The sequence below is a fragment of the Salvelinus alpinus genome, chromosome 26 (assembly GCF_045679555.1).
Source record: "Salvelinus alpinus chromosome 26, SLU_Salpinus.1, whole genome shotgun sequence".
Lineage (NCBI taxonomy): Eukaryota > Metazoa > Chordata > Actinopteri > Salmoniformes > Salmonidae > Salvelinus > Salvelinus alpinus.
This window is the reverse complement of record NC_092111.1, coordinates 25,765,477-25,836,213: the sequence shown is the minus strand read 5'-3', so window position 1 is coordinate 25,836,213 and position 70,737 is coordinate 25,765,477. Positions and strand designations below refer to the sequence as shown.

The 70,737-nt window shown below is 45.2% G+C and overlaps 3 protein-coding genes and 1 long non-coding RNA gene across 6 annotated transcripts; 2 read left to right on the top strand and 2 right to left on the bottom strand.

Annotated features, from left to right (window-relative positions):
• Positions 1 to 21,395: 21,395 nt before the first annotated feature.
• dync1li1 (dynein, cytoplasmic 1, light intermediate chain 1) lies at positions 21,396 to 33,196 on the bottom strand. 3 transcript variants are annotated; one of them, XM_071368509.1, is made up of 13 exons: positions 33,051 to 33,196; positions 32,600 to 32,673; positions 32,096 to 32,212; positions 31,408 to 31,638; positions 29,985 to 30,136; positions 29,230 to 29,323; positions 23,869 to 24,004; positions 23,682 to 23,793; positions 23,468 to 23,527; positions 23,350 to 23,394; positions 23,156 to 23,246; positions 22,891 to 23,001; positions 21,396 to 22,770 (listed from the first exon to the last, which is right to left on the bottom strand). In XM_071368509.1, exons 1-13 carry the CDS (start codon positions 33,152 to 33,154, stop codon positions 22,646 to 22,648), a joined length of 1,452 nt encoding a protein of 483 aa, XP_071224610.1. In that variant the 5' UTR covers positions 33,155 to 33,196; the 3' UTR covers positions 21,396 to 22,645. The 3 variants fall into 3 exon arrangements, 2 of the variants coding, with proteins under 2 accessions (XP_071224610.1, XP_071224611.1); XM_071368510.1 differs by having other exon boundaries at positions 22,505 to 22,770; positions 22,891 to 22,998; XR_011670934.1 differs by having other exon boundaries at positions 22,633 to 22,770; positions 23,136 to 23,246.
• A 775-nt stretch (positions 33,197 to 33,971) lies between these two features.
• cpne4b (copine IVb) lies at positions 33,972 to 59,348 on the top strand. Its single transcript, XM_071368508.1, has 18 exons — positions 33,972 to 34,317; positions 35,677 to 35,760; positions 35,846 to 35,950; positions 36,769 to 36,948; positions 37,290 to 37,361; positions 37,477 to 37,551; positions 38,567 to 38,650; positions 38,751 to 38,840; positions 39,517 to 39,615; positions 39,989 to 40,075; positions 40,433 to 40,492; positions 50,231 to 50,364; positions 51,382 to 51,436; positions 51,600 to 51,651; positions 52,204 to 52,337; positions 52,817 to 52,986; positions 53,097 to 53,163; positions 53,745 to 59,348. The coding sequence occupies exons 2-18, from the start codon at positions 35,695 to 35,697 to the stop codon at positions 53,877 to 53,879; spliced, it is 1,665 nt and encodes a 554-aa protein (XP_071224609.1). The 5' UTR covers positions 33,972 to 34,317; positions 35,677 to 35,694; the 3' UTR covers positions 53,880 to 59,348.
• LOC139555059 (uncharacterized) lies at positions 35,891 to 54,085 on the bottom strand. The gene is made up of 3 exons (XR_011670933.1): positions 53,967 to 54,085; positions 52,230 to 52,332; positions 35,891 to 36,024 (listed from the first exon to the last, which is right to left on the bottom strand). It is a non-coding gene; the product is annotated as an uncharacterized lncRNA (long non-coding RNA).
• A 2,672-nt stretch (positions 59,349 to 62,020) lies between the features above and the next one.
• mrpl3 (mitochondrial ribosomal protein L3) lies at positions 62,021 to 67,921 on the top strand. The gene is made up of 11 exons (XM_071368507.1): positions 62,021 to 62,303; positions 62,832 to 62,915; positions 63,011 to 63,102; positions 63,192 to 63,283; positions 63,363 to 63,461; positions 63,568 to 63,667; positions 66,268 to 66,328; positions 66,829 to 66,940; positions 67,083 to 67,160; positions 67,363 to 67,440; positions 67,598 to 67,921. The coding sequence occupies exons 1-11, from the start codon at positions 62,218 to 62,220 to the stop codon at positions 67,742 to 67,744; spliced, it is 1,029 nt and encodes a 342-aa protein (XP_071224608.1). The 5' UTR covers positions 62,021 to 62,217; the 3' UTR covers positions 67,745 to 67,921.
• Positions 67,922 to 70,737: the final 2,816 nt, after the last annotated feature.

Below are 70,737 nucleotides of genomic sequence, written 5' to 3'. Positions count from 1 at the left end.
TTGTGGCAAAATGGCTTAACTTCTTGCCGCACGGATCCCTTTTACGGGATCATTTTCGTAAACAACGGCTGAATTGGCAGCTCGCCAAACTCAAAAATAATACTAAAAATATGTATAATCATGGAATCACAAGTGAAATATTCCACAAGCTTAGCTTGTTGTTAATCATCCTATCGTGTCAGATTTTGAAAATATGCTTTACGGCGAAAGCAATCCAAGCGTTTGTGAGTTTATCAATCACTAGACAAAGAACAAAAGAATAGCTAGAACAGCTAGCCTTAAATTAGCTTGGTAACGAAAGTCAGAAAAGCAATAAAATGAATCGCTTACCTTTGATAATCTTCGGATGTTTGTACTCACGAGACTCCCAGTTACACAATAAATGTTATTTTTGTTCGATAAAGATTAGTTTTATAACCAAAAATCGCCATTTGGTTTGCGCGTTATGTTCAGAAAACCACAAGCTCGTCACAAATGGTGCCCTGTTTTGTTTTCTATGGTTGAATTGTTTAATATTGTGTTAAAGTCAGGAGTAGCATATCTGATTGAATAATAACATTTTGTCTAGAGGGGACATGGCACAGTGAATGTGAAGTCCGTAAAAGTATTAATAAGAAACTCTAAACTGTACACATATAAAAAGAGCAAACATTCCTGCATCATTTTAGAGCCATGTTTCCATAACTCAGTTGTCTAATAGTTTTAAATATTTTAGGGGCGATATACAGTATTGACTTAAATAAATGTCGAATGGGAGACATTTATGAGGACATTTCACTCTGGTTGTAAATGGAGAAAGTTCTTATCTTGGTGCCAAAGAGCTTAAACATGGATTTTTTTTATCTGGCACACTCCAGTATAATGGTAGGCCCACTGAGACAAGTCTGGGAAAATGTTCCTTTCCGCGAAAAATTTATCCAAAATGAATCGCTGTCATAAAAATTCTCTAATGTATTTGATTAGATAGTTAACTTTCTTTGACATACTTTTCTCAGTGCTCTCTTTCTCTCTTTCTCTCACACACACATGTACACACGCATGCGCATGCACACCCACCCGCACGCACCCATGCACGCACACACACACGTGCACACACACACGCACGCACGCACGCAAGCACACACACACACACACACACACACACACGTACACACACGCACACGCACGCACGCATGTTAACCCTAATGCCTAACCCAAACCTTAAATTAAGACCAAAAAGCACATTTTGGTTGTCATGAAGTTTTACAATATTGCCAATTTTGACTTTGCAGCTGGCCCATCTAGCGGAAATTGCTCAGTTATATCTCCAGGGCAAGATTCATGATACTCCTGCCCTGGGACTGCTCTGGTCTGCTTACACCTGCCTCTCCACCGACTCATATCTGCCTAGGTCTGGTTACACCTTTCTATACCTCACTTTTCATACCTGCCCCTGTTCCTCCAAATGTGTATCACCATACTCACAAAGGCTTGTTTGTACATGTCCTGAGTTGTCCTGTTGTGTTCACAAGTGTCTGTCTGATTAATAGTGTAGAAAGCCTTAAAGGCCAACTCCTTAATTTGATTGAATCCATTATTTAAACGCTCAAAAATAGCTGTTAAGATCCTTTTTTTTTTTTTAAGTGTGCCTTTAAAAGGTGCTTCTCCCATCTTAGAAGGAGAACCCTTTGAAGAACCATTTTTGGTTCCAGGTAGAACCCTATTGCGTTCCATGTAGAACCCTTTCCCCAGAGGGTTCAACATGGAACCAAAAAGAGTTCTACCTCGAACCAAAAAGGGTTCTGCTTCGAACCAAAAAGGGTTCTACCTCGAACCAAAGAGGGTTCTCCTATGGGGACAGCCGAAGAACCCTTTAGGAACCCTTTTTTCTAAGAGTGCAGAATGAGAAAGTATTTGAGATGACACTAACAGGATTACAAACGACTGTGTGAAATTAAAATTACAGTTAGCAACAAAACATCTGTTCCTGCATGCCTTATTATATAAGAGTGACAAATGAGATGATTTCTGTGAAATGTTTGCTTGATGTGAACTAACTGTGACTGAGAGGAATCACTTGTCATTCACGTTAATGCATCAACAATCAAAAGGGCAGATTAGAGGTTTGGCACCATGTGCTTTTTCCTCTTGTAGTGCCCATATGGGTCCATCTGACCTGCAATGACCAGACAGTGAAGGTCGAGACTAAGCTTTATTAACAGCCATCTTCAGAGGCCTTCTAAAAGGAAAAAAGGAATGTTCCATCCATAGAATGATAATTCAATTTCTATTTTAATTCCGTTTCCATGATTCCATCTCTGTTTCTCCGCCTCTACAGAAGTAAGTCCCTGTGTGACAGGGTACTGGACAGCTTAGCATTCTAAACAATGTAACATTTTATTTGATCCATAATACACCTGTATATTGAGTAGCACAATGAGTCATGCAATCTAGTACATATTTGTCAACCGCTCATTCCAATGGCTGCACTTAATGGAACTGATGCATGTCTTACATTATGGTGAGTCTGCACAGGTATTTTGGAGTGACACATCATACAGTATGGACACAAAATATGTTCAACATCATATCTCAACATTTATCATATTTCAACATTTTGCCATGTATAAACTGGTTTTAAACACCCAAATCCCCATGCAGTTAGTTAGTACCACTGTGAGTGAAGATGAATGCGAGGTGATGACATGGCACTGCTCTGCTGTTCACTTGACCCACTTAGCACAAAACTTTACTGCCGATGTGGTCCACCAGGAAATATGTTCCTCACCCAGGTGTATAGTAGCTCTACTGTATATCTACTAACTGAGAAAAACATACCAGCACGACTTGCTTCGATAATAAATGGTCTGTCACCACAGCAGCTCGCAGGTTGTATATTGTCAACTAAGCAGCAACAACATGCAAGGCCAGGATATGTATGTGGTAAGCAAATCAATCCAGTTTTTGTGTTTCAGAAATGTTCCCAAATACAACACTTTTAAAAGAAGTCAACGCATCAGATTCTTACATTTACAACAAACTGTAATACAGAAAGAAAGGCTTCCTTTTGATATTTTAGAGAAGGAATGCATAGACAGGCATATTCACAAACTAGGCCTAGAGAGATACCTCATAGATATGTAGAGAAAGTGTTGAACATGTACTGTTAGAACACGATCAAACTAAAATGAGACACAATCTCATTCTGCTGGCTGCAAGATACAGATGTAGGATCTTAATTTGATCACTCTTTTGTTGATGAGAATTTTCCTGCACATCAGGAAATGCAAACTTTTAGTGTATTCAAGGTTTAAAAAGGCTTCTACAGTTTGTAATTTCCACTTTAAATTGTCAGACGAAAAATGTATCAACCCTAACACAATATGTCCATTAATTATAATCCACATAATAATTTACATTTCCTGTTGCTGCAGTATTATTTTCCTCTTGTAGCAGACAGGCTCAAATTAAGATCCTACCTCTGTAGTTTTTAAATTAACAGCAATCTTGAAACCCATAGTGGAGCTGAAATCTGAAATCTTACAGAGAGACGGATTGATTTGTCTATGAAGACAGCCATAGCTCAGCCCCCTAAAGGCTACTGTCTTCCATCTCTATGTTCAGCATGTTCTCTGTCTAATCTCAAATCAATTGTACTAGCCTGGACCCAGCTGTATGTTGTCATAATGTAGCCAACTATGACAACCATAGAAAAGTTGACTATACAGTATTGGAACAGGTTACTGTTAGGGTGCAGTCTTATAAGCATTTGGAGAGAGATAGGCTTACATGCTGCCAATAATCACCTATAACAATTTGTAATAATATTGAGTAACTGAGCACTCATTTATTGCAAGCCTTTCACAAAAGAATGATAGTCATTTTATGGTTTTATTACAATCAAAGAGCAAAAATTCTAACTCTATTTGACTAAGAAATATAACTGGTTGTTGTTATTGGCTGTTGGTTGTTACTTTATTAATCAAATTTGTCACATCGCCGAATACAACAGGTGTAGTAGACCTTACAGTGAAATGCTTACTTACAAGCCCTTAACCAACAATGCAGTTTAAAAAAAAACAAGTGTTAAGAAAGTATTTACTAAAATAAACTGAAGTAAAAAAGAAGAAAGAAAAAACAACAATAAAATAACAGCAATGAGGCTATATACAGGGGGTTCGGTATAGAGTCAATGTGCGGGGGCACAGGTTAGTCGAGGCAATTGAGGTAATATGTACTTGTAGGTAGAGGTAAAGTGACTATGCATAGATAATAAACAGAGTGTAGCAGCAGTGTAGAAAATGTGTGTGTGTGGGGGGGGGGGGGGGGTCAATGCAAATAGTCTGGGTAGCCATTTGATTAGCTGTTCAGGAGTCTTATCACTTGTGGGTGGAAGCTGTTAAGAAGACTTTTGGACCTAGACTAGGCACTCCGGTACCGCTTGCCGTGTTGTAGCAGAGAGAACAGTCTATGACTGGGGTGGCTGGAGTCTGCCTTTTTTTAGTGCCTTCCTCTGACACCGCCTGGCATAGAGTTCCTGGATGGCAGGAAGCTTGGCCCCAGTGATGTACTGGGCCGGACGCACTACCCTCTGTAGTGCCTTGTGGTTTGTGCCTTATGGTGCAGCTGTGGAACGTTTTGAGGATCTGAGGACCCATGCCAAATCTTTTCAGTCTCCTGAGGGGGGATTATTAATCTGATCTAAACTAAGAGAACACTGTAGTCTTTCATAGAACTGGCTTGGCTTCACTTTGTATCTCTCTGTTCGTTCTGTGTACAGTAAATGGCTTATGTAAACTCATTATGTAAGCATGACATTGTAACTGACAAGTGAGAATAATTAATTGTGTGTGTGTGTGTGTGTGGAGCGTGACGGGCACACAGAATAACTCTCCTCAAATGACCTGGTGGTCAGTGTGCTGTGATATATGTTTGTGAACGTGAGAATGTTAGCTGCGTGACGAACCAGCAGAGTTGCTACAGAACATAGCCTAAAGTACAGTATGCTATGAGCCTATGACAATGTACTCTACATGTCTGTGAGTACTGAGCTGTTTGTAACTTGTCAGACACTGACAGCCACAGACGCCTAGGAGTCCATGGTCATCGGATAGGTCAATGTTTATAATAAATTCAAGCCCACAGTATGCCTATTTCTCATTTTCCTCTGCTTGGCCTTCACAGCAGGCTCTTAAATCACTTCCTTAATGTGTCCTGGGTATTGTATCTTCATCCTCAAGACGTGGAACCTCGACCCTGAAGATTTAGAGGATATTCAGACACATTCCTCCCAAATGTTTTTGCCATTTTATTCAGCATGCAATGCATTCATAATTCTTATATACAGTAGTTATATATGTGTTTTGGCACCCAGAAGGTAAATGAACCAACCATGCATCACACCCATTTCATCATTAATCCAGACTTGGTTGATTTGGATATATGAAATCAGCTGCCAAGCTTTTGATGTTGTTCTTTTTGTTGTTTTGACAGAGATTTTCATCTGAAGCTGGAACGAACAACTAACTGTTGAACAACAGACACAAACAAGTAGGAGGAGACTACGAGACTGCTGTAGTATCAGATATATATTTATTTAATTTTATTTCACCTTTATTTAGCCAGGTAGGCTAGTTGAGAACAAGTTCTCATTTGCAACTGCGACCTGGCCAAGATAAAACATAGCAATTTGACACATACAACAACACAGAGTTACACATGGAATAAGCAAAACATACAGTCAATAATACAGTAAAAAAAAAAGTTTTAAAAAAAGTCTATATACAGTGTGTGCAAATGAGGTAAGATAAGGGCAATAAATAGGCCATGGTGGCGAAGTAACTACAATATAGCAATTAAACACTGGAATGGTAGATGTGCAGAAGATGAATGTGCAAGTAGAGATACTGGGGTGCAAAGGAGCAAGATAAATAAATAAATACAGTATAGGGATGAGGTAAATAGATGGGCTGTTTACAGATGAGCTATGTACAGGTGCAGTGATATGTGAGCTGCTCTGAAAGCTGGTGCTTAAAGCTAGTGAGGGAGATATGAGTCTCCAGCTTCAGTGAATTTTGCAGTTCGTTCCAATCATTGGCAGCAGAGAACTGGAAGGAAAGCGACCAAAGGAGGAATTGGCTTTGGGGGTGACCAGTGAGATATACCTGCTGGAGCGTGTGCTACGAGTGGGTGCTGCTATGGTGACCAGTGAGCTGAGATAAGGCGGGGCTTTACCTAGCAGAGACTTGTAGATAACCTGTAGCCAGTGGGTTTGGCGACGAGTATGAAGTGAGGGCCAACCAACGAGAGCGTACAGGTCGCAGTGGTGGGTAGTGTATGGGGCTTTGGTGACAAAACGGATGGCACTGTGATACACTGCATCCAATTTGTTGAGTAGAGTGTTGGAGGCTATTTTATAGATGACATCGCCGAAGTCGAGAATCGGTAGGATGGTCAGTTTTACGAGGGTATGTTTGGCAGCATGAGTGAAGGATGCTTTGTTGCGAAATAGGAAGCCGATTCTAGATTTAATTTTGGATTATAGATGTTTAACGTGAGTCTGGAAGGAGAGTTTACAGTCTAACCAGACACCTAGGTATTTGTAGTTGTCCACATATTCTAAGTCAGAACCGTCCAGAGTAGTGATGCTGGACGGGCGGGCGGGTGCCTTCAGCGATCGGTTGAAGAGCATGCATTTAGTTTTACTTGCATTTAACAGCAGTTGGAGGCCACAGAAGGAGAGTTGTATGGCATTGAAGCTCATTTGGAGATTAGTTAACACAGTGTCCAAAGAGGGTCCAGAAGTATACAGAATGGTGTCGTCTGCGTAGAGGTGGATCAGAGAATCACCAGCAGCAAGAGCGACATCATTGATGTATACAGAGAAGACAGTCGGCCCGAGAATTGAACCGTGTGGCACCCCCATAGAGACTGCCAGAGGTACGGACAACAGGCCCTCCGATTTGACACACTGAACTCTATCAGAGAAGTAGTTGGTAAACCAGGCGAGGCAATCATTTGAGAAACCAAGGTTGTTGAGTCTGCCAATAAGAATGTGGTGATTGACAGTCGAAAGCCTTCGCCAGGTCGATGAATACTGCTGCACAGTAATGTCTCTTATCAATGGCGGTTATGATGTCGTTTAGGACCTTGAGCGTGGCTGAGGTGCACCCATGACCAGCTCTGAAACCAGATTGCATAGCGGAGAAGGTACGGTGGGATTCGAAATGGTCGGTAATCTGTTTGTTAACTTGGCTTTCGAAGACCTTAGAAAGACAGGGTCGGATATGTATGTCTGTAGCAGTTTGGGTCTAGAGTGTCACCCCCTTTGAAGAGGGCGATACGAAAGAGAGGTTGAACAGGCTAGTAATAGGGTTTGCAACAATTTCGGCAGATAATTTTAGAAAGAGAGAGTCCAGATTGACTAGCCCGGCTGATCTGTAGGGGTCCAGATTTTGTAGCTCTTTCAGAACATCAGCTGTCTGGATTTGGGTGAAGGAGAAATGGTGGGGGCTTTGGCGGGTTGCTGTGAAGGGTGCCGGGCAGTTGACCGGGGTAGTGGTAGCCAGGTGGAAAGCATTGCCAGCCGTAGAGAAATGCTTATTGAAATTCTCAATTATAGTGGATTTATCAGTGGTAACAGTGTTTCCCAGCCTCAGAGCAGTGGGCAGCTGGGAGGAGGTGCTCTTATTCTCCATGGACTTTACAGTGTCCCAGAACTTTTTGGAGTTTGTCCTACAGGATGCAAATTTCTGTTTGAAAAAGCTAGCCTTAGCTTTCCTAACTGCCTGTATATTTGCTCCTAACTTCCCTGAAAAGTTGCATATCACGGTGGCTATTCGATGCTAATGCAGAACGCCACAGGATAATTTTGTGCTGGTCAAGGGCAGACAGGTCTGGAGTGAACCAAGGACTATATATATTCCTACTTCTAATTTTTTTGAATGGGGCATGCTTATTTAGGATGGTGAGGAAGGCACTTTTAAAGAATAACCAGGCATCCTCTACTGACGGGATGAGGTCAATGTCATTCCAGGATACCACGGCCAGGTCGATTAGAAAGGCCTGCTCGCAGCAGTGTTTTAGGGAGCGTTTGACAGTGATGAGGGGTGGTCGTTTGGTCGCAGACCCATTACGGATGCAGGCAATGAGGCAGTGATCGCTGAGATCTTGGTTGAAAACAGCAGAGGTGTATTTGGAGGGCGAGTTAGTTAGGATGATATCTATGAGGGTGCCCGTGTTTACGGATTTGGGGTTGTACCTGGTAGGTTCATTGATAAATTGTGTGAGATTGAGGGCATCAAGCTTAGATTGCCGGGGCAAACAAGCTAGCAGTTAGCAGACCGGGGCAAGCAAGCTAGCAGTTAGCAGACCGAGGCAAGCAAGCTAGCAGATATGAGAGCAGAGCACACCTGTGTTCAAATACTATTTGACATCCTTAAAATAATTTTTGCATTTGCTTTAGTCTGCCTGGTGTGCCAGATAGGCAGAGTTCGCAGTTTGGGACTGTTCTATTGGTCCATTAAGTAAGGCAAGCTCAATCAAGCACACATTAAGTATTTCCAATAGTATTTGAACCCTGACTTGATCACTACTCTAGCATAAGATACTGAGAGCAGTGTGGGAAACTATTTCCATTCATCAAATTTTCATGAGACAATCAGCTACAGCAGCAGTCTGTCTCTGTGAAGCTCTCACTCATCTAGCATACCCATATCAATAACACATGATGCACGTGACTGGGATTGACTTTTCTACCTGGATTCCTGGATTATAGTGGATTATAAGGACTTTTTCTGTATTTATATGTTGTGACTAATTCAACTGAAGTAACTGGAAATCTTACAGAATGTAGCTTAAGAAAGTACAAGAGCATGGGCAAATCTGGGATTTGAACCATAGCCCTCTGGTCAGACACAGTACAGCTGGTTTATCTCATACTGTATTTCTCATCTGTCTTCCAAGTGTGTACTCCTCCCTTCCTACTCATTATCTGATAAGCACGCCAACAAGCTTTCACTCCAACCATGATCTCGCCTTCTACGTGGATCTTTACAGTGCTGAATCAATTCAGGATAATACTTCTCTCTTTTAGTTAACAGTAGCTGCTGGGCATGGGAAAATAAAATGGTCAAATGTGGGTTGAAACTGACAAGGCTTGTCTGGGCTCTGGGCTATGCATTAAACGCTTATTCAGTTAGTCAGTGCTCTCTCTTTTATAATCTCTCTCTCAGTCTCTCTCTTTCAATCTCTCTCTCTTTCACTGAGCCTCAGGGAACATGGGAAGGCGAGAGAGAGTCTCAATCTCTGGCGCTCTGAAACACCATTTACTCCTTGTGCACACTTCGTGCACGGCTGATTAGCATCAGCTAAGTGGAATTTCTTGTCGCTCTGCTCCACGGTCTTAGCAGTGTGTTCTTTTATGTATTATTTCATCTGAAACAGGCATCTCCATCCATGCGGCTCGGCTGCTCAGAACTCAGAACACAGACATTTGAACATAACATCCATTCACTTGAGACTAAAGTAGTTACATCTGTGTTCATTGAGTTGCTTCACTTTGAAATCTCGATAATTCCTTCTATGTCAAGGTACATTTCACAAATGTGAAACACAACAAACATGGCATAATAGTATCTGTGGGCCACTGTGTTTTGCATTCTTGTCCCATAGAGGGCAGCAGAGAGGCAACCAGTGCATAAACAGAACACAGTTCATTCATTATAATTACATGTCAATCACCCTACAGATGTAGGATCTTAATTTGAGCCAGTTTGCTACAACAGGAAAATCATCCTGCAGCAACAGGAAATGTGAATTATTATGTGGATTATAATTCATGGAAATTTTTGTAGGGGTTGATCTATTTTCATAAAACATTTTGATACAAAATTCTCAGCAACAAAAGAGTGTTCAAATTAAGATCCTACATCTTTATTAATGGACAAGGTGAATGAAACATATTGAAGAAACCATGCATATAAAACCATTCTAAATCCTGTTTTTCAACATACATTTCTGACTGAGAGTCACATTTTAGCATTTATTTTTTTCTCTACAGTGAGGAAGTATTTAATTTCACCTTGAGTGGGTCTGTGCTATACTGAGCCTGTCTGACACATCTCTTTGGATCAGACTCTTCTGGGAACTCTGCCTACTTACACTGCCATTCCCAGGGCCCACGGGGGATATGTGTGATATGGACAAGACCTTCAAATATCCTCTTATCTCTTTATCCTGTGTGTCTATATCAGTATCATTTCACAGTAACTAAAACAGCTGGAACGGAACCCAGAGGTTTCTGCATTCTGTTATTTTCTTCCAATGGAATTCATGGAGCTGGGATTGTCCCTTAGCAACTGACTGTGTACCTCATTAGCCAAAGATCTGACAGCCAGGTGTCTTGGAGGATTGGGAACACTCTCAAGGATAGATTCATGGCTACGTAGCCTACTTCATGGGCCCTACACCTATTGCAGTGGTCTCCTCCCCTCCTTCTGATACATCAGATGTCTTCACTGTGTGTGTGTGTGTGTGTGTGTGTGCGTGTGTGTGTGTGTGTGTGTGTGTGTGTGTGTGTGTGTGTGTGCGTGCGTGCGTGCGTGCGTGCGTGCGTGCGTGCGTGCGTGCGTGCGTGCGTGCGTGCGTGCGTGCATGCGTGACACGAAGCACCACAAATAACCTATTTCTAGTAACCCCATCAGCCCTTTATTGTAATTGCTGTCTTGTATCAATGCAAAATAATTCCTACAGAATTCACCACACACAATGCAGTGAACTAATAACTGCTGAAATAGCTTGTCTTCCTCCTCAAACAACAAGGAGCATTCATTACTTTTGAAAATTAAAACATTCATAAATGTACGCTTTTGTGTTATGAATTACTGAAATGCTTACATATACATAAAGTATAAATATGTATCAATATGGTAATAACCAACTGCAGAGGATAGAGTTGACTTTAATGTGTTAAATTCTCCTACATTACTTTCACATTTCCACAAACTTCAAAGTGTTTCCTTTCAAATGGTATCAAGAATATGCATATCCTTGCTTCAGGTCCTGAGCTACAGGCAGTTAGATTTGGGTATGTCATTTTAGGCAAAAATTTGAAAAAAAGGATCCGATCCTTAAGAGGTTTTAATGAATGTCTGCCCTAAAAAAACACAAGGAGCATGAAGTCCAATCGAACAGATATGAAGCTTAAATAAACACGTGACACTGGTAAGAGTCGTATGCAGTTTCTTCTTGACTCTTAATAAAAGTCTTGAACAGATATGAAGGGAGCATCATTTTGAATTTGAATTCACCAAGTGGGTTTGCGTGTTTCTAGGGCTGTGAATCACGGTCCAGGAGAGTTACAGTATATGTTGTAAGTGAACCATAGAGCCCCAGTCTTCTGCCTCAGAGGGTGAGTCAGCCAGAGTTATACTTTATTCAGCACAAGGAGGGTCTGACGGCTCAACTAACAAGAAAGAAGGAGAATAATCTAGGTGCGCGTCCCAAATGCCTTCATATTGGGGCGGCAGGTAGCCTAGTGGATAGAGCGTTGGGCCAGTAACCGAAAGGTTGCTGGATTGAATCCCCAAACTGACAAGGTAAAAAATCTGTCGTTCTGCCCCTGAACAAGGCAGTTAACCCACTGTTCCCCGGTAGGCTGTCATTGTAAATAAGATTTTGTTCTTAACTGACTTGCCTAGTTAAATAAAGGTAATTTTTTTTAAATATTCCCTTATAGTGCACTACTTTTCACCAGGGCCCTGGTCAAAAGTAGTGCACTATGTAGGGAATAGGCTGCCATTTGGGATGCTCCCTAGGCTTGTGTCAGACCAGAGACATTCCTTATTTATAACTGAACCCACTACACATGATTATATCAATGATTTACTAAATGTTTTATGTTTTTAAGTGAGGAATATAGAAGCATGGTTATTTTTTAACTCTGAGTTAAAGTAACAACACAATGGGCCTACTGCCATTTAGGCTGGCAAAATGTTAATCTAATTTCTTTCAAATATGCATGATTACATTAACATCAAAACAGACACATTGAAACACAGTACAACAATACAGTAGACCTTAAGGTAGACCTTAAGACTGTAAATGCAGTATTCAACCCCAAAGTAATTCCAAATCTGTCTGAACAGCAGTCAGCAATCAGTACTCCTACTCTGAGAAGCTTTGTGGATATGGGCCCTGGTGTCAAAACTGTACCCTGTATCGGCCTAAACGAGACAACCAGAGTGATAATTGGTATGGTTGGTATACACCACAGACTCTAATGAGACAATCAGAGAGTTAATTGGTATACATCACAGACACTAATGAGGAAATCAGATAGTTCATTGGTATACACCACAGAGACTGTGTTTAGACAGGCAGGCCAAGTCTGATCTTTTTTCCACTAATTAGTCTTTTGACCAATAACATCAGATCTTTTCACTTCAGCTCTTGAATGGTATACACCACAGACTCAGCGGGTTAATTGATATGAATGGTATACACCACAGACTCAGAGGGTTAATTGGTATGAATGGTATACACCACAGACTCAGAGGGTTAATTGGTATGAATGGTATACACCACAGACTCAGCGGGTTAATTGATATGAATGGTATACACCACAGACTCAGAGGGTTAATTGGTATCAATGGTATACACCACAGACTCAGAGGGTTGATAGAAATATACCATAGAAAGGAGTGATTATTCACCACAGACTCTAATGAAAGACCTGGGAAACCTGTCAGAGTCACACTCAGCAAGACATCAATGGAAGACTACAGTAGGAGATAATTACAGTAGGGGAGAACTACAGAAGGAGATAATTACAGTAGGGGAGAACTACAGTAGGGGAGAGCAGGATTGAGATTAGAGACACTCAGGGTTGGGGAGCATCTGATATTGTAATCTGATTACAGATACTTTTGAAAAAAATATATAATTACAGCTTGGATTACTTCTACATTCAGAAAGGACGTATGTGGAAAAAAATTATATTATGACACCTTTCAGATTTTCTCAATTACATTTTATTCAGCATTGAATAAAGCATTGACCACAAGTCAGAGATGACTATGATAACACACAAAATGCGTGTGAAGGACTATTTTTGTCTTCTTCTAATGCCGCTTAAGGAGAAAGTAATCCAAACGTAATTGAAAGTCATCAGATTACGTTAATGAGTTTGGTTATTCCAAAAGTTACGTAATTGTATTTGTCCATGAGGTGTAGATAGTGTGTCTCCATTAGTCCACTAGTTTTGGAGTGACAGTTCAACTTAACCCAATCAATGAGCAGGATAGACAGAGGGTGGTGGCTTTTTTCTTTCATTGGCCAATACATAGCATCAGCAATCCAGGGTTTATATACATCATTGGTCACTCCCAAAAACTCCTTCGCCATTAAACTGTGAGGAAAGAAGTACAAGTTCAATATCCCCTTCATGGCAACCCTCTCTAAGCAGTATGCTAATGGTAGGGTCCATACCACCACAGTGTCTGGAACGTACCATGGTGTGCAGGTGAAGGACAGGTTTCTACTGTCTCTGATGTAGTGATGGGTTAGCATATTTTAACATCGCTTACGCACTTTGATTCTGTTAATAGTGTTTGTGTGTACCTATTACATACCAAATTCACATTGTTATTGAGTTAACTATCAAAGGCCATGTACTGGTAACTGCCAGGAAACACTTGAGTAAATGAGGAAACACTTATGTAAATGAAGATACAAAGTACAGTATATTGAAAGCAGGTGCTTCCACATAGGTGTGGTTCCTGCAGTGTTGCAGCAGCTAATGGGGATCCGGAATGAATACAAATACAAAAAATGTACATCCCATCATGCTTAGGGTCATGCATAAAAATGCAGGGCAGGCCATTATTTTGGCTATGCCCCCATTGGATGACATTGCTCCAGTACACAGGTGGTCACTGAATGAAAACGGTGTAAACTATATGCTATGGCCGTCTCAACCTAATTGAACACCTATGGGAGATTCTGGAGCAGCGCCTGAGACACCATCAACAAAACACCAAATTATAGAATGTTTTGTGGAGGAATGGTGTCACATCCCTCCAATAGAGTTCCAGACACTTGTAGAATCTGTCACAAGGTGCGTTGAAGGGGAAATGGAGATACTAGTCAGTTGTACAACTGAATGCATCTTCCACATTAACCCAATCCCTCTGAATCAGAGAGGTGCGGGGGGCTGCCTTAATCGACATCCACGTCTTCGGCACCCGTGAAACAGGTTAACTGCCTTGCTCAGGTGCAGAATGACAGATTTTTACCTTGTCAGCTCTGGGATTTGATCCAGCAACCATTCGGTGACTGGCCCACCGCTCTAAACACTAGGCTACCTGCCGCCCATTGAAGCTGTTCTGTCCCAACGTCCTATTAAGACACTTTATGTCTTATGTCTTTATATTTATTTTATTTTGTCCGTAACCTGTATATTGCATGCATATTCATGTTAATGTTTGTACTTTTTCTTGTTCCTGTCAAGATCAAACGAGGCTCTGGTGTTGTGATATAAAGATGATTATATACTGGGTGGTTTGAGCCCTGAATGCTGATTGGCTGAATACCACGGGTATGACAAAACATTACGTTTTGCTGTTCTAATTAGGTTGGTAAACAGTTTATAATAACAATAAGGCACCTCGTTGCGTTAAGGCACTTCGTGCTTAAGAACAGTCTTTAGCGTTTGGCCATATACCACACCCCCCCCATGCCTTACTGCTTAAACCCAATCAGAATAATTTTGCTCCTGGAAGTTTTGTGGACACTGGATAAGTGACAAGTAGTTGACACATATTCATCTGAAACACAACCTCTTATTATGCTCTGCCACCAATCTTCCCTGTGACCTGCCCTGTCTGAAACTGCGAAGATTAACAGCGTAACCTACGTTGCTAGCTACCATGACAAAGACCAAAGCCGGCGTTGAGGACAGGAGTGTCTCTCTATCACATGTGAAGGATATTTTGAAATGAACAAAAAGAGTTATACAAGCAGCTGTTACAACAACAAGAAAATAGCTTCAAGTGTTTTATCCAAATGCTTGTGGATTCTACTAATAAAAGACTGGACGACCTGACCAGAGAGGTCCAAGACCTGAAGAACAGTTTGCAGTTCTCCCAGGGTCAGCTAGATGAGTTGAAACAGAAGAACGGCAAGATGACAGCAGTCTGTAAGTCATTGAGAGAGGACATCATTTCTGTGTGTGAATCCATGATAACAATGACAGATAAATCCGAGGGACAATCAAGGCGGAAAAACATGGCTGTGGAAGGAATTGCAGAATCTCCACATGACACCTGGACGGAGTCTGAGGACAAAGTGAGGGAAATGATCTCTGAGAAATTGAAGATGGACCACAGGAAGATTGAGGTGGAGCCCGCCCACAGGACTGGAAAACCCTCCACCGGCCCAAGTGACAGGCCCGGGTGACAGGCCCAGGTGACAGGCCCAGGTGACAGGCCCAGGTGACAGGCCCAGGCCGATAGTGGTCAAGGTACAAAGTAGCTGTTCTGGAAATGAGCCAAGAACTTGAGTGGAACGTATATCTTCCTCAACGAGGACTATCCTGAAGCTGTGCGCCAGAAGAGGAAAGAACTGATCCCAGCCATGAAAGCTGCCAGAGCGCGTGGGGGACATTGCTTACATCCGCTATGACAGACTCATTGTCCACCTTCCCTCCCAGAAGCCTGGAGGGAATGAGAGAGCTTATGGGTTTGTGGCTTCAACCTCACAGCACACACACACTTATTGATTAATATATTGCTGAATGTATATTTAGTAATTTTGCTTTGTTTGCTCTTTTCAATATTATGCATATCTCAGGAAAGGGCTGAAAATAGCCCATAATAATATATGTAGCCTTAGAAATAAGGTTCATGAAATAAATAACTTGCTAACATTATATAACATTCATATATTAACCATTTCTGAGACTCATTTAGATAATTAATTTGATGATACAGCAGTAGCAATACAAGGATATAACATCTATAGAAGAAACAGAAATGCTTATGGGGGAGGTGTTGCTGTATATATATTCAGAGCCATATCCCTGTAATGCTTAGAGAAGATCTGATGTCAAGTGTTAATGAAGTGTGGTTGCAGGTTGACTTGGCACATCTAAAGCCTTTTCTTTTGGGTGTTGCTATAGGCCACCAAATGCGAACAGTCAGTATCTAAATAATATGTGTGAAATGCTTAATAGTGTATTTGATGTAAACAAAGAGGTCTACTTTCTTGGGGACCTGAATATTGACAGGTTTTCATCAAGCTGTCCGCTCAAGAGGAAGCTTCTTACTGTAACCAGTGCCTGTAATCTGGTTCAGGTTATTAATCAACCTACTAGGGTGTTTACAAACACTACAGGAACGAGATGATCCACATGTATTGATCACATTTTTACTAATACTGTAGAACTCTGTTCTAAAGCTGTATCTGTACCCATTGGATGCAGTGATCACAATATAGTGGCTATATCCAGGAAAGCCACAGTTCTAACAGCTGGGCCTAAAATACTGTATCATACAAAAGATTTTGCTGTGACTCTTCTGTGGATAATGTTAAAAATATTTATTACTCTGATGTGATTAATGAAATTGCTTCTTCCAATTATTGATAAACATGCACCTGTTAAGAAACTGACAATTAGAACTGTTAAGGCTCCATGGATTGATGAGGAATTGAAAAACTGAATGGTTGGCCGACGTACTGCAAGTTGAGTAATTATGTGACTAAACTCAACAAAAAGAAGAAACTGTATTATGATCAATGATATAAAGAACGATGGGAAAAAACGTTGGAGAACTTTAAATGCAATTATGGTCAGAATGACAAATTAATCTCCATCTATCTCCCGGGTGGCGCAGTGGTCTAGGGCACTGCATCGCAGTGCTAGCTGCGCCACCAGAGTCTCTGGGTTCGCGCCCAGGCTGGGCTGGGTTCGCGCCCAGGCTCTGTCGCAGCCGGCCGCAACCGGGAGATCCGTGGGGCGACGCACAATTGGCATAGCGTCGTCCGGGTTAGGGAGGGTTTGGCCGGTAGGGAGGGTTTGGCCGGTAGGGATATCCTTGTCTCAGTATGTAAAAAAAATAAAAAATAAAAAAAAGTAATAAAAATGTATGCACTCTACTGTAAGTCGCTCTGGATAAGAGCGTCTGCTCTTGGCCGGTAGGGATATCCTTGTCTCAGTATGTAAAAATTTAATAAAATGTATGCACTCTACTGTAAGTCGCTCTGGATAAGAGCGTCTGCTAAATGACTAAAATGTAAATGTAAATCTTTCATCGAATCAGATGGCTTATTCATCACAAAACCATTTGATGTTGCCAGTTATTTTAATGATTACTTCATTGGCATAGTGGGCAAACTTAGGCAGAAAATACCAACAACGAACAGTGAGCCATCATATTCATGCATAAATCCAAGATGGCGTAGCAGTCAGACGTATTTTTGTCCTCGTCTTGTCGTGTCCCGTGTATATACCTTTTTTATCTTTTCTTCACATATCTTTTTTATATTTTTTCTAAAACTCAACTTCAAAACACTCTCCTGCAACCCGTCTCACCCAATGTGGTGCGGATGTGTTTTTATCTAAAGTATTATTCACCTCGTATTTGGAATCCCCCAACAGAAGCTAGCCAGCTCACTATCTACTAGCTACTAATCAGCTAACCACTGCTAGCGGTCATCAGCTAACCTTTAGCTCGGAAAGCTCTGCCAGTTTGTACAACGTGACTCAAACCAGAGCATACTGGACATATTTTATCTCCATATCCCCAGATTCCTACCGAAAGCTCTGGTCATTTACACCTGGATCTTCGTAGCTAGCTAGCTGCTATCCGAGTACTGGCTAACGTCGGTCCCGGAGCAAGCACCAATTAGCCTGGAGCTAGCCCATGCTAGGCCCTTTCTCCTGGCTAGCTAAAAGAGGCCCATCAGCCACTCTTGGGCTACAATACCCGGACCCCTTCTACTGCCGGTACGGGGCACGGAACCCCGCTGTTCCTTCACGACTGCACTACAACGTAATCTGCTCGAAGGGGTACTGAACTGGCCTCTACATCGCGACCACCCCTGAATTGCCCATCCGATAGCCGTGGCCCGCTAGCTGCTAGCTGTCTAGAGCATATTGGACTGTTAGATGTGTAGATCCATCGGCCAATTTCTTGGGCCACTATACCTATTTTGCCAATTGGACTTGGACCCCTCTGCTACTCGGAACCCTACTAATCCATCACGACTGGTCTATCGACGTCACCGCAAGCGGAGGCCAAAACAGACTTTCCTTCGCCGAGACGTCCCTATAAAGCCCTTCTGCTAGCTTTGCTAGCCCCGGCCTGCTAGCTGTCTGAATCGCTGTGTCTCCAGCCAGCCCAACCACTCACTGGACCCCTATTGATCACCGGCTAAGCATGCCTCTCCCTAATATCAATATGCCTTGTCCATTACTGTCCTGGTTAGTGATTAGTCTTATTTCACTGTAGAGCCTCTAGCCCTGCTCAATATGCCTTAACCTACCATTTAATTCCACCTCCCACATATGCGGTGACATCACCTGGTTTAAGCGTCTCTAGATACAATATCTCTCTCATCATTACTCAATGCCTAGGTTTACCTCCAATGTACTCACATCCTACCATACCTCTGTCTGTACACTATGCCTTGAATCTATTCTCTCACGCCCAGAAACCTGCTCCTTTTACTCTCTGCTCTGAACGCACTAAACGACCAGTCCTGATAGCCTTTAGCCGTACCCTCATCCTACTCCTCCTCTGTTCCTCTGGTGATGTAGAGGTTAATCCAGGCTCTGCAGTGCCTAGCTCCACTCCTACTCCCCAGGTGCTCTCATTTGTTGACTTCTGTAACCGTAAAAGCCTTGGTTTCATGCATGTTAACATTAGAAGCCTCCTCCCTAAGTTTGTGTTAATCACTGCTTTAGCACACTCTGCCAACCCGGATGTCCTAGCCGTGTCTGAATCCTGGCATAGGAAGGCCACCAAAACTCCTGAAATTTTCATCCCTAACTATAACATTTTCCGCCAAGATAGAACTGCCAAAGGAGGCAGTGTTGCAATCTACTGCAGAGATAGCCTGCAGAGTTGTGTCTTACTATCCAGGTCTGTACCCAAACAATTCAAACTTCTGCTTTTAAAAATCCATCTTTCCAGAAACAAGTCTCTCACTGTTGCTGCTTGCTATAGACCACCCTCTGCCCCCAGCTGTGCCCTGGACACCACATGTGAATTGATTGCCCCCCCATCTATCTTCAGAGCTCGTGCTGCTAGGTGACCTAAACTGTGACATGCTCAACACCCCGGGCCATCCTACAATCTAAACTTGATGCCCTCAATCTCACACAAATTATCAATGAACCTACCAGGTACAACCCCAAATCCGGAAACACGGGCACCCTCATAGTGATCATCTTAACCAACTTTCCTTCCAAATACACCTCTGCTGTTTTCAACCAAGATCTCAGCGATCACTGCCTCATTGCCTGCATCCGTAATGGGTCTGCGGTCAAACGACCACCCCTTATCACTGTCAAACGCTCCCTAAAACACTTCAGCTAGCAGGCCTTTCTAATCGACCTGGCCCGGGTATCCTGGAAGGATATTGACCTCATCCCGTCAGTAGAGGATGCCTGGTTATTCTTTAAAAGTGCCTTCCTCACCATCTTAAATAAGTATTTAAGTATTTAATTTAAACCAGGAACAGATATAGCCCTTGGTTCTCTCCAGACCTGACTGCCCTTGACCAGCACAAAAACATCCTGTGGCGTTCTGCATTAGCATCAAACAGCCCCTGTGATATGCAACTTTTCAGGGAAGTTAGGAACAAATATACACAGGCAGTTAGGAAAGCTAAGGCTAGCTTTTTCAAGCAGAAATGTGCATCCTGTAGGACAAACTCCAAAAAGTTCTGGGACACTGTGAAGTCCATGGAGAATAAGAGCACCTCCTCCCAGCACTGAGGCTAGGACACACTGTTACCACTGATAAATCCACTATAATTGAGAATTTCAATAAGCATTTTTCTACGGCTGGCCATGCTTTCCACCTGGCTTCCTCTACCCTGGCCAACAGCCCTGCGCTCCCCACAGAAACTCACCCAAACTTCTCCTTCACCCAAATCCAGATAGCTGATGTTCTGAAAGAGCTGCAAAATCTGGACATGTCAAACATGTCAAAATGTCAAACATGTGAAGTGTGGTGTACCGCAGGGCAGCTCTCTAGGCCCTCTACTCTTTTGTATTTTTACCAATGACCTGATGATTCAATCATATACGCATCAGCAACCACAGCTAAACAAGTTGTTTTGGAATGGGTGGTCAGTAATAAACTGGTCCTGAACATCTCTAAAGCTAAGAGCATTGTATTTGGTACAAATCATTCCCTAAGTTCTAGAACTCAGCTGAATATGGTAATGAATGATGTGGCTGTTGAAAAGTTGAGACTAAATTACTTGGCGTTACCTTAGATTGTAAACTGTCATGGTCCAAACATATAGATTCAATGGTTGTAAAGATGGGGAGAAGTCTGTCCGTAATAAAGAGATGCTCTGCTTTTTTGACACCACACTCCAAAAAGCAAGTTAGGCAGGCTAGTTTTGTCTAATCTTGATTATTGTCCAGTCGTGTGGTCCAGTGCTGCAAGGAAAGACGTAGTTAAGTTGCAGCTGGCCCAGAACAGAGCGGCACGTCTTGCTCTTCATTGTAATCAGAGGACTGATATAAATACTATGCATGCCAGTCTCTCTTGGCTAAAAGTTGAGGAGAGACTGACTGTATCAATTATTTTTATAACAATGTGTTGAAAATCCCAAATTATTTTCATAGTCAACTTACACATAGCTCTAACACACATACTTACCCCATCAGACATGCCACCAGGGGTCTTTTCAGTCCCCAAATTCAGAAGAAATTCAAGAAAGCAAACAGTACTATATAAAGCCATTATTGCATGGAACTCCATTCCATCTCATATTGCTTAAATAAACAGCAAACCTGGTTTAAAAAAAACAGATAAAGCAACACCTCACGGCACAACGCCTCTCCCCTATTTGACCTAGATAGTTTGTGTGTATGCATTGATATGTAGGCTATATGAGCCTTTAAAAAAGAATTGTTCTGTCCTTGAGCTGTTCTTGTTTATTAAATGTTCTATATGAAATGTCATGCTTTATGTTTTGTGTGGATCCCAGGAAGTGTAGATGCTGCTTTTGCACCAGCTAATGGGATCCTAATAAAATACCAAAAATATACTGCACAAATCATGTAAATGAAAAACCTGAAATGTTATTACTTACAAAATACTTTTCTTGATTAAATTTTTTTTTGGCAAACTCACACCTGTTGAAATTCAAACACAGGTTTAGGAAAATACAGACAGTCAGAATAAATACACCTTTATTTGACTCATTATAGACCTGATGATACAAATGTCACCACAGAACAATGAAAACACACCAATCAGGTTACAGTTCTGAAATAACAGACAAATCAGATTACAGCAAGACAAAGGGACTGTACACTCTCCAGGTGCCCCCCGGCCATCCCTCCCTCCTTACATTAACTATTGGGTTATAAACCATTAGTGCTTCTCCTAACTGTACAAATAAAGCTCAACTACACCCCCTCCCCATCTATATCTACATCTAAAAGCAGTCACAGAGAGTTTGGCCCACTTCAGAGCCGGCCAAAAGCCATATTGTTGCCTGCCTCAGTGGATGAACCTTCCATTCATCCATCCATAAGGACTTTGGTTATAAGTTCTAATACTTGGTTTATGATTCTGTCAGTTATGTTAGTTATACTAGTGAACTTGGTTTATGATTCTGTCAACATGTCTGCCATAGAGTTATGCGACATCTCAGAAGATTGCTGCTTTTTGGTTGAAGCCTCAAGGGCCAAACTCTCTCTTTACATGGCTCTGTCTAACATTCTTCATCCCTACCTGCACACACACACACACACACACACACACACACACACACACACACACACACACACACACACACACACACACACACACACAACTTCCTACAGTATCTCAGTCAACTATATACACAAATCCTTCAATATATCCTACAGTATCAAGATCAACCTAAACACCTCATCTGGTGAAAGGGGAATAAATATTTTTCCTCTTTCCTCCCTACCGTCCTCCCATCCCTCTCTCTGCCTCCTGCTCCCTCTCTCCCCATACCTGTCCATTGCTCTCTCCCTCTTGCTCCCTCTCCCTCTCTCTTCTTCCTCCTCCCTCCCTCTCTCTCTCCATCCCCATCTCTCCATCTCCGTCCTGAAGGTCTTCATGTCTAATCTGTTCTGGTCTGTTGGGGTGAGGTCTGGTCTCTTCATGTATGGTCTGGGGAATGAGGTAGGGCTGACGTGTCTTCATGTCTGGTATGCGGTGGTCTCACTGGGGGGTGAGGAGGGGAGGTCAGGAGAGGTGAGAATGGGAGGAGGGTGAGGTCTGGTCTCTTCATGTATGGCCTGGGGGTGTGAGAAGTGGGTAAGGTAGGGGAGGTGGATTTTTCATGTCTGGTCTGTGGTATGCCTGGGGTGTGGAGGGTGAGGTTTGTTCTCTTCACGTCTGGTCTGGGGGGTGAGGTAGGGGGGAGGAAGAGGGAGGTGGTCTGTTCATGTCTGTTCTTCGTTGGTCTCAGTACTGGGGTTAGGGTTGTTAGTGTTGCTGTTCTCATCATTCTCTCTGCAGCTGATCCTGTCCAACTCTGCCTGGACATCACTCAGACCCAGCTTAGAACCTGCAACACACACACAGAACTACTCAGCTCTGCCTGGATTTACATTTTAAACCAAGAGAGGGCGACACAGGGCACATACACCCCTTCTGCCTATATAATAACGGTGTGTGTGTGTCCTACCTGACTTGCGAACAGTCCCTGGTGTGCTGTTGCCCGGCGGCGATGCTCCGGCCTTCTTGGTCAGAAGACTGTTGAAGAAGTTAGCCAGCACCCCCTCACTGGTCTGACCTGCTACACACACAGGGAGGGTTGGAGAATGTCATACAAAAAGGTACAACAGTTGAGCAGGGTCTGTGGTAAAATACCCAATTGCTTTTCTGCTGTAATGTGTGGCATTAGCTACACACATTCACGTCATGGCGTACCTGATTGGGGCATGGCGTACCTGATTGGGGCATGGTGTTAGCTACGTTGGCTGCAGCTGAACGATTACTGGTCCTGGGAGAACCACTGGGACCTCTACTACTGCTGGATTCCTGTCACACACACAAGATCACATCAGTTTCCAGTATCTTAAAGAGAGAGAGAAAGAAATGAGGAAAAGAGAGAGACAGACAGAAGAAAGAGAGATTGACTTACCCCTGGTCGCCCGGCAGATGCAGGAGGCTGTTTGGAGAGCAGCGACTGAAACCACAAAGACACACATTAGAGAGAGAGAGAGCAACACCCACACACGTCACCATGTGTCAAGTCTCACCTGCAGCTTGAGCAGAAACACCTGGTCATCTTCAGCCTGAATCTCCTTCTCATGAACAAACTGACATAGGAGAGGATGTACACAACGAGACAGGGGGAGAGAGATTCCTATTAATTCATCTATCATTATAGTTTAAATTACAATGGAAAATGTGACGTTCACTAACAGTCTTTTTGGGAATTACAAGAGAGAGTTGAGGGGTTAAAGGTCATACCTTTCTGACAGGCGGTTTGACGATGACCTCCTCAAAGATGTCGTCTGGTTTCAGCGTTTGGAAGTTCTCATGGAGGATTGAAATCTTACTTTCATTGTCCCACCCTGACGGACTGAAAGAAGAAAGAGTCACACACTCGCAAACGTAAAGAACACAGGGTTACACTCACACACAAACACACACTTACATGAAGACTGTGTCTTTCTCCACCAGTTGAGCAGGGTAGTGGAAGGGGAAACCGTAGAGTCTGTGAAGCAGGTATTTATACAGAACATCCACATTCTTCATTTCCTTAACCGACGTATACAGCAGAGACGCCCCGTCTGACACAGCATTAAGGGGACAGTATCACTCACTACACGATCCAAGGCAGGCACAAAGAAATGAACCGCCATGTTGTCTCTACCTTTACATTGCATGCAGATGGATTAGGGGTTAGTAAGATGCTACGGAAAAGTGATCAGAGTTAAAGTGTGTGTGCGCACGTGTGTGTGGACGTGTTTAACTATACTTGTGGGGACCGGCTGGGACATTTTGTTACTCCCACCAGGTCAAATGCTATTTCTGGTGGGTTTAAGGTTAGAATTAGTGTTAGAATTATGTTTAGGAGTTGGGTTAAGTTTTGGGTTTAAGTTTGGGTTCAAGGTTAGGTTTAAGGTTCGGGTGTTTTCACATACAGTCCTCCTTAAAAGAACCGACCTCGGTCCTCTTTAAAGTGATCTCTGGAAAAAAAAAAAAAGGCTAAATAACAGTTCTCTTAAAATTCACAATGCCCTTACCTTTGAATGAGGACAACTCCTTTTCCAGTTAACTTCAACTATTTTGTGGGCAGATTTCCTCTTTGCATTCACATTGCTATGTCTAGAAAGGAACCAATATCTTTTTCCAACATTCACTCAATGCACTCTGTGTTTTTAAAAAGTGCAGGACAAACCATTTCATCAGAATATGTTCTCGGAAGACGGAAGTTTACATACACCTTAGCCAAATACATTTAAACTCAGTTCTTCACCATTCCTGACATTTAATCCTAGTAAAAATTCCCTGTCTTTAGGTCAGTTAGGATCACCACTTTATTTTAAGAATTTGAAATGTCATAATAATAGTAGAGAGACTTATTTATTTCAGCTTTCATTTCTTTCATCACATTCCCAGTGGGTCAGAGGTTTACATACACTCAATTAGTATTTGGTAGCATTGCCTTTAAATTGTTTGACTTGGGTGAAACATTTCAGGTAGCCTTCCACAAGATTCCAACAAAAAGTTGGGTGAATTTTAGCCCATTCCTCCTGACAGAGCTGGTGTAATGGAGGCAGGTTTTGTAGGCCTCCTTGCTCACACACGCTTTTTCAGTTCTGCCCACAAATTTTCTATAGGATTGAGGTCAGGGCTTTGTGATGGCCACTCCAATACCTTGACTTTGTTGTCCTTAAGCCATTTTTCCACAACTTTGGAAGTACGCTTGGGGTCATTGTCCATTTGCGACCAAGCTTTAAACTTCCTGACTGATGTCTTGAGATGTTGCTTGAATATATCCACATAATTTTCCTGCCTCATGATGCCATCTATTTTGTGAAGTGCACCAGTCCCTCCTGTAGCAAAGCACCCCCACAACATGATGCTGCCACCCCCGTGCTTCACGGTTGGGATGGTGTTCTTCGGCTTGCAAGCCTCCCCCTTTTTCCTCCGAACATAAAAGGTCATTACAGCCAAACAGTTCTATTTTTGTTTCATCAGACCAGAGGACATTTCTCCAAAAAGTACGATCTTTATCCCCATGTGCAGTTGCAAACCGTAGTCTGGCTTTTTTATGGCGGTTTTGGAGCAGTGGCTTCTTCCTTGCTGAGCGGCCTTTCCGGTTATGTCGATACAGGACTCGTTTTACTGTGGATACAGATATTTTTGTACCCGTTTCCTCCAGCATCTTCACAGGGTCCTTGGCTGTTGTTCTGGGATGGATTTGTACTTTTCGCACCAAAGTACGTTCATCTCTAGGAAACAGAAAGCGTCTCCTTCCTGAGCGGTATGACGGCTGCGTGGTCCCAAGGGGTTTATACTTGCTTACTATTGTTTGTACAGATGAACGTGGTACCTTCAGGCATTTGGAAATTGCTCCCAAGGATGAACCAGACTTGTGGAGGTCTATAAAAAACAATTCTGTAGTGTTGGCTGATTTCTTTTGATTTTCCCATGATGTCAAGCAAAGAGGCACTGAGTTTGAAGGTAGGCCTTGAAATACATCCATAGGTACAACCTCCAATTGACTCAAATGATGTCAATAAGCCTATCAGAAGCTTCTAAAGCCATGACATCATTTTATGGAATTGTCCAAGCTGTTTAAAGGCACAGTCAACTTAGTGCATGTAAACCTCTGACCCACTGGAATTGTGATACAGTGAAATAATCTGTCTGTAAACAATTGTTGGAAAAATGACTTGTGTCATGCACAAAGTAGATGTCCTAACCGACTTGCGAAAACTATAGTTTGTTAACAAGACATTTGTGGAGTGGTTGAAAAATGAGTTTTATTGACTCCAACCTAAGTGTATGTAAACTTACGACTTCAACTGTATACCTACTTACATTTTGGAAGCTCATAAATTGCATTTAGTAAAAATATAAGCCGTAGGCCTCCCGAGTGACGCAGTGGTCTAAGGCACTGCATCACAGTGTTAGCTGTGCCACTAGAGATTCTGGGTTAGAATCCAGGCTCTGTCGCAGCCGTCCGCGACGGGGAGACCCATTGGGGGGCGCACAATTGGCACAGCGTCGTCCGGGTTATGGGAGGGTTTCGGCAGGCAGGGATATCCTTGTCCCATCGCGCACTAGCAACTCCAGAGTAACCTTGGCATTACTCTGGACCCTGATCTCTCTTTTGACGAACATATCAAGACTGTTTCAAGGACAGCTTTTTCCCATCTACGTAACATTGCAAAAATCTGAAACTTTCTGTCCAAAAATGATGCAGAAAAATTAATCCATGCTTTTGTTACTTCTAGGTTAAACTACTGCAATGCTCTACTTTCCGGCTACCCGGATAAAGCACTAAATAAACTTCAGTTAGTGCTAAATACGGTTGCTAGAATCCTGACTAGAACCAAATCTTTTTATCATATTACTCCAGTGCTAGCCTCCCTACACTGGCTTCCTGTTAAGGCAAGGGCTGATTTCAAGGTTTTACTGCTAACCTACAAAGCATTACATGGGTTTGCTCCTACCTATCTTTCCGATTTGGTCCTGCCGTACATACCTACACGTACGCTACGGTCACAAGACGCAGGCCTCCTAATTGTGCCTAGAATTTCTAAGCAAACAGCTGGAGGCAGGGCTTTCTCCTATAGAGCTCCATTTTTATGGAATGGTCTGCCTACCCATGTGAGAGACGCAGACTCAGTCTCAACTTTTAAGTCTTTACTGAAGACTCATCTCTTCAGTGGGTCATATGATTGAGTGTAGTCTGGCCCAGGAGTGTGAAGGTGAACGGAAAGGCTCTGGAGCAACGAAACCGCCCTTGCTGTCTCTGCCTGGACGGTTCCCCTATCTCCACTGGGATTCTCTGCCTCTAACCCTATTACAGGGGCTGAGTCACTGGCTTACTGGTGCCCTTTCATGCCGTCCCTAGGAGGGGTGCGTCACTTGAGTGGGTTGAGTCACTGACGTGATCTTCCTGTCCGGGTTGGTGCCCCCCCTTGGGTTGTGCCGTGGCGGAGATCTTTGTGGGCTATACTCGGCCTTGTCTCAGGATGGTAAATTGGTGGTTGAAGATATCCCTCTTGTGGTGTGGGGGCTGTGCTTTGGCAAAGTGGGTGGGGTTATATCCTTCCTGTTTGGCCCTGTCCGGGGGTATCATCGGATGGGGCCACAGTGTCTCCTGACCCCTCCGGTCTCAGCCTCCATTATTTATGCTGCAGTAGTTTATGTGTCGCGGGGCTAGGGTCAGTTTGTTATATCTGGAGTACTTCTCCTGTCTTATCCGGTGTCCTGTGTGAATTTAAGTATGCTCTCTCTAATTCTCTCTCTCGGAGGACCTGAGCCCTAGGACCATGCCTCAGGACTACCTGGCATGATGACTGTCCCCAGTCCATCTGGCCGTGCTGCTGCTCCAGTTTCAACTGTTCTGCCTGCGGCTATGGAACCCTGACCTGTTCACCGGACATGCTACCGGTCCCAGACCTGCTGTTTTCAACTCTCTAGAGACTGCAGGAGCGGTAGAGATACTCTTAATGATCGGCTATGAAAAGCCAACTGACATTTACTCCTGAGGTGCTGACTTGCTGCACCCTCGACAACTACTGTGATTATTATTATTTGACCATGCTGGTAATTTATGAACATTTTGGCCATGTTCTGTTATAATCTCCACCCGGCACAGCCAGAAGAGGACTGGCCACCCCTCATAGCCTGGTTCCTCTCTAGGTTTCTTCCTAGGTTTTGGCCTTTCTAGGGAGTTTTTCCTAGCCACCGTGCTTCTACACCTGCATTGCTTGCTATTTGGGGTTTTAGGCTGGGTTTCTGTACAGCACTTTGAGATATCAGCTGATGTAAGAAGGGCTATATAAATACATTTGATTTGAGGGGTTATGTCAGTAGTCTAGTGTGAGGGGTTATGTCAGTAGTCTAGTGTGAGGGGTTATGTCAGTAGTCTAGTGTGAGGGGTTATGTCAGTAGTCTAGTGTGAGGGGTTATGTCAGTAGTCTAGTGTGAGGGGTTATGTCAGTAGTCTAGTGTGAGGGGTTATGTCAGTAGTCTAGTGTGAGGGGTTATGTCAGTAGTCTAGTGTGAGGGGTTATGTCAGTAGTCTAGTGTGAGGGGTTATGTCAGTAGTCTAGTGTGAGGGGTTATGTCAGTAGTCTAGTGTGAGGAGTTATGTCAGGGGAAACAGTGTTGCAGTAGTCTAGTGTGTGGTGCGGGAATGACAAGTGAACCTGGGGAGCTTTGTGTTCACATTGTCCTAAAAAACGGAACCAGACAGCGGAATTCAAGCGAACCGAACTCAGACCACCTCTCGAGATGGTCTCAGTTCGGTTTGCGGTTTGGTTTGCACTCTTTTAAGGGGCTGAGTTCCTTGGAGTGTTCATACTGCACAAAAAATTAAGCGAACCGCACTAAGTTCACAGAAATAAGCTGAAAGGGACCAAGTGTGAAAACACCCTTAGAAGTAGAGGTTAGGGAAAATAGGATTTTGAATGGGACTGAATCGTGTGTCCCCACAAGGTTAGTTGTGGGGACACACGTAAATAGTCTGGGTGGCCATTTGATTAATTGTTCAGCAGTCTTATGGATTGGGGGTAGAAGCTGTTAAGGAGCCTTTTAGACCTAGACTTGTCGCTCCGGTACCGCTTGCCCTGATGTAGCAGAGAAAACAGTCGATGAATTGGGTGACTGGAGTCTTTGACAATTGTTTGGGCCTTCCTTTGACACCGCCTAGTATAGACGTATAGTTATACAAGACTGTGTGTGTGTGTGTGTGTGTGTGTGTGTGTGTGTGTGTGTGTGTGTGTGTGTGTGTGTGTGTGTGTGTGTGTGTGTGTGTGTGTGCAAAGGATACACTGTAGACAGAAGCGTCTGATGTATGACTGGATGAAGTCCAGGTGTTCGTCTTTGTAGTCATGCTCCTTCTCCAACGTACTGATGGCATCGCACTGCAACACACACAGGTTAGAGGTCAGAGGTAATATATGTAGTCATGCTCCTTCTCCAACGTACTGATGGCATCGCACTGCAACATACACAGGTTAGAGGTCAGAGGTAATATATGTAGTCATGCTCCTTCTCCAACGTACTGATGGCATCGCACTGCAACACACACAGGTTAGAGGTCAGAGGTAATATATGTAGTCATGCTCCTTCTCCAACGTACTGATGGCATCGCACTGCAACACACACAGGTTAGAGGTCAGAGGTAATATATGTAGTCATGCTCCTTCTCCAACGTACTGATGGCATCGCACTGCAACACACACAGGTTAGAGGTCAGAGGTAATATATGTAGTCATGCTCCTTCTCCAACGTACTGATGGCATCGCACTGCAACACACACAGGTTAGAGGTCAGAGGTAATATATGTAGTCATGCTCCTTCTCCAACGTACTGATGGCATCGCACTGCAACACACACAGGTTAGAGGTCAGAGGTAATATATGTAGTCATGCTCCTTCTCCAACGTACTGATGGCATCGCACTGCAACACACACAGGTTAGAGGTCAGAGGTAATATATGTAGTCATGCTCCTTCTCCAGCCAACTGATGACGTCACAGCGAAACAGATAGAATAGGGACAATTCCAGTGTGTGTATTCGTACCTTAGTGCAGATCACCACCATGGGTAGTCCCAAGTTGTGCGTGAGTGTGTTGTCGCCGAGCGGCAGCAGAACGTTCTCCTCCTCCTCACTCCTCCTCTGGGTGGCGCTCTCCTCCCAGCCAGGATCCACATACTCCTGGAACTGTCTGGCCACTACAAACAGTCACAAAGCAGGGGCCTCATTTATCCACTGTGCGTAGGCACAAATCTGTGCGTAAACCATTCGTGGGATTATTTTCACGCAAAGTGTGAGATTTATCAATATGAACATTTACTTAGCCATTACCATGCGTATGCACAATGCCAAGTGGTGGAATAAGGAAACTGCTGGTCAAGAATAGAATGGGGAAAATATATGTGGAAAACGTGTGAAATTGGGAGAGTAATAATAGATTTAAAAAAAGAAAAAATCTGTCATTGTATCTCCATTGTGAAATAATGCAACATCGACATGCTTTATAATTTTGACCACATCAGTGCATTTGTTACAATAATAATCCCTATACAGTCATTTCTTAAATTAGAGATACATGTGAAAGTATTATGTAAATCCTATAAAAGACAGGTAATGGGAACTGGAATGAGAGATGGCTGATCTTACTCTGTTGGAAGATTTGGCACACGCTGTAAAATTAATTATGCGAGAAATGGAGGTGGAAAGGCCTTTATGGGCAAATATTGATATAATAACCATCATATCGAAGTAAACGTGATGATATGGTGTGTGGTCCTCCCACTACGTCTCAGGAAACCATGCAGTTTATTAGGCCACAGATTAAATAAATTAGGATGAACTTCATAGGGTGATGAGCTTGATGCTGATTTCCAAAAAATATCGATGGTCTTATTCTGGTGACACGATGATCGATGCTTGAATGCTGTTTGACAGAAATGTAAATCTCGCTTTTATCCATAGTAATCTCATCATGTAGACTAGCCTACCTGCACTGTATCTGAGAGCTGTTGGCTAGAGCGCAGATGTCAAGACCAGAGTGGGTAGAGTTGAAAATGCGATGGATGCGATTTTTATTCGGTACATTAAAACTTAAGTATAAAAGTACCTTTAAAATGTGCACTACATCATCACGCACTGCTTTTTATCCGCAACAAGTCAGTTTGGTAGAAACACACCACTGGTGGGGAAATGTGAATATTTTCTTTATGCATATTTGCATAAAAATCTGTCGCAAATTGGATGGAAAGCGAGCTTTACACACCGTTTTATTTTTGTGCAGTTGGTTAAAACCCTTTTCACAATGTCCAAATAGTCCTCTGCAGCACAGTTTCAACAACTTAGCTATCTAAAAGTCTGCTGAGCAAGCCAATAATATATCTGGTACCAGCCTGTTCAGGGTTAGGTCTAGGGCCTGTTTAGGGTCCTTTTTAGAGGTCAGAGGGTAAAACATGACGTGTGTTTGACTCACTTCTGTTCTCCAGCTCCCTCAGTGTTTCCGGGGGAACCCGGAGCTTGTCGATATGTTCCCTAGCGACAGCCGCCCACTTCTGAAGCGATTCCATGGCGACCCACGGCCGCGACAGGTCCACAGTAACCAATAGCAACGAGTCACCAAGCGCCTCTCGTTGCACAGCAACAGACTGCAGACCTTTATGGTACAGATCCCCATCTAACACCCAGGCATTACACCTGGTTTGGTCTACATACACACACACACACACACACACCACATTATAGACAGACCTAGTAGGTAGTGCAGAGAAATTAACCAACATTTCGTGGGTGGACGCTGTTTCTCTAGAGAGAAATCAAATCATTCACGAAAAAGTCAAGTCAAGAACTACAGTATATGGGATGCTGGGCTAAAGGGAGTTGTAGTTTTCATTCGGCAAATATTCAACCTTGTTCAGCGCAGAAATGTTGTAATTAACTACAATGACCATAACTTGAATGTTGACTATTTTTGGTTTTGGAATGTCAATTAAAAAGCTCCAAAATCATTTGAATGTGTTTATTTCTTAATACATTTTATGATTCAAAATAATTATAAAACCGAAAGCAACCTATCCGACCTCAAAGGACTAATCACTCAGCACTACTAGTGGTTAAAAGGCAATGATGGTGTAAAAGGTAAAAGGAAAGCTGTGATTGGTTACCATCAATGTCGTCATCATGGACACTAAAGTAGAGGTATTCCAGGCCACGCCCCTTCAGGAAGTCCTCCACACCCTGTAGTTTAGCAACTAGGGTGGTCTTCCCCGAACCCACCTCCCCTACACACACACACACACACACACACAGAAAGACAGTCAGACAGGTATTAAATACCTAACAATGACACATTACAATATTCTACTATTAGGCCCATCAGTAAATACTGCAGAGTAGGCAGCATTCCTCACGCCATACTGATTAGCCTCTGTAGCAGAGGATTATCCTTGGGGTTGTTACTGCTAGGCGAATGTGGCTGACTGGACTCAGACAAGGATTGCTAGACACACACACATTCTACATAATGCCATATAAAAGCAACATAAAGCCTGACTGATAGCTGGTATCATATTGGTCCATCATTGTAATAGGAGAAGGCAGGGTGGGGGAGAGAGGTTCATCACAGCTAGCACACGCACGCACACAGAGACAGACAGACAGATACCCACCCATGACCAGCACATTTTTCCCGGACGGTAGTTTAGATCTGGAGTGCGTCGATACTTCGCTCAGAATAGCAGACCTGCGGATAGATGGATAGTGCAGACCGTTAACTAGCTAATTTAGCTTACTGTCTACATGTACATTTTATAGAATCATTCCACTGACTAGCTAGTTAACTAGCTTATCATCACCAGTAGCATTAGCCAAGGCTAGCTATCGCTGGCTACTCAATCTAAAAGCCGATGCAGAAATGCTAACTAACTAAACCACACAATCATCAGACAGCATCACCATTCATTCGTAAACCTAGCCAATCTCTATTGCTAGCATCAATGGGCTAGCTGCTGCTAGCTAGCTGTGTTAGACGGGCTGTCACTCGGATTCTGAACAATAACAGTCGCTCTCCATCGAAAAGCTCCTCCTGGATCTAAACAGGCAGGTGTCAGTTGTTCCCACCATAAATCCTGTCCATCTTCGTCTTCAGTGTTGGGTTGTTCGGCTGTGCTGTTTAGTCCACTGTTGTTGGAGGATAATAATGTACTCCTCCCTGACGCCGCCATCTTCACTGCTGCCAACCAACAAAGACCCGGATGTAACGCACAGTGCTGGGCGTGGTCGTCCAGTAGAATAACACAATAAACAAATAAAATTAGCCTAATTAATTCATTAACGAATTAAATAAACAGATCCGTGCTAACTACAGATAAGATCCAGAGTGAAGGACTTCACTTGAATTTTTTGATTGGTGTATATTAAGTGACTTTCTCATGCGTTTACATTGTGTTTTGTATTCCAGTTTACATACTTTTCAACATTTCAGAGTTGCTGTAACTAGATTACTCTTTATCGCCAATATAATTAGCTTATTATCAATTGCTCTCTGAGGCCTGTTTTATGGAATGTTTTATCCAGGTCAAAATTATCCTGTGTGTTGTTTTATAGTTGTATATTATCCTGGACTAAAAATCTATTTCAGTGGAGATTCACTATTGAGTATGCTTTTTAGTGCAGGGTTTACTCTGTATCCGGGAAACGGACCCTTAGTGTCCTGTGTATTCATTTGATGTCATATAATCATTGCTGGTAAAACATATGATGTGGTATCACATATATTTAGTTCAGATTTGTCTTGCATGCAAAGTTGCATTCGAAAAAGGTGGGACCAAATCTGATGGGGATAACATATGATAATCTAACACAACACAGCAGGATTATTTTGATCTGGATTACATGTTGAATGGATGGGCCAGCTCATCACACAGTAAAGTGCAGTCACTTCTATCCACCACTGGGTCACGCCGTTGTACCGTCACAGTCCTGTACCCCCTGCCTGCTGCTCCCCGTGGCTCTACCACTTGGGAAAGATACTAACTAACTACCGTTAGTTAACCGGCACTGCGCGACCCTCCTCATCATAATTTACTGGGAGGAGACAGAGGGAGGGAGAAAGACAGAAGTAGAGACAGATAAAGAGACAGAGAGAGATGTTCTCTTCATTCATACCGTGAGAACCCTGATGTACTGTATCCCCTGTCTGCGCATGGCTTGAGGTGCAAGGCTCAGTACCTACTGCTTAGCTGACGTACGGAGAGAGGGAAAGAAAGAGAGAGAGAGAAACGGGATGGGTGCAGAGTGTGTGAGGACGGCGAAGTCACTGTGATTCCGCCCAGCAGTGAAGTTTCCTTCATCTCACTGCTCTGCCCATATCTACCTGGTACCTCAGGTGAGTTACTGACTGGAACACTAATAAGGTATGGATGTTCTGGGCACTGGGCTGAGTGTGTGTGTTTGTGTGTGTGTGTGTGGACACCCCCGTGTCCATGTTATAACTTGACAAAGGCTTTGGATGTTTGTTTTTTACATGCAACACACCCTGCTCAATAACATAAGAGTTGTTACGGTATGCTGTGTTATGTTATGGGATTGTAGGTTCAGTGTGTATGTGTGTTTGTGTGGGCGTGCGTGCGTGCGTGCGTGCGTGCCACAGGTGACAGAGAGAGAGTTATGTGGTAGCTTTCTAAGCCTGTGGAGGGATTACTCAGCATGGACCTTCCTGCCCTAATGATTCATTATTCATTATTATTAATGTCATCACTCACACACACACACACACGCACACGCACACGCACACGCACACACACACACACACTGGAATTGTCCCATGTTTCTGAGTCCATCTGAAGGCCAGGGGTCAAGGGCAGTGGATCTCTGATCAGTGATTGGTTCTGATGCTGCCTTTTAAAGTTGTGATTGGACAGAGAGATACTCAGATATAGAATTAATTATCTGTCCATTTGTTATTCCCTACTCTGATTATCTCAGCTAAAAATAATCACCCCAGCATCCACACACACTGAGTGCATGAAATATAGAGGAGGAATAGGACGAGGGAGGAGGGAGAGATAGTGAGAGAGGGGGGGGACGGGAGAGAGACGGAGAGCTGTGGAACAGAACTGGGTCATATTGAGTTTGCTACCAAACTGCAGGCAGTGGCATAAAAAAGAGAGAAAGAGATGGAGAGAGAGAGAGCACATACTATATAATAGTGCAGATTGAAGTTGATGGAGGATTGATCTAGACCACGTGTCAAATTCATTCCACGGAGGGCCAAGTGTCTGCGTGTTTTCTCTCATCCCTTGTACTTGATTGATTAATTAAGGTCACTGAATAGTAAGGAACTCCCCTCACCTGGTTGTCTAGGTATTAATTGAAATGAAAAAACAAAAACCAGCAGACACTAAGCCCTCCATGGAATGAGTTTGACATCCTTGATCTAAACTATAGAATATTAAATGTAGAGGTTATACTAGAATGTTGACTAAACTACACTAGAATGTAGAATATAATGCAGAATAGAATGTAGAATGGTCCAAAAACTGAAACACAGCACTGTGTGTGTGTTTGTCTGTGTGAGTTCTGACCTTGAACATAAGAACTGCTTACTGCTTACTCAGTACCACAGCATCTTCTCATGTTGTAACAGAGGGGTTTGTTTAGGATTGTGTGTTCTCCCTAAAGTGTGTGTGTAATGTATTTTCTCACTTAAGTGTGTGTGTGTGTGTGTGTGTGTGTCTGTCTGCAGGTCCTTCGTGTGTCCAGCATGAGTAACATCTATGAGTCTGCAGAGGCGACCCTTGGCCTGTGCAACTCTTCCTGTCTGACCAAGGTAGCTCATAAACACTTGATTGATTGATTAACAAAATGATTAGTTGACAAATTGATCGATCAAATAATTTATTTATTGATGACAGGTTGAGCTGAGAGTGGCTTGTCGAGGGATCTCAGACCGAGATGCCCTTTCTAAACCAGACCCCTGTGTTGTCCTCAAGATGCAGTCACACGGGCAGTGGTTTGAGGTACTCTCTTCCTCCATCTCTCTCTCTCTCTCGCTCCCTCTCTGCCGTTTCTCTCCCTCTCTGTCTCTCTGCGCCTGACTCGACAAGAAAATAAAAGCTGACTTTTGCCACAGTACACACACACACACACACACACTCTCTCTCTCTCTCTTTCTCTCTTTCTTTCTCTCTCTCTCATTCTCTCTCTTTCTCTCTCGCACTCGTTCAACCCGCATCCACAGAAGTAGTTTCTTTCCTCTGAGAGTTAAAGCTTCTTAGTAAAGACCAGAAGACCAGAAACAAACTCTTTGAGTGGTTTATCAGGAGAATGCAGTTAGATGTCTCTAAATCCTAAACAATCTGCTCCCCGTATGTGGCTGGACTTGTGAAGAAACAAAGGAGAGGTCTATTTTGGTTTAGTTGCAATTTTTTCCCTATGATTAACAATTCAAGAGTTTTGCTGAACAGGCTGACAAAGAGAATTCATAGCTCCAGGCTTTTAGTCTTCTTACTAACTGTTAGGCCTTACTGGTGGATGTGTCTCCAGAGATTCTCACAGTGGGGACCTGAAACGATTGCTGTCCACTGCCATGTGGTGCTGAGCTTGAGAATGATGATGTCGCTGTCCGCTTCAATGGTGCTGAATTGTCAACATTACCGCTTGTTTGTTTACAATAATCACCATTGGATATTTTACTTGTGTGACAACTTTAAAGTGTGTTTGTGTGTATGCGTGTGTGCGTGCATGCCTGCGTGTGTGCCTTTGTGTGTGTGTGTGTGTGTGTGTGTGTGCGTGAGTGTGTGTACGTGCGTGTGTGCGCGTGGGCGTGTGTATGCAGGTGGACCGTACAGAGGTGATCCGTAGCAGTATCAATCCAGTGTTTTCCAAGGTGTTCCTGGTTGACTTCTACTTTGAGGAGGTTCAGCGTCTTCGCTATGAGCTACATGACATCAGCTCAGCTCACAATGGACTCAGAGACACAGACTTCCTCGGAGCTATGGAGTGCACGTTGGGACAAGTGAGTGAATGTGAGGATAGGTGAGTGCACGTGAGGACAGGTAAATGCACATGAGGACAGGTGTGTGCACGTGAGGACAGGTAAATACACGTGAGGACAGGTGATACACGTGAGGACAGGTGTGTGCAGGTGAGGACAGGTAAATACACATTGGGACAGGTGTGTGCATGTGAGGACAAAGGGAAAGATTAGTGCGGAATCTGCTATAACCGTTTTCTACCTGTCTGCATGTCTGTCTGTCTTTCTGTGTGTGTGTGTGTGTGTGTGTGTGTGTGTGTGTGTGTGTGTGTGTGTGTGTGTGTGTGTGTGTGTGTGTGTGTGTGTGTGTGTGTGTGTTGCAGATCGTGTCCCAGAGGAAACTGTCCAAAGCGTTACTTAAACAGGGAAACACTACCAGCAAGTCCTCCATCACAGTACGAAGCTCTCACGCACACATACACACACGTGCACACGCACACACACACAAACAAACAGACGATACAAGTTCAGATGATGATGATGATGATGATGATGGCATTTCCGCTCTAGGTAACATCAGAGGAGTTATCAGGTAATGATGACTACGTAGAACTCTGCTTCAGCGCTCGCAAACTAGACGACAAGGTGACTATGTGTGTGTGTGTGTGTGTGTGTGTGTGTGTGTGTGTGTGTGTGTGTGTGTGTGTGTGTGTGTGTGTGTGTGTGTGTGTGCGTGCGTGCGTGCGTGCGTGTACACATACAAAATGCAGTGGGTTTAATAATTAGTACATGTCTTCAGAGATGAAAGAAAGAGTATAATACTGAGGGAAAAGCGGAAGGAAGCGGAAGGAAAGGGGAAGGAAAGGGGAAGGTGGAGGAGGGGATGAGAAGAGAAAGAAGAGAAGTGGAGGAGGAGAGAAGGTGAAGAAGAGGAGGAGAGGAGGGTGAGAATTAGGAGATAAGGTAGAGAAGAGGAGAAGAGAAGAGGAGAGGAAGGGGAGAGGAGGGGGAGAAGAGGAGGAGATAAGGTGGAGAAGAGGAGGAGATAAGGTGGAGAGAAGGTGGAGAAGAGGAGGAGAGCAGGTGGAGAAGTGGAGCAGAGGAGGGGGAGAAGAGGAGGAGATAAGGTGGAGAAGAGGAGGAGAGAAGGTGGAGAAGAGGAGGAGAGAAGGTGGAGAAGAGAAGGTGGAGAAGAGGAGGAGAGGAGGGGGAGTAGAGGAGGAGAGAAGGTGGAGAAGAGGAGGAGAAAAGGTGGAGAAGAGGAGGAGAGGAGGGGGAGTAGAGGAGGAGAGAAGGTGGAGAAGAGGAGGAGAGAAGGTGGAGAAGAGGAGGAGAGAAGGTGGAGAAGAGGTGGAGAGGTGGAGAAGAGGAGGAGAGGAGGGGGAGAGGAGGTGGAGAAGAGGAGAGAATGTGGAGAAGGGGAGGAGAGGAGGGGGAGAAGAGGAGGAAAGGAGAAGATGAAGAGTGATTATTCCTTAGCTTATTATTCCTTAGCTTCCTTAAAGACAATGATGCACTCATGACTGTAATTCGCTTTGGATAAAAACGTCTGCTAAATGGCATACATATTTAAATGAAATAAAAAATATAAAGTAGAGGAATAAACTGACCATCAAACAATAAGCTGATCATCAAACAAGATGTCTTTGTTTTTCTGTAGGATTTCTTCAGTAAATCAGATCCGTTTTTGGAAATCTTCAGAATAAATGACGATGGCAGCGGATCACTAGTTCACAGAACTGAGGTAAGTCACACACGCACGCACGCACGCATGCACGCACGCACGCACACACGGTATGAGCACAGATTATGATAATGACGTGTGTGTGTGTGTGTGTTGTCAGACGGTGATGAACGACCTCAGCCCGGTGTGGAAGTCATTCAAGGTCTCTCTCAACACACTATGTAGCGGAGACCATGACCGCCAACTAAAGGTAAGATCACAACTATAACCTAACCATAATGTCTTCTAACCTAACCATAATCAAACCAAATAGGTATTTTGGTGAACGACATGCATGTGATGATTATAAGTAATCTTGCCTACGACTTGAAGATTTGTGTTACCTCCCCAAAATAATGCCCAGGCTAGCTGAGCATCGTGTGTGGTGGGACTCTGATTCTAAACGTTATTGTCTTCATGAATAAACATGAGGTCATTCATTATTCACTACCCTCTTAACTCTACGTGGCTCTTGTCAGCCCTGTTAGTGGGGAACACACACACACACAGTTACCTGTTTATAGACTCTCTGAGTAGAACAGAGGGACTGAGTTAGGCTAGATCTGAATCAGTGATCAGTTAGCACAAACAGAAGAAAATGCTTTAAAACAGAAGAGATACTACAAATATGATGACAAATTTTGTTTCTCTGTTTGGAAATGTTTTCATTTTGCTACGTTGTGCCCCACTGAACACGTCTCAGCTTCCAACCATCGCTGTCTAATGACTATTCCCAACCACAAAGTGTGCACACACACACTCTCTCTCTCTCTACAGCTGAGTCCTTCTCAGCATCTCCAGATTAATATTTCACGGCCCCCCACCGAAACCAGCCATCAATCATTCAGCATGGCATTTCCGTGTGTGTGTGCGTGTGTGTTTTTCAGTGCACAGTGTATGATTGGGACTCCAATGGGAAGCACGACTTCATTGGAGAGTTCCAGACCACCTATAAGGAGATACGCACAGACCTGGAAGGGAGACAGGTACACCCTAACCCAAACCTTACTCTAACCCAACCCTAAAACCTAACCCTAACCCAATCCTAAAACCTAACCCTAACCCAATCCTAAAACCTAACCCTAACCTAACCCTAACCCAATCCTAAAACCTAACCCAACCCAAAAACCTAACTCAACCCCAACCCAACCCTAAAACCTAACCCAACCCTAACCCTAGCCCAATCTTAAAACCTAACCCAACCCTAACTTTAACCCTTAACCTAACCCAACCTTAACCCAACCTAAACTTAATCTGACCCTTAATGAGAAAATGTTACAGCTAAAAATGAATGATTTACTTTAATATGGCAAAAAAATGAATACTTGCATTTGCACGTGGGTGTGCGTGTACGTGTAGATGCAATGGGACTGTATAAACCCTAAGTACCAGGTGAAGAAGAAAAACTACAGAAACTCTGGTGTCGTCGTCCTCAACCACTGTAAGGTAACACTCCTCCTTCCTATCACTCTCTCTTTATCCATATTGTTTAGAATATTATTGAAATAGTATTGAAATAGTATTGAATAGCATTGAAACACTGATAAAGCTGTTATGAATGCCCTTGTACAGTAAGCAAGTAAAGTGTTACTCTGCTATTTATATTAATAGCGGTATACTCGTGTTATTTCTACATGCACTTTATAGATGTATTCACACACACACACACACACACACACACACACACACACACACACACACACACACACACACACACACACACACACACACACACACACACACACACACACACACACACACACACACACACACTTCCTTTAACTGTGTTCCTTCTAATGACAGATCATCAAGATGTATTCTTTCCTGGACTACATCATGGGAGGCTGTCAGATCCAGTTCACAGTAAGTGTGTGTGCATGATGGTTATCTGGGGTGTGTGTGTGTGTATGATGGTTATCTGGGGGTGTGTGTGTGTATGATGGTTATCTGGGGGGGGGGGGGGGGGGTGGCCATGTAGGTGTGTGTGTGTGGTTGTGTGTGCATGATGGTTATCTGGGGTGTGTGTGTGTATGTGTGGCCGTGTGGGTGTGTGTGTGGTTGTGCGTGTATGTGTGGTTGTGCAGGCACACACACTAGCTGGGATCTTTCAATGTTGACTGTACTATACTGACTCTGTTTTACAAATCTTTCATTGAGAGTATTTTAACTTTTTGTATTGTTTGTTGGTTTGGCAATGCCACTGTCAGCCAGAGAAATATGCTGAGAAGGATTATCACCACAGCAAGCAAGGTACTTGGAGTCAAACAGACAGGTCTGGATGAGATCTTTAAGGTCAGGGCCCTCCGCAAGGCTCACAAAATAATTTTAGACCCAAGCCCCCCCCCCTGTACCCGGACTTTGAGCTACTCCCCTCTGGGCGCAGGTATAGGGCACCCCTCGGCAGGAAAAACAGAACTAGACAATAATTTGTGCCAGGTGTGAGATCCCTCCTAAATAGCTGGGGCTAATGTTCCTATCGACTCAGTAAGGCCAGCAGGCTAATGTTCCTGTCGACTCAGTAAGGCCAGCAGGCTAATGTTCCTGTCGACCCAGTAAGGCCAGCAGGCTGATGTTCCTGTCGACCCAGTAAGGCCAGCAGGCTAATGTTCCTGTCGACTCAGTAAGGCCAGCAGGCTAATGTTCCTGTCGACCCAGTAAGGCCAGCAGGCTAATGTTCCTGTCGACCCAGTAAGGCCAGCAGGCTAATGTTCCTATCGACTCAGTAAGGCCAGCAGGCTAATGTTCCTGTCGACCCAGTAAGGCCAGCAGGCTAATGTTCCTGTCCACCCAGTAAGACCAGCAGGCTAATTTTCCTATCGACCCAGTAAGGCCAGCAGGCTAATGTTCCTGTCGACCCAGTAAGGCCAGCAGGCTAATGTTCCTATCCACCCAGTAAGGCCAGCAGGCTAATGTTCCTATCCACCCAGTAAGGCCAGCAGGCTGATGTTCCTATCGACCCAGTAAGGCCAGCAGGCTAATGTTCCTGTCGACCCAGTAAGGCCAGCAGGCTGATGTTCCTATCCACCCAGTAAGGCCAGCAGGCTAATGTTCCTGTCGACCCAGTAAGGCCAGCAGGCTAATGTTCCTGTCGACTCAGTAAGGCCAGCAGGCTAATGTTCCTGTCGACCCAGTAAGGCCAGCAGGCTAATGTTCCTGTCGACCCAGTAAGGCCAGCAGGCTAATGTTCCTGTCGACCCAGTAAGGCCAGCAGGCTGATGTTCCTATCCACCCAGTAAGGCCAGCAGGCTAATGTTCCTGTCGACCCAGTAAGGCCAGCAGGCTAATGTTCCTGTCGACCCAGTAAGGCCAGCAGGCTAATGTTCCTGTCGACCCAGTAAGGCCAGCAGGCTAATGTTCCTGTCGACCCAGTAAGGCCAGCAGGCTAATGTTCCTGTCGACCCAGTAAGGCCAGCAGGCTAATGTTCCTGTCGACTCAGTAAGGCCAGCAGGCTAATGTTCCTGTCGACCCAGTAAGGCCAGCAGGCTGATGTTCCTATCCACCCAGTAAGGCCAGCAGGCTAATGTTCCTGTCGACCCAGTAAGGCCAGCAGGCTAATGTTCCTGTCGACCCAGTAAGGCCAGCAGGCTAATGTTCCTGTCGACTCAGTAAGGCCAGCAGGCTAATGTTCCTGTCGACCCAGTAAGGCCAGCAGGCTAATGTTCCTGTCGACCCAGTAAGGCCAGCAGGCTAATGTTCCTGTCGACCCAGTAAGGCCAGCAGGCTGATGTTTCTATCCACCCAGTAAGGCCAGCAGGCTAATGTTCCTGTCGACCCAGTAAGGCCAGCAGGCTAATGTTCCTGTCGACTCAGTAAGGCCAGCAGGCTAATGTTCCTATCGACTCAGTAAGGCCAGCAGGCTAATGTTCCTGTCGACCCAGTAAGGCCAGCAGGCTAATGTTCCTGTCGACCCAGTAAGGCCAGCAGGCTAATGTTCCTGTCGACCCTGTAAGGCCAGCAGGCTGATGTTCCTGTCGACTCAGTAAGGCCAGCAGGCTAATGTTCCTGTCGACCCAGTAAGGCCAGCAGGCTAATGTTCCTGTCCACCCAGTAAGGCCAGCAGGCTAATGTTCCTGTCGACCCAGTAAGGCCAGCAGGCTAATGTTCCTGTCGACCCAGTAAGGCCAGCAGGCTAATGTTCCTGTCGACCCAGTAAGGCCAGCAGGCTAATGTTCCTGTCGACCCAGTAAGGCCAGCAGGCTGATGTTCCTGTCGACTCAGTAAGGCCAGCAGGCTAATGTTCCTGTCGACCCAGTAAGGCCAGCAGGCTAATGTTCCTGTCGACCCAGTAAGGCCAGCAGGCTAATGTTCCTGTCGACCCAGTAAGGCCAGCAGGCTAATGTTCCTGTCGACCCAGTAAGGCCAGCAGGCTAATGTTCCTGTCGACCCAGTAAGGCCAGCAGGCTAATGTTCCTGTCGACCCGGTAAGGCCAGCAGGCTAATGTTCCTGTCGACCCAGTAAGGCCAGCAGGCTAATGTTCCTATCGACTCGGTAAGGCCAGCAGGCTAATGTTCCTGTCGACCCAGTAAGGCCAGCAGGCTAATGTTCCTGTCCACCCAGTAAGACCAGCAGGCTAATGTTCCTATCGACCCAGTAAGGCCAGCAGGCTAATGTTCCTGTCGACCCAGTAAGGCCAGCAGGCTAATGTTCCTATCCACCCAGTAAGGCCAGCAGGCTAATGTTCCTATCCACCCAGTAAGGCCAGCAGGCTGATGTTCCTATCGACCCAGTAAGGCCAGCAGGCTAATGTTCCTGTCGACCCAGTAAGGCCAGCAGGCTGATGTTCCTATCCACCCAGTAAGGCCAGCAGGCTAATGTTCCTGTCGACCCAGTAAGGCCAGCAGGCTGATGTTCCTATCGACCCAGTAAGGCCAGCAGGCTAATGTTCCTGTCGACCCAGTAAGGCCAGCAGGCTGATGTTCCTGTCTACCCAGTAAGGCCAGCAGGCTAATGTTCCTGTCGACACAGTAAGACCAGCAGGCTAATGTTCCTGTCGACCCAGTAAGGCCAGCAGGCTAATGTTCCTGTCGACCCAGTAAGGCCAGCAGGCTAATGTTCCTGTCGACCCAGTAAGGCCAGCAGGCTAATGTTCCTGTCGACCCAGTAAGGCCAGCAGGCTGATGTTCCTATCCACCCAGTAAGGCCAGCAGGCTAATGTTCCTGTCGACTCAGTAAGGCCAGCAGGCTAATGTTCCTGTCGACCCAGCAAGGCCAGCAGGCTAATGTTCCTGTCGACTCAGTAAGGCCAGCAGGCTAATGTTCCTGTCGACCCAGTAAGGCCAGCAGGCTAATGTTCCTGTCGACCCAGTAAGGCCAGCAGGCTAATGTTCCTATCAACTCAGTAAGGCCAGCAGGCTAATGTTCCTATCCACCCAGTAAGGCCAGCAGGCTAATGTTCCTGTCGACCCAGTAAGGCCAGCAGGCTAATGTTTCTGTCCACCCAGTAAGACCAGCAGGCTAATGTTCCTATCGACCCAGTAAGGCCAGCAGGCTAATGTACCTGTCGACCCAGTAAGGCCAGCAGGCTAATGTTCCTATCCACCCAGTAAGGCCAGCAGGCTAATGTTCCTATCCACCCAGTAAGGCCAGCAGGCTGATGTTCCTGTCGACCCAGTAAGGCCAGCAGGCTAATGTTCCTGTCGACCCAGTAAGGCCAGCAGGCTAATGTTCCTGTCGACCCTGTAAGGCCAGCAGGCTGATGTTCCTGTCGACTCAGTAAGGCCAGCAGGCTAATGTTCCTGTCGACCCAGTAAGGCCAGCAGGCTAATGTTCCTGTCCACCCAGTAAGGCCAGCAGGCTAATGTTCCTGTCGACCCAGTAAGGCCAGCAGGCTAATGTTCCTGTCGACCCAGTAAGGCCAGCAGGCTAATGTTCCTGTCGACCCAGTAAGGCCAGCAGGCTAATGTTCCTGTCGACCCAGTAAGGCCAGCAGGCTGATGTTCCTGTCGACTCAGTAAGGCCAGCAGGCTAATGTTCCTGTCGACCCAGTAAGGCCAGCAGGCTAATGTTCCTGTCGACCCAGTAAGGCCAGCAGGCTAATGTTCCTGTCGACCCAGTAAGGCCAGCAGGCTAATGTTCCTGTCGACCCAGTAAGGCCAGCAGGCTAATGTTCCTGTCGACCCAGTAAGGCCAGCAGGCTAATGTTCCTGTCGACCCGGTAAGGCCAGCAGGCTAATGTTCCTGTCGACCCAGTAAGGCCAGCAGGCTAATGTTCCTATCGACTCGGTAAGGCCAGCAGGCTAATGTTCCTGTCGACCCAGTAAGGCCAGCAGGCTAATGTTCCTGTCCACCCAGTAAGACCAGCAGGCTAATGTTCCTATCGACCCAGTAAGGCCAGCAGGCTAATGTTCCTGTCGACCCAGTAAGGCCAGCAGGCTAATGTTCCTATCCACCCAGTAAGGCCAGCAGGCTAATGTTCCTATCCACCCAGTAAGGCCAGCAGGCTGATGTTCCTATCGACCCAGTAAGGCCAGCAGGCTAATGTTCCTGTCGACCCAGTAAGGCCAGCAGGCTGATGTTCCTATCCACCCAGTAAGGCCAGCAGGCTAATGTTCCTGTCGACCCAGTAAGGCCAGCAGGCTGATGTTCCTATCGACCCAGTAAGGCCAGCAGGCTAATGTTCCTGTCGACCCAGTAAGGCCAGCAGGCTGATGTTCCTGTCTACCCAGTAAGGCCAGCAGGCTAATGTTCCTGTCGACACAGTAAGACCAGCAGGCTAATGTTCCTGTCGACCCAGTAAGGCCAGCAGGCTAATGTTCCTGTCGACCCAGTAAGGCCAGCAGGCTAATGTTCCTGTCGACCCAGTAAGGCCAGCAGGCTAATGTTCCTGTCGACCCAGTAAGGCCAGCAGGCTGATGTTCCTATCCACCCAGTAAGGCCAGCAGGCTAATGTTCCTGTCGACTCAGTAAGGCCAGCAGGCTAATGTTCCTGTCGACCCAGCAAGGCCAGCAGGCTAATGTTCCTGTCGACTCAGTAAGGCCAGCAGGCTAATGTTCCTGTCGACCCAGTAAGGCCAGCAGGCTAATGTTCCTGTCGACCCAGTAAGGCCAGCAGGCTAATGTTCCTATCAACTCAGTAAGGCCAGCAGGCTAATGTTCCTATCCACCCAGTAAGGCCAGCAGGCTAATGTTCCTGTCGACCCAGTAAGGCCAGCAGGCTAATGTTTCTGTCCACCCAGTAAGACCAGCAGGCTAATGTTCCTATCGACCCAGTAAGGCCAGCAGGCTAATGTACCTGTCGACCCAGTAAGGCCAGCAGGCTAATGTTCCTATCCACCCAGTAAGGCCAGCAGGCTAATGTTCCTATCCACCCAGTAAGGCCAGCAGGCTGATGTTCCTATCGACCCAGTAAGGCCAGCAGGCTAATGTTCCTGTCGACCCAATAAGGCCAGCAGGCTGATGTTCCTATCCACCCAGTAAGGCCAGCAGGCTAATGTTCCTGTCGACCCAGTAAGGCCAGCAGACTAATGTTCCTGTCGACTCAGTAAGGCCAGCAGGCTAATGTTCCTGTCGACCCAGTAAGGCCAGCAGGCTAATGTTCCTGTCGACCCAGTAAGGCCAGCAGGCTAATGTTCCTGTCGACCCAGTAAGGCCAGCAGGCTAATGTTCCTATCAACTCAGTAAGGCCAGCAGGCTAATGTTCCTATCCACCCAGTAAGGCCAGCAGGCTAATGTTCCTGTCGACCCAGTAAGGCCAGCAGGCTAATGTTTCTGTCCACCCAGTAAGACCAGCAGGCTAATGTTCCTATCGACCCAGTAAGGCCAGCAGGCTAATGTTCCTGTCGACCCAGTAAGGCCAGCAGGCTAATGTTCCTATCCACCCAGTAAGGCCAGCAGGCTAATGTTCCTATCCACCCAGTAAGGCCAGCAGGCTGATGTTCCTATCGACCCAGTAAGGCCAGCAGGCTAATGTTCCTGTCGACCCAATAAGGCCAGCAGGCTGATGTTCCTATCCACCCAGTAAGGCCAGCAGGCTAATGTTCCTGTCGACCCAGTAAGGCCAGCAGACTAATGTTCCTGTCGACTCAGTAAGGCCAGCAGGCTAATGTTCCTGTCGACCCAGTAAGGCCAGCAGGCTAATGTTCCTGTCGACCCAGTAAGGCCAGCAGGCTGATGTTCCTATCCACCCAGTAAGGCCAGCAGGCTAATGTTCCTATCGACCCAGTAAGGCCAGCAGGCTAATGTTCCTGTCGACCCAGTAAGGCCAGCAGGCTAATGTTCCTGTCGACCCAGTAAGGCCAGCAGGCTAATGTTCCTGTCCACCCAGTAAGGCCAGCAGGCTAATGTTCCTGTCGACCCAGTAAGGCCAGCAGGCGAATGTTCCTGTCGACCCAGTAAGGCCAGCAGGCTAATGTTCCTATCCACCCAGTAAGGCCAGCAGGCTAATGTTCCTGTCGACCCAGTAAGGCCAGCAGGCTAATGTTCCTGTCGACCCAGTAAGGCCAGCAGGCTAATGTTCCTGTCGACCCAGTAAGGCCAGCAGGCTGATGTTCCTGTCGACTCAGTAAGGCCAGCAGGCTAATGTTCCTGTCGACCCAGTAAGGCCAGCATGCTAATGTTCCTGTCGACCCAGTAAGGCCAGCAGGCTAATGTTCCTGTCGACCCAGTAAGGCCAGCAGGCTAATGTTCCTGTCGATCCAGTAAGGCCAGCAGGCTAATGTTCCTGTCGACTCAGTAAGGCCAGCAGGCTAATGTTCCTGTCGATCCAGTAAGGCCAGCAGGCTAATGTTCCTGTCGACCCAGTAAGGCCAGCAGGCTAATGTTCCTATCGACTCGGTAAGGCCAGCAGGCTAATGTTCCTGTCGACCCAGTAAGGCCAGCAGGCTAATGTTCCTGTCCACCCAGTAAGACCAGCAGGCTAATGTTCCTATCGACCCAGTAAGGCCAGCAGGCTAATGTTCCTGTCGACCCAGTAAGGCCAGCAGGCTAATGTTCCTATCCACCCAGTAAGGCCAGCAGGCTAATGTTCCTATCCACCCAGTAAGGCCAGCAGGCTGATGTTCCTATCGACCCAGTAAGGCCAGCAGGCTAATGTTCCTGTCGACCCAGTAAGGCCAGCAGGCTGATGTTCCTATCCACCCAGTAAGGCCAGCAGGCTAATGTTCCTGTCGACCCAGTAAGGCCAGCAGGCTGATGTTCCTATCGACCCAGTAAGGCCAGCAGGCTAATGTTCCTGTCGACCCAGTAAGGCCAGCAGGCTGATGTTCCTGTCTACCCAGTAAGGCCAGCAGGCTAATGTTCCTGTCGACACAGTAAGACCAGCAGGCTAATGTTCCTGTCGACCCAGTAAGGCCAGCAGGCTAATGTTCCTGTCGACCCAGTAAGGCCAGCAGGCTAATGTTCCTGTCGACCCAGTAAGGCCAGCAGGCTAATGTTCCTGTCGACCCAGTAAGGCCAGCAGGCTGATGTTCCTATCCACCCAGTAAGGCCAGCAGGCTAATGTTCCTGTCGACTCAGTAAGGCCAGCAGGCTAATGTTCCTGTCGACCCAGCAAGGCCAGCAGGCTAATGTTCCTGTCGACTCAGTAAGGCCAGCAGGCTAATGTTCCTGTCGACCCAGTAAGGCCAGCAGGCTAATGTTCCTGTCGACCCAGTAAGGCCAGCAGGCTAATGTTCCTATCAACTCAGTAAGGCCAGCAGGCTAATGTTCCTATCCACCCAGTAAGGCCAGCAGGCTAATGTTCCTGTCGACCCAGTAAGGCCAGCAGGCTAATGTTTCTGTCCACCCAGTAAGACCAGCAGGCTAATGTTCCTATCGACCCAGTAAGGCCAGCAGGCTAATGTACCTGTCGACCCAGTAAGGCCAGCAGGCTAATGTTCCTATCCACCCAGTAAGGCCAGCAGGCTAATGTTCCTATCCACCCAGTAAGGCCAGCAGGCTGATGTTCCTATCGACCCAGTAAGGCCAGCAGGCTAATGTTCCTGTCGACCCAATAAGGCCAGCAGGCTGATGTTCCTATCCACCCAGTAAGGCCAGCAGGCTAATGTTCCTGTCGACCCAGTAAGGCCAGCAGACTAATGTTCCTGTCGACTCAGTAAGGCCAGCAGGCTAATGTTCCTGTCGACCCAGTAAGGCCAGCAGGCTAATGTTCCTGTCGACCCAGTAAGGCCAGCAGGCTAATGTTCCTGTCGACCCAGTAAGGCCAGCAGGCTAATGTTCCTATCAACTCAGTAAGGCCAGCAGGCTAATGTTCCTATCCACCCAGTAAGGCCAGCAGGCTAATGTTCCTGTCGACCCAGTAAGGCCAGCAGGCTAATGTTTCTGTCCACCCAGTAAGACCAGCAGGCTAATGTTCCTATCGACCCAGTAAGGCCAGCAGGCTAATGTTCCTGTCGACCCAGTAAGGCCAGCAGGCTAATGTTCCTATCCACCCAGTAAGGCCAGCAGGCTAATGTTCCTATCCACCCAGTAAGGCCAGCAGGCTGATGTTCCTATCGACCCAGTAAGGCCAGCAGGCTAATGTTCCTGTCGACCCAATAAGGCCAGCAGGCTGATGTTCCTATCCACCCAGTAAGGCCAGCAGGCTAATGTTCCTGTCGACCCAGTAAGGCCAGCAGACTAATGTTCCTGTCGACTCAGTAAGGCCAGCAGGCTAATGTTCCTGTCGACCCAGTAAGGCCAGCAGGCTAATGTTCCTGTCGACCCAGTAAGGCCAGCAGGCTGATGTTCCTATCCACCCAGTAAGGCCAGCAGGCTAATGTTCCTATCGACCCAGTAAGGCCAGCAGGCTAATGTTCCTGTCGACCCAGTAAGGCCAGCAGGCTAATGTTCCTGTCGACCCAGTAAGGCCAGCAGGCTAATGTTCCTGTCCACCCAGTAAGGCCAGCAGGCTAATGTTCCTGTCGACCCAGTAAGGCCAGCAGGCGAATGTTCCTGTCGACCCAGTAAGGCCAGCAGGCTAATGTTCCTATCCACCCAGTAAGGCCAGCAGGCACATGTTCCTGTCGACCCAGTAAGGCCAGCAGGCTGATGTTCCTGTCGACTCAGTAAGGCCAGCAGGCTAATGTTCCTGTCGATCCAGTAAGGCCAGCAGGCTAATGTTCCTGTCGACTCAGTAAGGCCAGCAGGCTAATGTTCCTGTCGATCCAGTAAGGCCAGCAGGCTAATGTTCCTGTCGACCCAGTAAGGCCAGCAGGCAAATGTTCCTGTCGACCCAGTAAGGCCAGCAGGCTGATGTTCCTGTCGACTCAGTAAGGCCAGCAGGCTAATGTTCCTGTCGACCCAGTAAGGCCAGCAGGCTAATGTTCCTGTCGACCCAGTAAGGCCAGCAGGCTAATGTTCCTGTCGACCCAGTAAGGCCAGCAGGCTAATGTTCCTGTCGGACCAGTAAGGCCAGCAGGCTAATGTTCCTGTCGACTCAGTAAGGCCAGCAGGCTAGTCTTTTTTTATTGGTATGTAACTGTTATGAAAGTTGTATTGTCAATTTGTTTTGTATTTAAACGTCACTTTAAACGTGTACATGACACTGCAACGAAATGTCCCCATGTGGACAATAAAGTCAGTAAAGTAAAGTGTGTGGTTGAATGCAGCCAGATATTGTCTGATTTATCTCCTTATGAAATGGCCATGTCATCATCACCTTTATATTGTGTGTGTATCCCAGGTGGCCATAGACTTTACAGCATCAAACGGAGACCCTGGGAACAGCTGTTCTCTCCACTACATCCATCCGTACCAGCCCAATGAGTACCTGAAAGCCCTGGTGGCTGTGGGAGAAATATGTCAAGACTACGACAGGTAACTTATCAATTATCTATATTATCAATAACCTAATCAATGAGCTGTAATAGGACAATCGTGATGATTGCATCTAGCATGTTTAGTTTGGGCAAACAGTTCCACATTGCGTCATATTAGTATTTTGTGAATCTCTCTCTCTCTGTCTGTCTCTATTTCTCTCTCTCCATCTCCTCTCTCTCTGTCTGTCTCTATTTCTCTCTCTCCATCTCCTCTCTCTCTGTCTGTCTCTATTTCTCTCTCTCCATCTCCTCTCTCTCTGTCTGTCTCTATTTCTCTCTCTCCATCTCTCTCTCTCTCTCTGTCTGTCTCTATTTCTCTCTCTCCATCTCCTCTCTCTCTGTCTGTCTCTATTTCTCTCTCTCCATCTCCTCTCTCTCTGTCTGTCTCTATTTCTCTCTCTCCATCTCCTCTCTCTCTGTCTGTCTCTATTTCTCTCTCTCCATCTCCTCTCTCTCTGTCTGTCTCTATTTCTCTCTCTCCATCTCCTCTCTCTCTGTCTGTCTCTATTTCTCTCTCTCCATCTCCTCTCTCTCTGTCTGTCTCTATTTCTCTCTCTCCATCTCCTCTCTCTCTGTCTGTCTCTATTTCTCTCTCTCCATCTCCTCTCTCTCTGTCTGTCTCTATTTCTCTCTCTCCATCTCCTCTCTCTCTGTCTGTCTCTATTTCTCTCTCTCCATCTCCTCTCTCTCTGTCTGTCTCTATTTCTCTCTCTCCATCTCCTCTCTCTCTGTCTGTCTCTATTTCTCTCTCTCCATCTCCTCTCTCTCTGTCTGTCTCTATTTCTCTCTCTCCATCTCCTCTCTCTCTGTCTGTCTCTATTTCTCTCTCTCCATCTCCTCTCTCTCTGTCTGTCTCTATTTCTCTCTCTCCATCTCCTCTCTCTCTGTCTGTCTGTCTCTATTTCTCTCTCTCCATCTCCTCTCTCTCTGTCTGTCTCTATTTCTCTCTCTCCATCTCCTCTCTCTCTGTCTGTCTCTATTTCTCTCTCTCCATCTCCTCTCTCTCGCTCTCTAGTGACAAGATGTTTCCAGTTTTTGGGTTTGGAGCTCAGATCCCACCTGACTTCAAGGTTAGAGATATTCAATCAAAGTGGATCTGGAGATGTCTGGGGAGTGCTGTTGTGGAGTCATCTAGTTGATCTTCAAAACGGTGTGACCATGCTAGAAAATATCCCACTATGTTGTGAGGTGTGTGTCTGTGTGTGTGTAAACTCCCCTCTCACACATTCTCAGGTGTCACACGATTTTGCCGTGAACTTTGATGAAGACAATCCGGAATGTCCCGGTGAGCATCACGCCTGTCACACCTCTAACACACACACACACAGACACACACACACACACACACACACACAGTACACAGCTGGTATTGGTGGGAGATGGTATTTTTAACTGAGCCTCTAAAACACTAATCTGAATGTGTGAAATGAGCCTCCATACACACTTTAGACACCTGGCTTGGTGGAATGTGTGTGTGTGTGTATCTGTGTGTGCGTGGTTGCGTGAGTGAGTGTGTGTGTGTGTGTGTGTGTGTGTGTGTGTGTGTGTGTGTGTGTGTGTGTGTGTGTGTGTGTGTGTGTGTGTGTGTGTGTGTGTGTATCTGTGTGTGCGTGGTTGCGTGAGTGTGTGTGTGAGTGTGTGTGTGAGCCTAAATCTTAAATACACCAACTGTGTGTTATCTACAAAGACAGGTTTCCTTGATCAGTAGAAGAGAAGGAGAATGTTTGAGCTACTTCACCACTGTGGAGTTGGAGAAATCACATGTTTCTTTTTTAACTGTGTGTTTGTGTGGGTGTGTGTGCGCGCACGTGTGTGTGTGTGTGGGTGTGTGTTTCAGGTATCCAGGGTGTGGTAGAAGCCTACCAGGGCTGTCTTCCTAAGATCCAGCTGTACGGACCGACCAACATCGCTCCCATCATACAGAAAGTTGCTTCTTCTGCCTCAGAGGAGATGCACACCATGGAAGCTATGGTAAGACAGAGATCAGTGATCATTCATCATTTTGTATAAACTTTACACACACATTACCCAGATAAACGGCTCCTTTCTTTTGACCAATCAAAACATCTGCTGGCTGAATATAATATTTTGAATATTTTTGTTCTGAACCTGTCGGCTGACTAAACACTACATTTGAACCATTGCCTCCTTCATTCTCTCTTCCGCCTCTCTCTCTCTCTCTCTCTCTCTCTCTCTCTCTCTCTCTCTCTCTCTCTCTCTCTCTCTCTCTCTCTCTCTCTCTCGCTCCCTCTCTCTCGCTCCCTCTCTCTCTCTCGCTCGCTCCCTCTCTCTCTCTCTCTCCCTCTCTCTCTCTCTCTCTCTCTCTCTCTCTCTCTCTCTCTCTCGCTCCCTCTCTCTCTCTCTCTCTCGCTCCCTCTCTCTCTCACTCCCTCTCTCTCTCACTCCCTCTCTCTCTCACTCCCTCTCTCTCTCTCTTTTCTCCTCTCTAGGAGTATTTCATCCTGTTGATCCTAACAGATGGAGTGATAACAGATATGGCTGACACTAGAGAAGCTATAGTACATGCTTCCCACCTACCCATGTCTGTCATCATAGTAGGAGTGGGAAACGCTGACTTCAGTGACATGCAGATGCTGGACGGAGACGATGGAATACTCAGGTTAGTCTGTTATACCTCTCTGCATGTCTGTCTGTCGGTCTCTTTAATAAGAACATTTATGATGTTCATGTAATAACTCATAATTATATAATAGAGTCATGTTTTTTCAGGTCCCCAAAAGGAGAACCTGTTCTCAGAGACATTGTCCAGTTTGTTCCCTTCAAAGACTTCAAACACGTAAGTCTGTGTGTGTGTCTGTGCATGCATGCGTGTGTGTGTGTGTGTGTATGAATAACGAGCAGTGACGTGGTCTAGCTGCGCTGGTCAAAACAAATTTATCCATTGGCTATGCGTGTGTGTGTGTATCTGTGTGTGTCCATGCATGTGTTTGTCTCTGTGTTTGTCTCTGTGTGTGTCTGTCTGTGTGTGCATGTGTATGTGCGTGCCCATGTGTGTGAGTGTATTTGCATGTGTGTGTCATGATGTATTTCAATTTTGACAGGCGGAGAAAGCAAATAATTACTTCACATGCTCCAAGCAGAACAGAAATAGAGAGACAGAATAGGGAGAAGAGAGAGGAAGGGGAGCAGGAGAGAGAGGGAGGGAGGGAGAGAGAAGGGAGAGAGAGAGAAACAGACAAAGGGGTTGGTGTAATCACTGTACAGTTTAAATAACAGACAGCAAAAGTCTTTGAGTAGTCAGTGCACTCGCAAGTGTGTGTATAATATCTGTGTTTGTGTGCGTGTGTGAGGTTGTATAACTTGTGTGTGTAAACGTGTGTAATGTGTGTGTGTGTTGGTGTGTGTGTGTCTCCCCAGGCATCCCCGGCTGCGCTAGCTAAGAGTGTGCTAGCAGAGGTGCCCAATCAGGTGGTGGATTACTACAATGCCAAAGGAATCCATCCCAAATGTCTGTCTGACTACGACGAATCTACCAGACCCTTCAGCCCCTGACCACACACATACACACGTATTAATCACACACACATTAAACACACACACATACACACACGTTATAAACACAAACTAATACATACTCACCCATACACACACCCTGCATACAGTAGTGTAGCTCAGAGAAGTAGTTTGGTGGGTTTAACTATCAATCAATCAAATGTGTTTAGAAAGGCTGGAACCTAGGAAGAAACCTGGAGAGGAACCAGGCTATGAGGGGTGGCCAGTCCTCTTCTGGCTGTGCCGGGTAGAGAGGAAGCAGGTTATGAGGGGTGGCCAGTCCTCTTCTGGCTGTGCGGGTGGAGATTATAACGATCATTCAGAGTATCTCTACCGCTCCTGCTGTCTCTAGAGAGTTGAAAACAGCAGGTCTGGGACAAGGTGGCACGTCTGGTGAACAGGTCAGGGTTCCATAGCCGCAGGCAGAACAGTTGAAACTGGAGCAGCAGCACAACAAGGTGGACTGGGAACAGCAAGGAGTCATCAGGCCAGGTAGTCCTGAGGCAGGAGAGGGAGAAGGAGAGGGAGAGGGAGAGAAAGAGAGAGAATTAGAGAGAGCATACTTAAATTCACACAGGACACCAGATAAGACAGGAGAAATACTCCAGATATAACAGACTGACCCTAGCCCCCTGACACATAAACTATTGCAGCATAAATAATGGAGGCTGAGACAGGAAGGGTCAGGAGACACTGTGGCCCCGTTCGACAATACCCCCAGACAGGGCCAAACAGGTAGGATATAACCCCACCCCTCTTTGCCAAAGCACAGCCCCCACACCACTAGAGGGATATCTTCAACCACCAAATTACTATCCTGAGACAAGACCGAGTATAGCCCATGAAGATCTGTCCCACGCCACAACCCAAGGGGGGGCACCAACCCGGACAGGAAGATCACGTCAGTGACTAAACCCACTCAAGTGACGCACCCCTCCTAGGGACAGCATGGAAAAGCACCAGTAAGCCAGTGACTCAGCCCCTGTAATAGGGTTTGAGGCAGTGAATCCCAGTGGAGAGCGGGGAACCGGCCAGGCAGAGACAGCAAGGGCGGTTCGTTGCTCCAGTGCCTTTCCTTTCACCTTCACACTCCTGGGCCAGACTACACTCAATCATAGGACCTACTGAAGAGATGAGTCTTCAATAAAGACTTAAAGGTCGAGACCGAAAGCCCTGCCTCCAGCTGTTTGCTTAGAAATTCTAGGGACAGTAAGAAAGCCTGCGTCTTGTGTCGGTATGTACGGCAGGACCAAATCGGAAAGATAGGTTGGAGCAAGCCCATGTAATGCTTTGTAGGTTAGCAGTAAAACCTTGAAATCAGCCCTTGCCTTCACAGGAAGCCAGTGTAGAGAGGCTAGCACTGGAGTAATATGATCACATTTTTTGTTTTCTAGTCAATTCTAGCAGCCGTGTTTAGTGCTAACTGAAGTTTTTTTAGTGCTTTATCCGGGTAGCCGGAGAGTAGAGCATTGCAGTAATCTAACCTAGAAGTGACAAAAGCATGGATACATTTTTCTGCATAATTTTTGGACAGAAAGTTTCTGATTTTTGCAATGTTGCGTAGATGTAAAAAAGCTGTCCTTGCAACAGTGTCACGATCGTCGTAAGAAGCGGACCAAAGCGCAGCGTGGTTTGAATACATTCTTGTATATTTAATGAAGAACACTTAAACAAAAACAACAAAACGAATAAGATGAACGTGACCGCTATATAAACACTGTGCTAACATGCAACATAACATAGACAATCACCCACAAACCCCAACAGAAAACAGGCTACCTAAATATGGTTCCCAATCAGAGACAATGAATGACAGCTGCCTCTGATTGAGAACCATATCAGGCCAAACGAGAAAACCCCACATAGAAACAGACAACATAGATAATACCCACCCAACTCACGTCCTGACCAACTAAATAAAGACTAAACAAAGGAAATAAGGTCAGAAACGTGACAAACAGTCTTGATATGTTCGTCAAAAGAGAGATCAGGGTCCAGAGTAACGCCAAGGTCCTTCACAGTTTTATTTGAGACGAATGTACAACCATCAAGATTAATTGTCATATTCAACAGAAGATCTCTTTGTTTCTTGGGACCTAGAACTAGCATATCTGTTTTGTCCGAGTTTAAAAGTAGAACATTTGCTGCCATCCACTTCCTTATGTCTGAAACACAGGCTTCCAGGGAGGGCAATTTTGGGGCTTCACCATGTTTCATCAAAATGTACAGCTGTGTGTCGTCCGCATAGCAGTGAAAGTTAACATTATGTTTCCGAATGATATCACCAAGAGGTAAAATATATAGTGAAAACAATAGTGGTCCTAAAACGGAGCCTTGAGGAACACCGACATTTACAGTTGATTTGTCAGAGGACAAACCATCTACAGAGACAAACTGATATCTTTCCAACAGATAAGATCTAAACCAGGCCAGAACTTGTCCGTGTAGACCAATTTGGGTTTCCAATCTCTCCAAAAGAATGTGGTGATCGATGGTATCAAAAGCAGCACTAACACTAAGGTCTAGGAGCACAAGGACAGATGCAGAGCCTCGGTCTGACGCCATTAAAAGGTAATTTACCACCTTTACAAGTGCAGTCTCAGTGCTGTGATGGGGTCTAAAACCAGACTGAAGCTTTTCGTATACATTGTTTGTCTTCAGGAAGGCAGTGAGTTTCTGCGTAACAGCTTTTTCTAAAATGTTTGAGAGGAATGGGAGATTCTATATTGGCCAATAGTTTTTTTTATTTCATGGTCAAGGTTTGGCTTTTTCAGGAGAGGCTTTATTACTGCCACCTTTAGTGAGTTTGGTACATATCCTGTGGATAGAGAGACATTTATTATGTTCAACATAGGAGGGCCAAGCACAGGAAGCAGCTCTTTCAGTAGTTTAGTTGGAATAAGGTCCAGTATGCAGCTTGAAGGTTTAGAGGCCATGATTATTTTCATCAATGTGTCAAGAGATATAGCATTAAAAAACGTGTGTGTCTCCCTTGATCCTAGGTCCTGGCAGAGTTGTGCAGACTCAGGACAACTGAGCTTTGGAGGAATACACAGATTTAAAGAGGAGTCCGTAATTTGCTTCCTAATGATCATGATCTTTTCGTCAAAGAAGATCATGAATTTATCACTGCTGAAGTGAAAGCCTCTCTTGGGGAATGCTGCTTTTTAGTTAACTTCGCGACCGTATCAAAAATACATTTTGGATTGTTCTTATTTTCCTCAATTAACTTGGAAAAATAGGATTATCAAGCAGCAGTGAGGGCTCTTCGAAACTGCACGGTACTGTCTTTCCAAGCTAGTCGGAAGACTTCCAGTTTGCTGTAGCGCCATTTCCGTTCCAATTTTCTGGAAGAATGCTTCAGAGCTCGGGTATTTTCTGTATACCAGGGAGCTAGTTTCTTATGACAAATGTTTTTTGTTTTTAGGGATGCGACTGCATCTAGGGTATTACGCAAGGTTGAATTGAGTTCCTCAGTTAGGTGGTTATCTGATTTTTGTACTCTGACGTCCTTGGGTAGGTAGAGGGATTCTGGAAGGGCATCTAGGAATCTTTGGGTTGTCTGAGAATTTATGGCAGGGCTTTTGATGATCCTTGGTTGGGGTCTGAGCAGATTATTTGTTGCGATTGCAAACGTAATAAAATGGTGGTCCGATAGTCCAGGATTATGAGTAAAAACATTAAGATCCACAACATTTATTCCACGGGACAAAACTAGGTACAGAATATGACTGTGGCAGTGAGTAGGTCCGGACAAAACCCGATGATGGCTCCGAAAGCCTTTTGGAGTGGGTCTGTGGACTTTTCCATGTGAATATTAAAATGTTGAATATTGTCTGCCATGACTACAAGGTAGGAATTCAGGGAACTCAGTCAGGCACACTGTATATGGCCCAGGAGGCCTGTAAACAGTAGCTATAAAAAGTGACTGAGTAGGCTGCATAGATTACATGACTAGAAGCTCATAAGAGGAAAACGCAGTCTTTTTTTTTTTGTAAATTGAAATTTGCTATCGTGAATGTTAGCAACACCTCCGCCTTTGCGGGATGCGCTGGGGATATGGTCACTAGTGTAACCAGGAGGTGAGGCCTCATTTAACACAGTAAATCCATCAGGCTTAAGCCATGTTTCAGTCAGGCCAATCACATCAAGATTATGATCAGTGATTAGTTAATTGACTATAACTACCTTGGAAGTGAGGGATCTAATATTAAGTAGCCCTATTTTGAGATGTGAGATATCACAATCTCTTTCAATAATGACAGGAATGGAGGAGGTCTTTATTCCAGTGAGATTGCTAAGGTGAACACTGCCATGTTTAGTTTTGCCCAACCTAGGTCGAGGCACAGACACGGTCTCAATGGGGATAGCTGAGCTGACTACACTGACTGTGCTAGTGGCAGACTCCACTAAACTGGCAGGCTGGCTAACAGCCTGCTGCCTGGCCTGCACCCTATCTCATTGTGGAGCTAGGGGAGTTAGAGCCCTGCCTATGTTCATAGATAAGATGAGAGCACCCCTCCAGCTAGGATGGAGTCCGTCACTCCTCAGCAGGCCAGGCTTGGTCCTGTTTGTGGGTGAGTCCCAGAAAGAGGGCCAATTATCTACAAATTCTATCTTTTGGGAGGAGCAGAAAACGGTTTTCAACCAGCGATTGAGTTGTGAGACGCTGCAGAGCTCATCACTCCCCCTAACTGGGAGGGGGCCAGAGACAATTACTCGATGCCGACACATCTTTCTAGCTGATTTACACGCTGAAGCTATGTTGCGCTTGGTGACCTCTGACTGTTTCATCCTAACATCGTTGGTGCTGAAGTGGATAACAATATCCATATACTCTCTACACTCGCCAGTTTTAGCCTTAGCCAGCATCATCTTCAGATTAGCCTTAACGTCGGTAGCCCTGCCCCCTGGTAAACAGTGTATGATCGCTGGATGATTCGTTTTAAGTCTAATACTGCGGGTAATGGAGTCGCCAATGACTATGGTTTTCAATTTGTCAGAGCTAATGGTGGGAGGCTTCGGCGTCTCAGACCCGTAACGGGAGGAGGAGAGACAAGAGAAGACTCGGCCTCAGACTCCAACCCCGTTGCTTAATGGGGAGAACCGGTTGAAAGTTTCTGTAGGCTGAATGAGCGACACCGGTTGAGCATTCCTACAGCATTTCCCTCCAGAAGCCATGAGAAAATTGTCCGGCTGTGGGGACTGTGCGAGGGGATTTATACTACTATCTGTACTTATTGGTGGCACAGACGCTGTTTCATCCTTTCCTACACTTAAATTACCCTTGCCTAACGATTGCGTCTGGGGCTTGCAGCACAGCTATCCTCGCCATAAGGTGATCGTTCTCCTGTATATTATGAGTACAACGACTGCAATTAGAAGGCATAATGTTAATGTTAATACTTAGCTTCGGCTGGTGGAGGTCCTGACGAAGCACGTCCGGGATGAAAAAGTTGAATGAATAAAGTTGAGTGAGGAAAAAAAAAAAACGGTAATTAAAAAGTAAAAACTGTAAAGTTGGCAGGTAGCAAAGTAAGGTTAGCAACAAACTGCACAGCAGCACGTTAACAAGTCACAAGTTGTGACCGGAAATTACGTCATAGTGTATTACATAGTGTATTACTGCATGCTAGCCCAATGAGTTTTATATCTTACATTATATCACATAGTCTGTGTGTATATACATAACAACAAACATACACACAAACATATACACTTGTTGACACACACACACACACCTTTTAAAGGTGACTTTTAAGATTTGAACATTATTACATACAGCATAGGCTAAATAGAGATTAGTAAGAGACTTACCTTATAATAACATACAGTATTACTCCATTGTCTAGGGTTTTGGTAACATAGAAGACTTTGTAAACAAATAATGTATAGCTTCAAATCATGTTTAGAGTGATGTTGCTGTCATGGAATGTAATTCCTTCAGCACTAATGATATATTTCATATAGAATGAAATGCTATTTGCATGTAAAAATGTAATTGGATGAATGTTCTCTGTTGTTTACGTTGGTGGCCCACTCTTTGATGGTATGCACATCTTACAGAGTGTGGCTTTTAAGGGGTTAGGGTTGTATACTGTAAGCTGTGTTATATACTTCCTTTTCTACAGGTTTGTTGAGAGTTTGCTAAATAAATAGATCATTACAATTGTACTAATTTCATAACCTTTGTTACTTGTAAGGCATTTGAGTGAACAGCTATGTGTGTGTGTGTGTGTGTGTGTGTGTGTGTGTGTGTGTGTGTGTGTGTGTGTGTGTGTGTGTGTGTGTGTGTGTGTGTGTGTGTGTGTGTGTGTGTGTGTGTGTGTGTGTGTGTGTGTGTGTGTATGTGCGTGCGTGCGTGCGTGCGTGCGTGCGTCTGATGTTTCTGTGGATTAGGCACTTTACTGAATTACAGACCAGATCACATCATATACTATTGTTTCCCAGATGCCCTTGTCTCTGTGTGACTGTGTCTGTTTATCTGTCGGTCTGTTTATCTGTCTGTCTGTTTATCTGACTGTCTGTTTATCTGACTGTCTGTCTGTCTGTTTATCTGTCTGTCTGTCTTTCTGTTTATCTGTCTGTCTGTTTATCTGTCTGTCTTTCTGTCATCTTCATGCGAACCACAAGGACAAGCTCAATGCATCAGAACACTGGGAATAATCCCCATTCCGACTGGCATCGTCAGTATTCTGAACATGGACACCGATTTCTCCAATTAAGCTCTCTCAGGAACTTGAGTTCTCTGGGATGGAGGGAGTGAATGAGGAGGAAAGAGGGAGGAGGAGGATGTTCTGTACAACTCAGTCATATGCTTTGGGCCCCTAGGAGGAAGGAGGGAGGAAGACAGGAAGCAGGAAGAGGTGAGAGAGGAGGAGGGTGAGGTCGTGGACGTTTTATGCCCTGTTCAAAATCACCAAGACCTTACTTTATCCATCATCAACCAGCCATCTCTGTCAACCATCAAACCCACTGGCTCACATGTATCTACAAATCCCTTCTCAGCAAGACCCCCTTTGCAAATCAGAATTTGTTGATAAGACTTACCACTGACTGGAAACGTGTGGTAAAAAAATATATAAATCACAATGTAACTCGAAAAAGGCAATACATATTCCTAACCATGTCTTGGTACCATGGTGTATGTGTGCAGTGACGACCCGTCATGTTGTCCTGTTTTTCATGTTATTTTTGCATTAATACGTGTCACATATCAGTTTACAAACAATGTAAAAAAAAAAAAAAAAAAAGATATATCATTGAGTTAATAAAGACAAACATGGTCTCTTTTTTTGTTTTCTTCAGTAAGGCAGTTCCAAAATGCAGGTGTTTCAGCCTAGCTCAGTGCTTCTGTGGTAGTGGGGCAAGCCAGCAGAAAATACGGAGCGTTGCGTCGTGATTGGCTCAGTGTTCTGTCACTCATAGGGACACTACGTCACCAACAAGTCTAAGGGTAGAGCTAGAAAATTCAAGCCCCGTGGGTGCTGCCATAGAGTTACATTACAAGTTAAATCATAGTTTCAAAATCTTAGCTAGCAGTCGTCATCATGAATCAAGTCGACATTCTACTGGCCAATCCTTGTCATATGAAGATAAATAATGGAGCTAAATTATAGATAAAACGTATCGGTGCTCATCGGCCATTGGACATAAACATTACATGACAAGTTGGAAAAATCACAAATTCAACAATGAGTGGTTGGAAGGAATCAGTGGCTAACTGCAAGCATTGCAAAGCAATCATTAGTCTGCTATTCAATGGAGTGGCTGTGTGGTCCCAAGTCTATGATTAAGGGTCTCTTTTCCTAGTTTAAAATAAACATAAACATTCAACATTGGCCATGCTGTCAATGAAGCATGATTTGCGCATTGCTCAAAACAACTGTTAACTCGGAAATGCAAAATCTGAGTTCTTTAGTGAGTTCAAGACAACTGGGAACTTGGAATAAACGAGCTACGACTGGGAAAATACGTTTTGAACTTTCATCCAACTCGGAATTGTACATTCGGAACGTGGGCCTCTTTCTAGAACTACGACCTGAAGATCACTGACGTCATCATGATTATACCTTTTTTTCCTTAGTTCCCAGTTGTTTAAATTGTTCTCCATAATATTAATTTGAAGACACTGAATCAGTCCAATCGATGAAGCGGAACTACATTTCCGAGCACCTGCGGAATTATTTCCGAGCCGTACCGGAAACCCTCAGGGTGACATTTCACAGCAGAGCACAGGCGTGAAGTCGTGGGATTGCTGCTAAATTGAAGCATTTTTCCACATTGGAGTTTAAGTTTTTGTCGGTAACGTTAGCCTCGTGAGTGGAATAATAACAGAATGGCCGCGTGGACCTGCCGAGTTCTTCTCTACAGAGGAGCACGTGTGCTAGCGGGACGAACCGGAGCGGTAGCAGCAGCCGACAGGTAACGTTGACACACTACAGTAGCTAGCTAACGTTACCTGTAGGCTCTACTTTAGCTAACGATACGGTAGTTGTTGTGAAAGGTAGTTAGTTAGCACTGCAGTTTTGGTGAAAGACGGCTAACTAGCTGGCTACTAGCAACTGTAGTTTGTCAGTTAACGTTAGTTAGCTAACTTTGTAGTTCTAGATAACGTTAGTAAGTAAGTTACTGTAACTTAGGTTTGGGACTCAGCATCGGGACTCCCAATGTTGTGTCCCAAAGCTAAATAGTCAGCTGATGTGACAGCCAACAGAGCCGCTGCCTACGGAATCCCAAGTGAAAGGGTTAGCTAACTAACGTTAACTCAAATTACTTAAATTAACGTTAGCTACCTCGGAAGTAGTTTATAGACAGATCTGCTTTGGGGTTATCAAGCTAACGTTACCTAGCTATCCAACTGCTATATCTTACACCGTTCTAACCCAAAACCAATAAAAGTCTATGCGCCCCGGCTGTATCATACCTAATCATCTCTTTCTCTGTCTACAGCTGTCTCTTTCAGAGTGTTCGGGCAGTGAAGACCACAACATGGTGGGAGGAGCATCTGACAGAGGATAATAAATCATATATGAGGTTGGTCATGTGTGTTTATTCCACCAATACACCGGAAGTACTGTAAAATATATGTAATAAGTATTGAATGAATTGCGTTCTTGCATATTTTCCAGGAAGAGTCTGGGAGAGGAGTATAATCGACAGATAGCTGCTAAGCTCCACCCACTGAAGGATGAGCCCTGGCCCAGACAAGAATGGACAAAGGGTGTGTGTGTTTACTGTGTGGTGTGTGATGGTTATTGGTTTTCATTTGTGCTTGGGTGGGTGGGAGTATTAATGCGTGTATTAATCCAGAGAGTCGGCGAGTAGGGCTGGTTGCAGTGAAGTTGGGCATGGCCCCAGTCTGGACCAAAACAGGAGAGAGACACGTGGTGACCATGCTGCAGGTAACACGCATGACACCACACGGTCACAATCTCACACACACAATCAAACAAAAGTCACAGGTGGTGGTGTGTGTTGTAGGTGCAGGATTGCCATGTGTTGAATTACCTGTCTAAAGAGGAGTACGATGGACACACTGCTGCCCTAGTGGTGGGAGGGAAGAACGCATCGCCCTTCTACGTAAGTTCGAAGGCACACTGTTTAAAGCCATAGTGTATAAAGTAGTTAATTTACCCTTTCCCCTCTTACTCTGTCACCCTCTCTCTCTCTCTCTCCCACCCTGTAGAAGACAGATGAAGAGATGGAGATGTTTAGGTTGGCTGGAGTTCCTCCTAAACAGAAAGTCACCACCTTTAAAGTCTCTGACAATGCTATCATCAAACCAGGTATATACACGCACACCACCATCATCAAACCAGGTATATACACACACACCACCATCATCAAACCAGGTATATACACACACACACCACCATCATCAAACCAGGTATATACACACACACCACCATCATCAAACCAGGTATATACAGTGGGGCAAAAAAGTATTTAGTCAGCCACCAATTGTGCCAGTTCTCCCACTTAAAAAGATGAGAGAGGCCTGTAATTTTCATCATAGGTACACTTCAACTATGACAGACTAAATGAGGGGAAAAAATCCAGAAAATCACATTGTAGGGTTTTTAATGAATTTATTTGCAAATTATGGTGGAAAATAAGTATTTGGTCACCTACAAACAAGCAAGATTTCTGGCTCTCACAGACCTGTAACTTCTTCTTTAAGAGGCTCCTCTGTCCTCCACTCGTTACCTGTATTAATGGCACCTGTTTGAACTTGTTATCAGTATAAAAGACACCTGTCCACAACCTCAAACAGTCACACTCCAAACTCCACTATGGCCAAGACCAAAGAGCTGTCAAAGGACACCAGAAACAAAATTGTAGACCTGCACCAGGCTGGGAAGACTGAATCTGCAATAGGTAAGCAGCTTGGTTTGAAGAAATCAACTGTGGGAGCAATTATTAGGAAATGGAAGACATACAAGACCACTGATAATCTCCCTCGATCTGGGGCTCCACGCAAGATCTCACCCCGTGGGGTCAAAATTATCACAAGAACGGTGAGCAAAAATCCCAGAACCACACGGGGGGACCTAGTGAATGACCTGCAGAGAGCTGGGACCAAAGTAACAAAGCCTACCATCAGTAACACACTACGCCGCCAGGGACTCAAATCCTGCAGTGCCAGACGTGTCCCCCCGCTTAAGCCAGTACATGTCCAGGCCCGTCTGAAGTTTGCTAGAGAGCATTTGGATGATCCAGAAGAAGATTGGGAGAATGTCATATGGTCAGATGAAACCAAAATAGAACTTTTTGGTAAAAACTCAACTCGTCGTGTTTGGAGGACAAAGAATGCTGAGTTGCATCCAAAGAACACCATACCTACTGTGAGGCATGGGGGTGGAAACATCATGCTTTGGGGCTGTTTTTCTGCAAAGGGACCAGGACGACTGATCCGTGTAAAGGAAAGAATGAATGGGGCCATGTATCGTGAGATTTTGAGTGAAAACCTTCTTCCATCAGCAAGGGCATTGAAGATGAAACGTGGCTGGGTCTTTCAGCATGACAATGATCCCGAACACACCGCCCGGGCAACGAAGGAGTGGCTTCATAAGAAGCATTTCAAGGTCCTGGAGTGGCCTAGCCAGTCTCCAGATCTCAACCCCATAGAAAATCTTTGGAGGGAGTTGAAAGTCCGTGTTGCCCAGCAACAGCCCCAAAACATCACTGCTCTAGAGGAGATCTGCATGGAGGAATGGGCCAAAATACCAGCAACAGTGTGTGAAAACCTTGTGAAGACTTACAGAAAACGTTTGACCTCTGTCATTGCCAACAAAGGGTATATAACAAAGTATTGAGAAACTTTTGTTATTGACCAAATACTTATTTTCCACCATAATTTGCAAATAAATTCATAAAAAATCCTACAATGTGATTTTCTGGATTTTTTTTCTCTCTCATTTTGTCTGTCAGTTGAAGTGTACCTATGATGAAAATTACAGGCCTCTCATCTTTTTAAGTGGGAGAATTTGCACAATTGGTGGCTGACTAAATACTTTTTTGCCCCACTGTACACACACACCACCATCATCAAACCAGGTATACACACGCGCCACCATCATCAAACCAGGTATACACACGCGCCACCATCATCAAACCAGGTATACACACGCGCCACCATCATCAAACCAGGTATACACAAGCGCCACCATCATCAAACCAGGTATACACACGCGCCACCATCATCAAACCAGGTATACACACGCGCCACCATCATCAAACCAGGTGTATATACACACGCGCCACCATCATCAAACCAGGTGTATATACACACGCGTCACCATCATCAAACCAGGTGTATATACACACGCGTCACCATCATCAAACCAGGTGTATATACACACGCGCCACCATCATCAAACCAGGTGTATATACACACGCGTCACCATCATCAAACCAGGTATACACACGCGCCACCATCATCAAACCAGGTATACACACGCGCCACCATCATCAAACCAGGTGTATATACACACGCGCCACCATCATCAAACCAGGTACACGCGCGCGCCACCATCATCAAACCAGGTACACACACACGCGCGCCACCATCATCAAACCAGGTATACACACGCGCCACCATCATCAAACCAGGTACACACACACACACACGCGCGCGCCACCATCATCAAACCAGGTACACACCATAGGAAGCTGGTGAGTGGAGGATGGCTCATAATGATGCCAGGAATATATGGAAAACTTGTTTGATACAATTCTTCATGCCGCTTGTGGTCCACTCACACCATATACACACACAGACTATACGAAAAAAACCACACACATAAGCACACTGCCATCAACAAACTAGGTACTGAATCCAACTACACTGTTAAACCCTATCCCTCTGTGTGTGTCTCCACTCAAGGCACTCCTCTCTATGCAGCACACTTCCGTCCAGGACAATATGTAGATGTCACAGCCAAAACGTGAGTTATGTCTCCACGCCCTCATCTCTGTCTGGCTGGCTCCACGCCCTCATTGCTCTGTCTGTCTGTCTCCCTGCCCTCTCCTCTGTCTGGCTGGCTCCACGCCCTCATTGCTCTGTCTGTCTCCCTGCCCTCATCTCTGTCTGGCTGGCTCCACGCCCTCATTGCTCTGTCTGGCTGGCTCCACGCCCTCATCTCTGTCTGGCTGGCTCCACGCCCTCATCTCTGTCTGGCTGGCTCCACGCCCTCATCTCTGTCTGGCTGGCTCCACGCCCTCATTGCTCTGTCTGGCTGGCTCCACGCCCTCATTGCTCTGTCTGGCTGGCTCCACGCCCTCATTGCTCTGTCTGGCTGGCTCCACGCCCTCATCTCTGTCTGGCTGGCTCCACGCCCTCATCTCTCTGTCTTTGTCTCTTTGTCTTTCTGTCTATTTCTGGAGAATTGTTCCATTTCTGTGTTCTAGAATTCTTCTTTGTTCTCAAGTGTGTGTGTGTGTGTAGTATTGGTAAGGGTTTTCAGGGGGTGATGAAGCGGTATGGGTTTAAAGGCCAGCCAGCGTCTCATGGCCAGACCAAAACACACCGCAGACCTGGAGCCTCGGGACCTGGAGGGGTAAGACACACACCATTGTTGACTGTTTAAACATTTGGGGAAAAATCAATACATCTAAATATGTAACATCTCATTCACACACACACACACACACACTAAAAACACTACTTACACACACTCGGACTAAACTGTGTCTCTTTAGGATCCAGCCAAAGTCTTCAAAGGGAAAAAGATGCCAGGCATGATGGGAAATGTGTTTGACACTGCCCACGGCCTAAAGGTATGCACCCCCACCCCACACACACATTCACTGAGTCCATGTAAGCACCTTCATGGATAATCAGAGGAGTGTGAAAAACAGCTTGTAGTCCCATTCTGAGTGCTTGCCTAAACCCTTTAGGTTGCTATCTTACTGGTCCACAACACCCAAAGCAATATCTTGCACCAACGTCTGACTCCTCTCTCTCTCTCTTTCTCTCTAGGTATGGAGAGTTAACACCAGGTATAATGTTATCTATGTTCATGGCTCCGTTCCTGGCCACAAGAACTGCTTACTAAAGGTACGACATACACACGCATTTGTCCATCACAGCCAGACTTACCATGCTCCTCCATGCACTTCTATTGGTCTGGCAGATACAGTTACTGACCTTTTTGTTTATCCAGTCACATGGTTTTATAAAGTTACTAAAATGTTTGTCCAATCATATGGTTTAGGTGAGGGACACTAACCTACCAACTTATGTGGAGAAGAACATCAACCCTCCGTTTCCAACGTTCTTCTGTGAGGAGGACGAACAGCTGCCTGAAGACCTGTACGATGAAGACCTGTTCATACACACACAGCCCTCACTCACACTCTAACACACACACAGAGCCCTAACTCTTACACACAGACATACACACAATCTCATATCAATTTTATGGTGACCAACTGTGACATGTAGGGTTAACAGTGAAATATTTAACTATTTTCTAGCCACACCCCTCTGTAGTCATGATGTCATTGTGTCTGGGACATTAAACATCCTTTCCTGGAAATACGTCTCCTTTTTGTTAATTATCTTCTCTCTCTTTTTCCTCTCGGTCTCTCCCTTGCTCTTTCACTCTAATGACCAGAGTTCAGTCACTTCTGTTTCCAAAACCGTGGTAAACAGAGGAGTGATGTAAGGGTCCCCCAGAGGGACAAACTGAACCGAAGAGTCAGGCGAGAGAAAGGGAGATGGAGGGAGGGTCGGGAAGCTGACAGGTGGAGAGAGGCAGGAGGGAGAAGATTGGAGAGAGGGAGGGCTGCAGAATCACAAAGGCTGACATTTGTGTGAGGGAATGGGGATAAATGGGAGGAGGGTGACAGGCAGGGAGCAAGAGACGAAGAGAGGGGTATAAATCAGGACATTGTTGCAGCAGAACCGCTGAGAGATATGCATAGATAATATGGGGGGTTAGTGGCTGGTGTGTGTTGAAGACAGTAGAATAGGGTTTATGAAAACTGTTAGTGTTGTTATTCTGACTGACTCCTATGAGAGATCTCTCCTTTTCTACCTTCCACCATCTCTGTTTTATGTCAACATGATTATGTTCTGGAGTTTTATTAACCACAATGATTTTCCCATGATGTTCTGGAACACTGACACACGCACACACACACACACACAGCCTCAAACAGGAATGTTACCATTAGAAATGTCTGTTGTAATTATTCTGCACAACAGGCCTCCCCACATCTCTATCAACCCCCAACCTTTTCCCTCCCCCTTTCCCACCTCATCTTCCTGCCGCTTTCCCTCTCCCTCTCCTTTTCCCCTCTAGTTCTCTTAGCCTCTCTGCTTGGCTTCTGTCGATTGATGAGCTTTAATGGGACAGACATTCCTTTTAAAGTGTGTGTGTACACAGCAGATAGAGAAGCTGCACTGCACCATTACTGCAGAGCATCTGACACTGCTGTACTACACACTAACAGATCATCTACAGTGGGGCAAAAAAGTATTTAGTCAGCCACCAATTGTGCAAGTTCTCCCACTTAAAAAGATGAGAGGCCTGTAATTTTCATCATAGGTACACTTCAACTATGACAGACAAAATGAGTGAAAAATCCAGAAAATCACATTGTAGGATTTTTTATGAATTTATTTGCAAATTATGGTGGAAAATAAGTATTTGGTCACCTACAAACAAGCAAGATTTCTGGCTCTCACAGACCTGTAACTTCTTTAAGAGGCTCCTCTGTCCTCCACTCGTTACCTGTATTAATGGCACCTGTTTGAACTTGTTATCAGTATAAAAGACACCTGTCCACAACCTCAAACAGTCACACTCCAAACTCCACTATGGCCAAGACCAAAGAGCTGTCAAAGGACACCAGAAACAAAGTTGTAGACCTGCACCAGGCTGGGAAGACTGAATCTGCAATAGGTAAGCAGCTTGATTTGAAGAAATCAACTGTGGGAGCAATTATTAGGAAATGGAAGACATACAAGACCACTGATAATCTCCCTCGATCTGGGGTTCCACGCAAGATCTCACCCCGTGGGGTCAAAATGATCACAAGAACGGTGAGCAAAAATCCCAGAACCACACGGGGGGACCTAGTGAATGACCTGCAGAGAGCTGGGACCAAAGTAACAAAGCCTACCATCAGTAACACACTACGCCGCCAGGGACTCAAATCCTGCAGAGCCAGACGTGTCCCCCTGCTTAAGCCAGTACATGTCCAGGCCCGTCTGAGTTTGCTAGAGAGCATTTGGATGATCCAGAAGAAGATTGGGAGAATGTCATATGGTCAGATGAAACCAAAATATAACTTTTTGGTAAAAACTCAACTTGTCGTGTTTGGAGGACAAAGAATGCTGAGTTGCATCCAAAGAACACCATACTTACTGTGAAGCATGGGGGTGGAAACATCATGCTTTGGGGCTGTTTTTCTGCAAAGGGACCAGGACGACTGATCCGTGTAAAGGACAGAATGAATGGGGCCATGTATCGTGAGATTTTGAGTGAAAACCTCCTTCCATCAGCAAGGGCATTGAAGATGAAACGTGGCTGGGTCTTTCAGCATGACAATGATCCCAAACACACTGCCCGGGCAACGAAGGAGTGGCTTCGTAAGAAGCATTTCAAGGTCCTGGAGTGGCCTAGCCAGTCTCGCGATCTCAACTCCATAGAAAATCTTTGGAGGGAGTTGAAAGTCCGTGTTGCCCAGCAACAGCCCCAAAACATCACTGCTCTAGAGGAGATCTACATGGAGGAATGGGCCAAAATACCAGCAACAGTGTGTGAAGACTTACAGAAAACGTTTGACCTCTGTCATTGCCAACAAAGGGTATATAACAAAGTATTGAGATAAACTTTTGTTATTGACCAAATACTTATTTTCCACCATAATTTGCAAATAAATTCATTAAAGATCCTACAATGTGATTTTCTGGATTTTTTTTTCTCCATTTTGTCTGTCATAGTTGAAGTGTACCTATGATGACAATTACAGGCCTCTCTCATCTTTTTAAGTGGGAGAACTTGCACAATTGGTGGCTGACTAAATACCTTTTTGCCCCACTGTATATGACACTATAATATCCAGATCTAAGTATATGATACTCTGACGTAGTTTACACCTGCTACTAACATGTGGCCTGATCATGGCCGGATTCGTTTATGGCAGGTGTTATCAGAAGGGTGTGTGACAGTCTGACCTTTTTGTCTTGATGGATGTAGTCAGATACTGTTGCCTCCACATTATGGATATTGTATTCACACTAATGCTGATTTGGTCAGCAGGTAGTAGATTAAGTGTTTCTGATTGGCTGAGACATCAGCTGTTTGGCCAACACAGCACTTTCCTTGAGTTTACAGATCTGCTT

Coding starts and splice junctions, on each gene's coding strand:
- dync1li1 (XM_071368509.1), bottom strand. CDS start 33,154: ATGGCGGCGTCAGGGAGGAGTACATTATTATCCTCCAACAACAGTGGA. Junction 32,674..33,050: donor GAAGATGGACAGGATTTATG/GTGGGAACAACT, acceptor ATCTATCCGCAG/GTCTGCTATTCTGAGCGAAG. Junction 23,002..23,155: donor TAACACCATGCCCCAATCAG/GTACGCCATGCC, acceptor CTGTGTGTGTAG/CAGGTCAGACCAGTGAGGGG.
- cpne4b (XM_071368508.1), top strand. CDS start 35,695: ATGAGTAACATCTATGAGTCTGCAGAGGCGACCCTTGGCCTGTGCAAC. Junction 36,949..37,289: donor TGGAGTGCACGTTGGGACAA/GTGAGTGAATGT, acceptor TGTGTGTTGCAG/ATCGTGTCCCAGAGGAAACT. Junction 38,841..39,516: donor ACCATGACCGCCAACTAAAG/GTAAGATCACAA, acceptor TGTGTTTTTCAG/TGCACAGTGTATGATTGGGA.
- mrpl3 (XM_071368507.1), top strand. CDS start 62,218: ATGGCCGCGTGGACCTGCCGAGTTCTTCTCTACAGAGGAGCACGTGTG. Junction 62,304..62,831: donor GCGGTAGCAGCAGCCGACAG/GTAACGTTGACA, acceptor CTCTGTCTACAG/CTGTCTCTTTCAGAGTGTTC. Junction 63,462..63,567: donor AGAACGCATCGCCCTTCTAC/GTAAGTTCGAAG, acceptor CCCACCCTGTAG/AAGACAGATGAAGAGATGGA.